We start from the raw sequence: 72,089 nt of genomic DNA on the forward strand, positions 1-72,089 counted from the left end.
GCTCCACGCCGCCATGGCGGCCTCGTCTCTCCTGGCAACGAGGAGGCGGCACCCCTGATTCCGCTGGACGCGGCGGTCGTCCTCGATGACTAGACGGGGGAGGTGCGACATTTTGCGCATGTTGGCGCGTCCATACGTCGTTGAAGTTCATCTGCGCCTGAGGCCACCTGAGGCGCCAAGCCGCCGCGTCGTACGCATGGGCGGCCTTGTTGGCGGTCTCGAACGTGCCCAGCCCGAGGTGTGTATCACTCGAGCGGATCTCCTCGTAATACACGTCAAAGGGACGGAGGCGGATGTCGCGGTAGTACGAGCTGCTCCGAGTGCGTCGTGGCATGGCGGGCTGTGGTGGCATGGCCGGGCGCGATAGCGGTGGGGCGCTGGAAGAGACGGGGGAGAAGGTGTGGCGACGACAGGGCGTGGAAAAATGCAGGAAGAAAACCTGAAGGAAAATGTGAGGAATCGACATTCTAATGAACGAAGAATCATTGGAATTTCCCATCTTTTTCAGCTCTGCTCCCGAAAAGAGAAAGGAGACTGATCTTGATGTCGGCGTTGGTTTTTCCAACGAAACATTCTTTCACGAACTTTCATGACAAAACTAAATGCTAGTTGCCTCGTAACGCATACACTGGAGCGTTTGTCCCATCGACGAAGGCCACTATACGCGTTTTCTGAAGAGCAACAACAAAAAAATAGGTGAACCTGGATACCATTAAAGAGAAAGATACATACTAACAAGAAACAGCCTTTACTTATTCCTATCTACACCCACACAATCGAAAGAAGAAAGAGAGAGATCATAAGAACGTGGACCACCTGGTCCATCTACTTTCGAGTGAAAAGAACAGAGCAAGAAAATGGCTTGTGCTTTTTGCACCAATGCCTTTTTTCCTAAAATATAAGAGTGAGTATCCCAACCGAGCTATTTCGTCATTTTCTAAAAGACTCATTGACGCAAGAGATGTGATGCGACAATCTCAGTCTTACAACGACTTGGTTTACCGGAACTGCGGCCTTCACACGATGGAATGGCACTATTCTATTGCAGTCCTCATGGGCTCCGCCATCTTATAGATCGACAATGGTATCATCACAGAAACTCTTTACTTTTTTATATGCATTTATTAAGAATGCAACTTGGCGATTGTTCTCGCAACTCTTCTTAATCCCATTCTTGAATTGATTTGCATGAAAATTCAAGTAGACCTCTTAGGAAAGAAAGTGTGAGTTGATGATTAGCGTGCGATTGACCGACCAGAAAGGAAATGAATAAAAAATTCAGACAATCAAACAGCTAAAGGTAGAGGTAGAGACGAAGTATAACAAGAAATCAAGGACCGCGTGAGTACTACTTAGGCAGCCGGCCTCATAAATTAGTCATGCCAATGGGATATCAAGCCCTCGATTCCAACGAGACTACGAACAAGAAAGGTCCTTTTGAGATTCTATTTCCCCTTGGGTCTATCAAGCTGAATAGTTCGTGGGGATATAAGAAGATCACACTTAGATAACTGTCTTTAATGATCCGGATTCCATGACGCATAATTCATCTGTCCATATATATTCCTAATTTCATATTCATCACCATTTCAAATTGGGCAAGGAGAAGTCGTCGTGTTGGTTCTAGGATGGAATGATCTTTTGATCCAAAGATGTCGGTGCTAAAACATCTTGTGTCTCTTTTAATAGTACCGCGAAGGCAAGAGCATTGAGGAAGCAAGGATTCTCCCATAACTAATTAATGCGGGGAAAAAACAAGATTTCACTGAAAAAAGGTGCCTAACCCCGGGATTTTTTTATACTTTTCTTGAAATTGACTGGATTTGGAAGAAAATGCACTCAACCTAACAAATCCTGATCAATTCAAGTGGTTAGTTTAAGGGGGTACATGGGGCTGACACCGAAGGAGATAGGAATAAAGTAGGGCGGGCAGCTACCCAGAGATTGGAATGCCCTATCGACGGGGAATGCTGGTACCACCTATGGTGCTTGATAGTCTTCAATCCAGATGGTCTCGAGAGTACCTTGATGTTGGGGAACGTCGCAAGGGAAACAAAAATTTTCCTACGCGCACGAAGACCTATCATGGTGATGTCCATCTACGAGAGGGGATGAGTGATCTACGTACCCTTGTAGATCGTACAGCAGAAGCGTTAGTGAACGCGGTTGATGTAGTGGAACGTCCTCACGTCCCTCGATCCGCCCCGCGAACAATCCCGCGATCAGTCCCACGATCTAGTACCGAACGGACGGCACCTCCGCGTTCAGCACACGTACAACTCGACGATGATCTCGGCCTTCTTGATCCAGCAAGAGAGACGGAGAGGTAGAAGAGTTCTCCGGCAGCGTGATGGCGCTCCGGAGGTTGGTGATGATCTTGTCTCAGCAGGGCTCCGCCCGAGCTCCGCAGAAACGCGATCTAGAGGAAAAACTATGGAGGTATGTGGTCGGGCAGCCGTGAGAAAGTCGTCTCAAATCAGCCCTAAAACCTCCGTATATATAGGTGGGAGGGAGGGGAGGAGGCAGCCTCAAAACCTAAAGGTTTGGCCGAAATTGGAGGTGGAGGAGTCCTACTCCAATCCTACTTGGAGTAGGATTCCACCTTCCCACTTGGAAACTCTTTCCACCTTGTGTTTTTTCCTTCTCAAACCTTATGGGCCTTAGTGGGAACTTATTCCAGCCCACTAGGGGCTGGTTTATCTCTTCCCACAGCCCATGAGACCCCTTGGGGCGTGACACCCCTCCCGATGGTCCCCGGCACCCCTCCCGGCACTCCCGGTACACTACCGATGAGCCCGAAACTTTTCCGGTAATGCACGAAAACCTTCCGGTAACCAAATGAGGTCATCCTATATATCAATCTTCGTTTCCGGACCATTCCGGAAACCCTCGTGACGTCCGTGATCTCATCCGGGACTCCGAACAACATTCGGTAACCAACCATATAACTCAAATACGCATAAAACAACGTCGAACCTTAAGTGTGCAGACCCTGCGGGTTCGAGAACTATGTAGACATGACCCGAGAGACTCCTCGGTCAATATCCAATAGCGGGACCTGGATGCCCATATTGGATCCTACATATTCTACGAAGATCTTATAGTTTGAACCTCAGTGCCAAGGATTCATATAATCCTGTATGTCTTTCCCTTTGTCCTTCGGTATGTTACTTGCCCGAGATTCGATCGTTAGTATCCGCATACCTATTTCAATCTCGTTTACCGGCAAGTCTCTTTACTCGTTCCGTAATACAAGATCCCGCAACTTACATTAAGTTACATTGCTTGCAAGGCTTGTGTGTGATGTTGTATTACCGAGTGGGCCCCGAGATACCTCTCCGTCACACGGAGTGACAAATCCCAGTCTCGATCTATACTAACTCAACGAACACCTTCGGAGATACCTGTAGAGCATCTTTATAGTCACCCAGTTACGTTGCGACGTTTGATACACACAAAGCATTCCTCCGGTGTCCGTGAGTTATATGATCTCATGGTCATAGGAACAAATACTTGACACGCAGAAAACAGTAGCAACAAAATGACACGATCAACATGCTACGTCTATTAGTTTGGGTCTAGTCCATCACATGATTCTCCTAATGATGTGATCCCGTTATCAAGTGACAACACTTGCCTATGGCCAGGAAACCTTGACCATCTTTGATCAACGAGCTAGTCAACTAGAGGCTTACTAGGGACAGTGTTTTGTCTATGTATCCACACAAGTATTGTGTTTCCAATCAATACAATTATAGCATGGATAATAAACGATTATCATGAACTAAGAAATATAATAATAACTAATTTATTATTGCCTCTAGGGCATATTTCCAACAGTCTCCCACTTGCACTAGAGTCAATAATCTAGTTCACATCACCATGTGATTCCAACGAATCCAACACCCATATAGTTATGGGGTCTATCACGTCTTGCTCGTGAGAGAGGTTTTAGTCAACGGTTCTGAAACTTTCAGATTCGTGCATTCTTTACAAATCTTTATGTCATCTTATAGATGCTGCTACTACGTGCTATTCGGAAATGCTCCAAATATCTACTCTACTATACGAATCCGTTTCACTACTCATAGTTATCCGGATTAGTGTCAAAGCTTGCATTGACGTAACCCTTTACGACAAACTCTTTAACCACCTCCATAATCGAGAAAAATTCCTTAGTCCATTAGTTACTAAGGATAAATTTCGACCGCTGCTAGTGATTCAATCATGGATCACTCTCTGTACCTCTCAACACACTTCAGGTGCGGTACACAGCATGGCATACTTTAGATTCTATGGCTAAGGCATAGAAGACGACCTTCGTCTATTCTCTTTATTCTGCCGTGGTCGGGTTTTGAGTCTTACTCAAATTCACACCTCACAACGCAACCAAGAACTCCTTCTTTGCTGGTCTATTTTGAACTCTTTCAAAAACTTGTCAAGGCATGCATCTTGTTGAAACTTCTATTAAGCGCTTTCGATCTATCTCCATAGATCTTTGATGCTCAACGTTCAAGTAGCGTAATCCAGGTACTCCTTTGAAAACTTCTTTCAAACAACCTTGTATGCTTTACAGAAATTCTACATTACTTCTGATCCACAATATGTCAACCACATATACCTATCAGAAATTCTATAGTGCTCCCACTCACTTCTTTGGAAATACAAGTTTCTCATAAACCTTGTACAAACCCAAAATCTTTGATCATCTCATCAAAGTGTATATTCCAACTCCGAGATGCTTGCACCAGTCCATTGAAGGATCACTGGAGCTTGCATACTTGCTAGTATCTTTAGGATCGACAAAACCTTCTGGTTGTATCACATACAATGTTTGCTCAAGGAAACCGTCGAGAAAACAATGTTTTGACATCCTACGTGCAATATTTCATAAATAATGCATCAACAACTAACATAATTCTAACAGACTTTTAGCATCGCTACGAGTGAGAAAGTCTCATCATAGTCAACTGTTTGATCTTATCGAAAACATCTTTGCGACAAGTCGAGCTTTTCTTAATAGTGACTTATCACCATCATCGTCTGTCTTCTTTTAAAGATCCATTTTACCCAATAGTCCCATGACCATCAAGTAGTTCTACCAAAGTCTACACTTTGTTTTCACACATGGATCCTCTCTCGGATTTTATGGCTTCCAGCCATTTGTCGGAATCTGGGCCCACCATCGCTTTCTCCATAACTCGTAGGTTCACTGTTGCTCAACAACATGACCTCCAAGACAGGGTTACCGTACTACTCTGCAGCAGTACGCGACCTTGTCGACCTACGAGGTTTGTAGTAACTTGATTCGAAGCTTAATGATCACCATCATCAGCTTCCACTTCAATTGGTGTAGGCGCCACAGGAACAACTTCCTACGCCCTGCTACACACTAGTTGAAGTGATGGTTCAATAACCTCATCAAGTTCTACTACCCTCCCACTCAATTCTTTCGAGAGAAACCTTTTCTCGGGAAAGGATCCGTTTCTAGAAACAAACACTTTGCTTTCGGATCTGAGATAGGAGATGTACCCAACTGTTTTGGATATCCTGTGAAGATGCATTTATCCGCTTTGGGTTCGAGCTTATCAGACTGAAACTTTTTCACATAAGTTTCGAAGCCCCAAACTTTCAAGAAACGACAGTTTAGATTTCTCTAAACCTCAGTCTATACTGTGTCATCTCAACGGAAATACGCGGTGCCCCATTTAAAGTGAATGTGGTTGTCTCTAATGCATAACCCATAAACGATAGTGGTAATTCGATAAGAGACATCCCAGCATGCACCATACTAAATAGTGCGTGGCTATGACGTTCAGACACATCATCACACCATGATGTTCCAGGTGGCATGAACTGTGAAACAATTTCCACATTGTCTTAACTGTGTACCAAAAATTCGTAACTCAGATATTCATTTCTATGATCATATCGTAGACAGTTCATCCTCTTGTTACGACGAACTTCACTCTGAAACAGAATTGAACTTTTCAATATTTCAGACTTGTGATTCATTAAGTAAATACTCCTGTATCTACTCAAGTCGTCAGTGAAGTAAGAACATAATGATATCCACTGCGTGCCTCAACACTCACTGGACTGCATACATCAAAATGTATCACTTCCAACAAGTTACTATCTTGTTTCATCTCAATGAAAACAAGGCCTTGCTCATGTGGTATGATTTGCATGTCACTAGTGATTCGAAATCAGGTGAGTAAAGATCCATCAGCATGGAGCCTCTTCATGCAATTTATACTAACATGACTCAAGCGGCAGTGCCACAAGTAAGTGGTACTATCATCATTTAACTCGTATCTTTTGGCACCAATGTGTAACACTACAATCGAGATTCAATAAACCATTGAAGGTGATTATTCAAGCAAATAGAGTAACCATTATTCCTTTTGAATGAATAATCGTATTGCAATAAACACGATCCAATCATGTTCATGCTTAACGCAAGCACCAAATAACAATTATTTAGGTTCAACACCAATCCCGATGGTAAAGGGGGCGTGTGACGTTTGATCATATCAACCTTGGAAACACTTCCAACACGTATCGTCACCTCGCCTTTAGCTAGTCTCCGTTTATGCCGTAGCTTTCATTTCGCGTTACTAATCACTTAGCAACCGAACCAGTATCCAATACCCTCGTGCTACTAGGAGTACTAGTAAAGTACACATCAACATTATGTATATCAAATATACTTCTCTCGACTTTTGCCAGCCTTCTTATCTACCAAGTATCTAGAGTTGCTCCACCTCAGTGACTGTTCCCCTTATTACAGAAGCACTTAGTCTCGGGTTTGGGTTTAATCTTGGGTCTCTTCATTAGTGCAGCAACTGTTTTTCCGTTTCACGAAGTATCCCTTCTAGCCCTCGCCTTTCTTGAAACTTAGTGGTTTTTCAAACCATCAACTATTGATGCTCCTTCTTGATTTGTACTTTCGCAGTGTCAAACGTCGCGAATCTCTCAAAGATCATTGTATCTATCCTTGATATGTTATAGTTCATCACGAAGCTCTCAAAGCTTGGTGGCAGTGACTTTTGGAGAACCATCACTATCTCATCTGGAAGATTAGCTCCCACTTGATTCAAGTGATTGTCGTACTCAGACAATCTGAGCACACGCTCAACGATTGAGCTTTTCTCCTTTACTTTGTGGTCAAAGAATTTTTTTGGAGGTCTCGTACCTCTTAACAAGGGCACAAGCATGAAATCACAATTTCATCTCTTTAGAACATCACTTATGTTCCGTGACGTTTAAAACGTTTTCGGTGCCTTGCTTCTAAGCCATTAAGTACTTTGCACTGAACTATCGTGTAGTCATCAGAAACGTGTATGTCGGATGTTCACAGCATCCACAGACGACGCTCGAGGTGCAGCACACCGAGTGGTGCATTAAGGACATAAGCCTTCTGCGCAGCAACGAGGACAATCCTCGGTTTTACAGACTCAGTCTGCAAAGTTTGCTACTATCAATTTTCAACTAAATTTTCTCTAGGAACATAAAAAAAAGTAGAGCTATAGCGCAAGCTACATCGTAATTCGCAAAGACCATTAGACTATGTTCATGACAATTAGTTCAATTAATCATATTACTTAAGAACTCCCACTCAAAAAGTACATCTCTCTAGTCATTTGAGTGGTACATGATCCAAATCCACTATCTCAAGTCCGATCATCACGTGAGTCGAGAATAGTTTCAGTGGTAAGCATCCCTATGCTAATCATATCAACTATACGATTCATGCTCGACCTTTCGGTCTCATGTGTTCCGAGGCCATGTCTGCACATGCTAGGCTCGTCAAGCTTAACCCGAGTGTTCTGCGTGTGCAACTGTTTTGCACCCGTTGTATGTGAACGTTGAGTCTATCACACCCGATCATCACGTGGTGTCTCGAAACGAAGAACTGTCGCAACGGTGCACAGTCGGGGAGAACACAACTTCGTCTTGAAATTTTAGTGAGAGATCACCTCATAATGCTACCGTCGTTCTAAGCAAAATAAGGTGCATAAAAGGATTAACATCACATGCAATTCATAAGTGACATGATATGGCCATCATCACGTGCTTCTTGATCTCCATCACCAAAGCACCGGCACGATCTTCTTGTCACCGGCGCCACACCATGATCATCCATCAACGTGTTGCCATCGGGGTTGTCGTGCTACTTATGCTATTACTACTAAAGCTACATCCTAGCAAAATAGTAAACGCATCTGCAAGCACAAACGTTAGTATAAAGACAACCCTATGGCTCCTGCCGGTTGCCGTACCATCGACGTGCAAGTCGATATTTCTATTACAACATGATCATCTCATACATCCAATATATCACATCACATCGTTGGCCATATCACATCACAATCATACCCTGCAAAAACAAGTTAGACGTCCTCTAATTTTGTTGTTGCATGTTTTACGTGGTGACCGAGGGTATCTAGTAGGATCGCATCTTACTTACGCAAACACCACAACGGAGATATATGAGTTGCTATTTAACCTCATCCAAGGACCTCCTCGGTCAAATCCAATTCAACTAAAGTTGGAGAAACAGTCACTTGCCAGTCATCTTTGAGCAAAGGGGGTTACTCGTAACGATGAAACCAGTCTCTCGTAAGCGTACGAGTAATGTCGGTCCAAGCCGCTTCAATCCAACAATACCGCGGAATCAAGAAAAGACTAAGGAGGGCAGCAAAACGCACATCACCGCCCACAAAAACTTTTGTGTTCTACTCGAGAAGACATCTACGCATGAACCTAGCTCATGATGCCACTGTTGGGGAACGTCGCAAGGGAAACAAAAATTTTCCTACGCGCACGAAGACCTATCATGGTGATGTCCATCTACGAGAGGGGATGAGTGATCTACGTACCCTTGTAGATCGTACAGCAGAAGCGTTAGTGAACGCGGTTGATGTAGTGGAACGTCCTCACGTCCCTCGATCCGCCCCGCGAACAATCCCGCGATCAGTCCCACGATCTAGTACCGAACGGACGGCACCTCCGCGTTCAGCACACGTACAACTCGACGATGATCTCGGCCTTCTTGATCCAGCAAGAGAGACGGAGAGGTAGAAGAGTTCTCCGGCAGCGTGACGGCGCTCCGGAGGTTGGTGATGATCTTGTCTCAGCAGGGCTCCGCCCGAGCTCCGCAGAAACGCGATCTAGAGGAAAAACTATGGAGGTATGTGGTCGGGCAGCCGTGAGAAAGTCGTCTCAAATCAGCCCTAAAACCTCCGTATATATAGGTGGGAGGGAGGGGAGGAGGCAGCCTCAAAACCTAAAGGTTTGGCCGAAATTGGAGGTGGAGGAGTCCTACTCCAATCCTACTTGGAGTAGGATTCCACCTTCCCACTTGGAAACTCTTTCCACCTTGTGTTTTTCCTTCTCAAACCTTATGGGCCTTAGTGGGAACTTATTCCAGCCCACTAGGGGCTGGTTTATCTCTTCCCACAGCCCATGAGACCCCTTGGGGCGTGACACCCCTCCTGATGGTCCCCGGCACCCCTCCCGGCACTCCCGGTACACTACCGATGAGCCCGAAACTTTTTCGGTAATGCACGAAAACCTTCCGGTAACCAAATGAGGTCATCCTATATATCAATCTTCGTTTCCGGACCATTCCGGAAACCCTCGTGACGTCCGTGATCTCATCCGGGACTCCGAACAACATTCGGTAACCAACCATATAACTCAAATACGCATAAAACAACGTCGAACCTTAAGTGTGCAGACCCTGCGGGTTCGAGAACTATGTAGACATGACCCGAGAGACTCCTCGGTCAATATCCAATAGCGGGACCTGGATGCCCATATTGGATCCTACATATTCTACGAAGATCTTATCGTTTGAACCTCAGTGCCAAGGATTCATATAATCCCGTATGTCATTCCCTTTGTCCTTCGGTATGTTACTTGCCCGAGATTCGATCGTTAGTATCCGCATACCTATTTCAATCTCGTTTACCGGCAAGTCTCTTTACTCGTTCCGTAATACAAGATCCCGCAACTTACATTAAGTTACATTGCTTGCAAGGCTTGTGTGTGATGTTGTATTACCGAGTGGGCCCCGAGATACCTCTCCGTCACACGGAGTGACAAATCCCAGTCTCGATCTATACTAACTCAACGAACACCTTCGGAGATACCTGTAGAGCATCTTTATAGTCACCCAGTTACGTTGCGACGTTTGATACACACAAAGCATTCCTCCGGTGTCCGTGAGTTATATGATCTCATGGTCATAGGAACAAATACTTGACACGCAGAAAACAGTAGCAACAAAATGACACGATCAACATGCTACGTCTATTAGTTTGGGTCTAGTCCATCACATGATTCTCCTAATGATGTGATCCCGTTATCAAGTGACAACACTTGCCTATGGCCAGGAAACCTTGACCATCTTTGATCAACGAGCTAGTCAACTAGAGGCTTACTAGGGACAGTGTTTTGTCTATGTATCCACACAAGTATTGTGTTTCCAATCAATACAATTATAGCATGGATAATAAACGATTATCATGAACTAAGAAATATAATAATAACTAATTTATTATTGCCTCTAGGGCATATTTCCAACACTTGACCCATGGCATAGGGCTTGATGTGGCTTTTGGTACTAATCTTGTTTGTTCGGTAGCTCGCATCAGCAGCTTTAAAAGGAATAGAAAGTTAGGCTTTTTCCATCACACCAGGGGCGGGCATTACGCTCAAGCAGGGGAAGTCAATTTGACTGCTGCTCGAGAACCTGTTTAAACAATCTGTTCTCTTTTTATATGCGCTTTTGGGGTAGGCATTTCAAGTGATTGACCTCAGTTTATAACCAATTTTGCACAAATAGGCTCAGCTTGAAACGAAAGACTCCGTTGTTGGTAATGTTGATGGAACAGGGCCAACTTCTATTTAAGAAGGAAAGGAAAACGGTAACAGAAACCTCATTTAACACCCAAGTATGTGTCTCCACCCGTGAATGCACTTAGAGCGGATTTAGGACCTGGTGTTGGGGCATAGTTTATGCCTAAGTAATTTTGGTGATTGATGACAGTACCGTACAGGACTAACCGTGTGTGTTAAGGTTTCAGATAGCACACGTCAACGGCACAAGACGACACGTCTCCTCTCTCATGGAACGGAAGCACGGCGCTCTCTACGATTCTCTTTATTTGAGTCATAGGAAAGCCGTACTATTAAGAGGGGATTCGTAGTGGAAAGGTTTGGGTGGAATCTATCTTTACACACGCACACTTCACATTCTCCCTTTCCTTTATCTTTGGAGCGGCCCTCGCCTATTTGTTTTGAGCATATCTGCAAAATGGTCCCCAGCGGTAGTACCGCTGGTTCCAGCGGTAGTACCGCTGGACTGCGAGCGGTAGTACCGCTGCAGCCAGCGGTAGTACCGCCCCTGGTCAGCGGTAGTACCGCTCCAGGTGCTTTGTTCCACCTGCCTAGCGGTAGTTCGTGGACGGACCCTTTTGCGAAGACTTTCCCGGCAGTAGTAGTGTTTGTGCACTACCAAGGGGCCAGCGGTAGTACCGCTGGTGTCAGCGGTAGTACCGCTGGAGGCCGAGCGGTAGTACCGCTGCATTCAGCGGTAGTACCGCTCCTGTTCAGCGGTAGTACCGCTGGAGCTCGGGCAGAGAGTGGGAAAATGGTTTGAATTTTCCCCCCACTATATAAAGGGTTCTTCTAGCTGAGGAACCTTATCTCTTACCTCTCTAAGCTCCATTGTTGCTCCCCAAGCTCAAAAGTGCCCGATCTCTCTCCCTAGCCAATCAAACTTGTTGATTCTTTAGGGATTGGTTGAGAAGGCCTAGATCCACACTTCCACCAAGAGAAAAGTTGATTCCCCCACCAATCCCTTGCGGATCTTGTTACTCTTGGGTGTTTGAGCATCCTAGACGGTTGAGGTCACCTTGAAGCCATATTCCATTGTGGTGAAGCTTCGTGGTTTAGTTGGGAGCCTCCAAGCTTTGTGTGGAGTTGCCCCAACCTTGTTTGTAAAGGTTCGGTCGCTGCCTTCAAGGGCACCTATAGTGGAATCACGGTACCTTGCATCGTGCGAGGGCGTGAGGAGAATACGGTGGCCTTAGTGGCTTTTTGGGGAGCATTGTGCCTCCACACCGCTCCAACGGAGACGTACTTCCTATCAAAGGGAAGGAACTTCGGTAACACATCCTCGTCTCCATCGGTTCCACTTGTGGTTATCTCTATCCTTTACTTTGTATTTGCTTATGCTTGCGACTATATCTTACTTGTCTTAATAGCTCTCGTTGTTAGCTTCTATAGGGTTCACCACATTGTCATATTATTTGTGAACCCGGATAGTGTTTAACTTAACTTGCTAAGATTAATTAAAAAGTGGTCGTTGTCTATTCACCCCCCCCTCTAGCCAACCATATTGATCCTTTCAATTGGTATTAGAGCCACGTCTCTTTATTAAGGGTTTAACCACCCGAAGAGTATGGAAGCCGGAGAGGAAGTTAACCGTGGGCAACCCGAGGACATGGACTTGACTTCGGTCACAAGGGACGACTTGAATACGGCTATGGCAGCCCTCAAGACGTCCTTGACGAGCGAAGTCAAAACCATGCTTAAAGAATTAATTGATGGTCTTAAAAGTTCACCCAAACCGGCTTTAGTGGTTAAACCCACCATTTCCGATTCGGAGGCCAACTCCTCTAAGGAAGCGGCTAAAGGTATGCGACCTGCTTCACCTCACGAAAAGGATGGGACTGGAACATATGCCTCAGTTCCACCTCCCATGGCATATGGAGGACCCGTTCTCGCACCTCGTATTAATCTTGTTGGTCCTCCTCCTAAACTTGTGAAAGGTGACTTTGCTAACTGGGTTTTTTCTATTAAGTCTCATTTGAATCACAGCTCAACAAACTTGTGGAGAATTATCGAGCAAGGATATTATCCCCATGACCCAAGCAACCTCACTCCAAGACAAGATGCAGACAATCAATATAATCACTCTGCGTTGTTTATTCTCCAGTCTGCTGTGCCACCTGAAGATCTTCCCCACTTACGTCCCTTCACATTGGCCAAGGATTGTTGGGAGCATATTATGGTGTTGTACAAGGGAAGCTCAAGTATTCAACGATCCAACTATGAAGCGATACTTGATAAGGCCGATGAGTTTGTGATGAAGGAAGACGAGGACCCTCGTGATCTCTATCGGAGGGTGACTGCTATTGCTGTGGCACTAAAGGATCATGGGAGTAAGGATGTGGATGATACATGGGTCAAGCGCAAGTTTCTCAAAGCCATCGTGCCTTTCAATAAAGCCATGTCATCTGTCATTCGTCAGCGGCCAGACTTCCACTCCTTGTCTTCCAGTGAAGTGTTGGATGAGTTCATTGCAATGTCAATCATGAACGAAACAGACGACAATGCACTTGCTCGTGTTCGATCAAAGACAACTTCACCCAAACTTGCGTTGAAAGCAAGAGCAATGCTTGAAGAAGAAGAAGAAGATGAGGAAGAGGAGAGCTGCCCTGAAGACACAAAGTATGCTTATCATGAGCACATGGCTCTTGCATCAAGGCAATTCTGGGGAAATAAAAGGAACTCAAGACCCACCTTCACCCAGAACAACTTGAGTGGATTCAAACCCAAACAACGAGTAAGGACATGTTATAACTATGGCAACGTGAGTCACTTCGTGGCAGAATGTCCCTATGAGAAAAGGGAAGACAACGGAGGCAAGCTCATTCGCAAAGACAAAACCAAATCATTTCCTATCAAGAACAACTTTGTGAAGAAACCTCACCCAAAAGGGATGGTGGCCCTGGAGGAGTATCCTTCCGATGATGATGGTGATGATGATGATACAGTGGCAACGACGACTGTCACTATTGCCACTACCTCTTCCCAGAAAGTGTCTCTCTTCAACGCCCCCAACGAGAACCACATCACCAAGTGCCTCATGGCAAAAGGTACCAATCAGGTAACTCCCATCATTAAGACCAACATTGCTTCTGCTCCTTCATTGTTAAATTGTGTTGAAGATAGTGATGTTGGAGAACTTAATGAGCATGATCTTGATAAGTTTCTGTGCACTATTAAGGGAGAAACCAAGAAGCACTTTGTTGCTCTCTTGGAACAACTGGGTGAGGCCACTGACCTCATTGAGTCTCATGAGGAGACCATCTCCGAGCTTCAGGGACATAGTCGTGACTATGCCGATGAAATTGCCGAATTATCTAGTGCTCTAGAAGAAGAGGGCACTCTTCGTTTGGCTCTTGAGGAGTCATATAACGATGACTGCGCTAAAATGCAAAAGAAACTAGATCATGATGTTGTTCTTACACGCATGCTTAAATCTGAAAAGTATGCTCTTGAGGTTGGCCGTGACAGACTCAAAGAAGAGTTTGACATACTTGACAAGGCCCACAAAGCCTTGAAAGGTGTTCATTTCTCTCTGAAAGAGTCTCATGATCAACTCCAAGCAAAGCTTACCAAGGAGATCTCTACTTGTCCTCCCTTTGTGTTAATTGATAATACTTGTGCAACTAACCCCTGTTGTGAGCATGTTCATCTTGTGGAGGAAAATGCCAAGTTAAAGGAGAAACTTGAGAAGGGCCTTGTGGCATGCAGACAAGGTGAGAAGAGTCTGAACGATCTATTGAGCACTCAAAAGGGTGTTGTAGGAAAGGAAGGACTTGGACTTATCTCCAAGTCAAAAGGTAAAAGGAAGAACAAGAACAAACGATCTCTCACCCTCATGGACATCTTTGTCAAAGAGGGTGAGGGGACTCAGAAGGTGAACAGGAACAAGGTGGACTATGGGAACCCCAAGAAGGGCAAAACCGTTCCTACTAACACAGCCGGCAAACTCAACTCCTCTTATGTTTTATGTTGTGCTAGTGATGGGCATGTTTATGCCAGATTTGTTGGTTCCTACGATGAAGATATTGAATGGGCTATCTGGGTTCCTAAGACCCTTGTCTCTAACATGAAAGGACCCATTAAAAAATGGGTACCTAAAACCAAGCCTTGATCTATTGGAGGAGTTTGCTTCCAGTGGGGTGTCATGGTTGCTCGATAGTGGAGCAACAAATCATATGACCGGAAGCAAGGACTTAGTGGTGGATGTGCATCCTTCTCCATCTATGCCCACCCATGTCCAATTCGCCGATGCATCCTCGTCAAAGGTATTAGGATTTGGTAAGGTGGTAGTCTCTCAAGATTTATCTATTGAGAAGGTCATGCTTGTTGAGTCACTTGCCTACAATTTACTTTCGGTTCGTCAACTTGCAATCATGGGTTTTTCCACATTCTTTAATATTGACACTGTGGTCCTCCTAAGGAGCAAGACTCTTAAAGTAGCCTATGTTGGACATGTCGAAAATGGTCTCTATGTGGTGAACTTCTCAAAGCGACCCACTAAGACTGCGACATGTTTAATGGCTAAAGTTGACGTGGGCTGGCTTTGGCATCGCCGTTTAGCTCATGTCGATATGAGATCTTTGCAAAGTCTTCTGATAGGGGACCATGTTCGTGGACTAACAAATGTGAGCTTTGCTAAAGATCGTGTTTGCAATGCTTGCATTGAAGGAAAGATTCATGAAACTGCTCATCGTCCAACGACTCTTATCTACACTAAGAGGCCATATGGATCTGTTTGGTCCTCCAACATTTGATAGTCTTGGAGGCAGAAAATATTGCTTAGTGATTGTTGACGACTACTCAAGATATACGTGGGTATATTTCTTTAAAAGGAAGAGTGAAACTCAACAAACGGTCATCAACTTTGCTAATGAAGCGCAACGTCAACATGAAGCAAAGATCTTGATGATTAGGAGTGACAACGGCACCGAGTTCAAGAACTACACCCTAGATGAGTTTCTAGGTGATGAGGGAATAAAGCACCAATATTCTGCACCATATACCCCTCAGCAAAACGGCGTGGCAGAAAGGAAGAACCGGACCTTGATAGACGCTGCAAGAACAATGATGGCAGAATTCAAATCTCCATACAACTTCTGGGCAGAAGCCATCAACACAGCATGTCATGCGTCCAATCGGCTCTACATCCGTAAAGGCTTGAACAAGACTCCGTATGAGATTCTAACTGGAAACAAACCCAATCTCAAGTACTTCCGGGTATTCGGTTGTAAGTGTTTCATTCTCAAAAAGGGAGCTCGGTTAGCTTAATTTGATTCTAGAGCACATGAGGGTATCTTTGTTGGTTATGCTACAAACTCTCATGCTTACCGTGTCCTCAACAAGTCCACCGGACTAATTGAGGAGACGTGTAACGTAGAGTTTGACGAAAATAATGGCTCCCAAGTGGAGCAAAGTGGTCTTTGTGATATAGGTGATGAAATTACTCCCGAAGCCATAAGAAGAATGGGGATTGGTCAAATACTCCCCATTGAGGAACCCCTTGTGGCCGAAGGAGAAGGACAATGCTCTACTCAAGTGGATCCATCACCCCCACAAGCCCCACACGCTTCCGATGAACAAAGAGAAGACTCTCAACAAGTTGATCAAGCTCTCGGTCAAGATCAATTGCCTAACAATGGTGATGTGCCCCATGTTATTCAAGCACTACCCCAAGACCCCGAACCTACTCATGATCAATATCAAGTGCAACCCCGAGATCCAGAACAAGTAGAAGCACAAGATCAAGATCAAGAGCAAACACTAATACAAGATCAAACTAGTGAACCTGCTCAAGTCGAAGGACAAGATGACCAGGAGACTGTCTCACAATTCCCGTCTGGAGCTCCAACAACCGGTTCAAGACGCAAGGGCAAACAAAATAAACAAGTCGATGCTCCCCCGTTATCTAATGAAGAACTCTTGGAGCGTCGAGCAGCCAAGAATGCGAACAAGCTGAGAGTCAAGTCACATCTTATGAAGAATGTTCTTGGCAGTTTAAAAAAGGGAGTATCCACCCATCAACAGCTTTGGAATTATTGTGAGCATCATGCGTTTGTCTCGTATTGTGAACCTCAACAGGTACAGGAAGCGCTCGATGATGAGGATTGGCTTATGGCCATGCACGAAGAACTTAACAACTTCGAGCGCAACCAAGTCTGGGATTTAGTGCCTCGGCCAACGGAGGAACATAATGTCATCGGGACCAAATGGATATTCAAAAACAAGCAAGATGCAAATGGAATTGTGATTCGAAACAAGGCAAGATTGGTGGCTCAAGGCTACTCCCAAGTCGAGGGTATCGACTACGGTGAATCCTTTGCCCCTGTTGCTCGTCCAGAATCTATTCGCATGTTACTTGCATTTGCTTCTCATCATAACTTCAAATTACAGCAAATGGATGTGAAAAGTGCATTTCTTAATGGTCCTTTGAATGAGTTGGTCTATGTCAAACAACCCCCGGGATTCGAACATCCCAAGCTCCCCAATCATGTGTACAAACTCAATAAGGCACTCTATGGCCTTAAACAAGCCCCACGCGCGTGGTATGAGTATCTTACTGAGTTGTTACAAGATCGTGGGTTTGAAATTGGGAAGATTGATCCCACTCTTTTTACTAAGAGGGTTAAAGGGGATTTGTTCATATGCCAACTATATGTTGATGATATTATCTTTGGCTCTCCTAACATTTCATTCAATGAAGAATTTGCTGCACTAATGACTGAGAAGTTTGAGATGTCCATGATGGGAGAGTTGAAGTTCTTCCTCGGGTTCGAGATTAGACAAGGTCTAGAAGGGACATTCATCAAACAAGCCAAGTACACTCAAGACATGCTCAAACGGTTCGAGCTCGAAGATGTCAAACCGGTCAAGTTCCCCATGCCAACCAGATGCAAGCTTGACAGTGATCCCAATGGTAAAGTAGTGGATCAAAAGGTATACCGCTCCATGATTGGATCCCTCCTTTACCTCTGTGCATCTAGACCGCATATTATGTTGAGTGTAGGGATATGTGCACGGTTTCAATCCGCACCAAAAGAAAGTCATTACATGGCTGTCAAACGAATCTTTCGATATTTGGCTCATACCCCAAACTTTGGCCTCTGGTATTCCAAAGGAGCAAACTCCAATCTAGTTGGCTATTCTGACTCAGATTGGGCTGGAGATTGTGTGGAGAGGAAGTCAACGTCTGGAGGATGCCAATTCCTTGGTCGCTCTTTGGTAAGTTGGTCTTCAAAGAAGCAGAACTGTGTCTCCTTATCATCCACCAAAGCTGAGTATGTGGCAGCTGCAAGTTGTTGTGCACAATTGCTATGGATGAGGCAAACTTTAAAGGATTATGGTGTCACTTGTGACAAAGTGCCTCTTCTATGCTACAATCAAAGCGCCATCAAGATTTCCCTCAACCCAGTGCAACATAGCAAAACCAAACATATTGATATTCGTCATCACTTCATTCGTGAACATATCAAGCTAGGTGATATTGAGGTTCACTTCATCCACACTGAAGAGCAACTTGCAGATATTTTCACTAAGCCTCTAGATGAAGCAAGGTTCCGGGAGTTAAGGCATGAGCTAAATATCATTGATTCAAGTAATGTGGATTGAAACTAGGCATATTGCACCTCTCTTTGCATTCCATCTTGGTCTAGATGTAGGCATGGACATAGGGGGAGTGTTGTTCTCTCAATGAACTTTCCCTCCCCCCATTATGTGTAAATCAATCTAGTCTTTCACTTTAGCCATTGTCAAATGGCACTTGTGCTTCAAAGACGAGCATTGGTCATGAACCCAAGGATAATTCTTCGCGGTGTCATACCATTGTCTCAAACATAGGTGGCCTCGGCCATCGCCCCTCCATCCTTTCTTGCGTATAGAAGAAAGGATATACAATGACAAGTCAGTACATTTTCTTGGATGACATCTCTTTTTACTCACTTGTCATGTGCCCAAGTTCATCCTTTTTCCTTAGCCGTGTTGCAACATTTACAGCGGTACTACCGCCAGGGTAGCGGTACTACCGCCAGGACCCAGCGGTACTACCGCCAGGGGTAGCGGTACTACCGCCAGGACCCCCGCGGTACTACCACCATGTATGGCGGTACTACCGCCAGGATTCAAAATCTAACACGACCGGCTAGAAAATTTCTAGGGTTTCAAGGGGGGAGCGGTACTACCGCCAGGACCCCAGCGGTACTACCGCTGCACCCCAGCGGTACTACCGCTGGCCCGTACCCCTTGGGCTATATAAAGGGAGGGGGAGCCCGATTTTCTCATCTGTTTCTTCTTCCTCGCGGCTCCTCCCTCCCCTAGCTCGAAAACTCCCTGGTTGGTTCTCACTTCGTGGAGCTCCTTCTCCCCGTTGGTTTGGAAGGGTTGCTTCATCTCTTCTTCCTCCTCCAAGAGCCATGAATCCCGGTAAAGCTCCTCCCTTCTTCTATTTGGTTGTTGTTCGTGTTCTAGGGTTAGGAGCATTGGGGATTGGATCCATATCTTTGATCTTATGGCTAGTTCTTGGATGGCATGAAGGAGATATTTGAGGGGAGTATAGGACCTATGGTTTATTGTTGATTTTGTTGCCATGCCCTAGGATTTACTCGTTTTAGATCTAGCACTTGAACTATTTGGATTAGCTCTAAAACTTGCTTTCTCTTGCCTAGGCATGTACTTATTTTGGTGTTACTAAGTGTTCCTCGTGTCCATAGGGCTGGGATGTAAGTCTTAGTGTTCATATTCAGCCCATGCCCTCGAAAACGATTCTTATATGTCAGATCAGAAAGTCAAACCCCCAGCGGTACTACCGCCAGGGGTAGCGGTACTACCGCTGTGACCCCCAGCGGTACTACCGCCAGGGGTAGCGGTACTACCGCTAGACCCAGCGGTACTACCGCCATGGGCATTCACTATGTATTTTCTGTGTTTTTGCTTAGCAATGCGTGTTTACTTGTTTTGCGTTTTCTAGATTCATTGCCTTGACTCTTCTTGTCGCCTCTTTTTCGCTATGTGTTCTGTGTCACAGGTGACTCTTCTCGCCATTCGAACCCCTCACGGGACACGCAGTCCAAACAGTATCGCAACCCAGAGGCGCCCGAGGGGTCTGCCACCTCTGGTCTGCCACCAAAGAAGAAGTCCTTCAAGAAGGTCACTCAGAAGGATAAGAAGGTCAATGTCCGCACAATGTCCCCCAAGGACTTTCTGCAGTTTCGCACCAAGAACCACTATCTCAACGAGAGGGATGTGATCAAGGATGTGGACCATGTCTGGGCAAGGGACCAGTGCAGGATCTACCGTGATGTTATAGCTCATTTCAAGAAGAACTATGTCTCTGTTCAGTGGATTGACCTGGCACATCTTCAGAGGAACATGGACTATTTTGGTGATGCCCTCTCTCTGGTTGACAAATTGGGCATCAAGGACATCATCACCTTCAAGAAGGATTTTGATCCCACTGCTGCTGCTCCGTTTTATGTCACAGTCCATTTCTCTCCTGATGCAGAGCATTCCATGGTGTGGATGACTGGGTCAAAGAAGCTGACCGGTACCTGGCAGGAGTTCATGCAATTCCTTCACATTGACTTCCAGGGTGCTGACACTCCTCTTGGGTTGCGTCCTCATGCTGCAGCCCTCATCGATAGGGCTCCCGCCAAGGACAGACTGCAGAAACTATATCTGAGGAAGGGGGTGCTTCCCAAGCACCTAGACATCATGCATCGGATCTTTCGCGACACCCTCTTCCCTCGCAGTGGTAACTTCGATGAGGTCCATGGCTCCTTGGCTGAGATGCTGCTGCTGTGTGAGGAGGCTATGTCTCAGGAGTCTGCTCAGCTGGATATTTCTGATGTGATGTTCACGGAGCTCTGGAACTGCATCATCATGCGTAAGGTTCCCATCTACGGGCCTTACCTGTTTGCATACATTCTCCATAAGTGGCAAGAGGCTTTTCCGGAGGAGCTGCTCTACGCTCAGTCTGATTACATTGTGCACGACCCGATCAGGCTTCGCGTCAAGGACAAGTGGGCCAACCCATCTACTTCCTCTCAGCACATGGATACTGATACAGAGACTGCTGCTGACAGAGGAACCGCCTCTCAGTCCCGCTCATCTGCCATGCCATCTTGGGCTATCAAACTGCAGGACAAGATGAAGACACTTTTCTGTATGCAGGCCAAGGGTCAGTACCAGACACACGTGGCTCAGAAGCAGAGCCGCCAGAGGCATAAGCGTGTTCTCAGGACCCTGGATGTGGACATCTCCAGCGGCTCAGAGGATGACATCACTCCTGAGGCTACTTGGATGCAGGCTCAAGGGTACCAGTGGTCTGGCGATGAGGCGGAAGAGGAGGAGCAGACCGACCAGGAGGGGACAGACGAGTCTGGTGATGTTGAAGACGAGGAGTAGTTACCTGTGGCATTAGGTGTGCCCCTTTTTGGTGTCTTGTGCCAAAGGGGGAGAGAGTCTAGGATCTGCTTTCATATTTGAACTTTGCATTTGCTTTGCTTTATTTCGTGTGGTTTGTTTCGAACTTGGTTTGCTTCTAGTTTGCTATCTTTTGTGAGACATGAACTTATGTGAGATTTACTTCCATCATATGTTGTGAGTCATATGCCCTGTATTGTCATATATCTCTATCTTTTTGTTCTCATATTATTCTCTGTGCAAATCAGGTATTGTCATCAATCCACCAAAAAGGGGGAGATTGTTGGGGCATAGTTTATGCCTAAGTAATTTTGGTGATTGATGACAGTACCGTACAGGACTAACCGTGTGTGTTAAGGTTTCAGATAGCACACGTCAACGGCACAAGACGACACGTCTCCTCTCTCATGGAACGGAAGCACGGCGCTCTCTACGATTCTCTTTATTTGAGTCATAGGAAAGCCGTACTATTAAGAGGGGATCCGCAGTGGAAAGGTTTGGGTGGAATCTATCTTTACACACGCACACTTCACATTCTCCCTTTCCTTTATCTTTGGAGCGGCCCTCGCCTATTTGTTTTGAGCATATCTGCAAAATGGTCCGCTGGTTCCAGCGGTAGTACCGCTGCAGCCAGCGGTAGTACCGCTAGCTGGCGGTAGTACCGCCCCTGGTCAGCGGTAGTACCGCTCCAGGTGCTTTGTTCCACCTGCCTAGCGGTAGTTCGTGGACGGACCCTTTTGTGAAGACTTTCCCGGCGGTAGTAGTGTTTGTGCACTACCAAGGGGCCAGCGGTAGTACCGCTGGTGTCAGCGGTAATACCGCTGGAGGCCCAGCGGTAGTACCGCCAGGCAGCGGTAGTACCGCTCCTGTTCAGCGGTAGTACCGCTGGAGCTCGGGCAGAGAGTGGGAAAACGGTCTGAATTTTCCCCCCACTATATAAAGGGTTCTTCTAGCTGAGGAACCTTATCTCTTACCTCTCTAAGCTCCATCGTTGCTCCCCAAGCTCAAAAGTGCCCGATCTCTCTCCCTAGCCAATCAAACTTGTTGATTCTTTAGGGATTGGTTGAGAAGGCCTAGATCCACACTTCCACCAAGAGAAAAGTTGATTCCCCCACCAATCCCTTGCGGATCTTGTTACTCTTGGGTGTTTGAGCATCCTAGACGGTTGAGGTCACCTCGAAGCCATATTCCATTGTGGTGAAGCTTCGTGGTTTAGTTGGGAGCCTCCAAGCTTTGTGTGGAGTTGCCCCAACCTTGTTTGTAAAGGTTCGGTCGCCACCTTCAAGGGCACCTATAGTGGAATCACGGTACCTTGCATCGTGCGAGGGCGTGAGGAGAATACGGTGGCCTTAGTGGCTTTTTGGGGAGCATTGTGCCTCCACACCGCTCCAACGGAGACGTACTTCCTATCAAAGGGAAGGAACTTCGGTAACACATCCTCGTCTCCATCGGTTCCACTTGTGGTTATCTCTATCCTTTACTTTGTATTTGCTTATGCTTGCGACTATATCTTACTTGTCTTAATAGCTCTCGTTGTTAGCTTCTATAGGGTTCACCACATTGTCATATTATTTGTGAACCCGGATAGTGTTTACCTTAACTTGCTAAGATTAATTAAAAAGTGGTCGTTGTCTATTCACCCCCCCTCTAGCCAACCATATCGATCCTTTCACCTGGTTTAGACGTGACAGAATGAAACAAAGATCATGAGGATCAGTAAGCATGGTCCACCAGAGCGAGTCTCTTTGGGAAGATACCGAGCCAAAGAATTAACATACTCAGAGTTCAAAGGCCTGGCAAAGTCCTTACTTACTCGGCTCGAGGACAAAGCGATGAAAAGACCCTTTATTTAATATGGTCACACCCATGAGAGAAAGTCTAGCCCTATCAACACCTTCTGATCCTAGTTGACTCGAGTAAGGCAGGCTACTTCTAAGCAATCTAGAGAACATTGAACCTCATTGAAAAGAAATAACTTTCGGCCAACATAAAGATCCAGCAACCTTTTGCCTGACCTCCGCTCTGACGCATTCCTCCTAGCCTAGATTTTCACTACATTCTTTGGGATCAATGCCTACTTCTTGAACTTGAAATACCTGTATCCCTTCTTTGATAAGTGAAATGTTTCGCTTGAGCGTCTACTTTGGTGAAACCCTTGTTATCTATGCTATGTATTTGTGGCCTAGCCCTCTATAAGGCACACACTTTTCATACGTGAGGCTATAGAAGGAAAGCAACAATCCTGGAGGAGGAAATAGTTCACTTGTTGGGCACCTGGGCTCCCTATTCGTAAATGCACTTACGCGACGAGCAATTAACAAGGCGCGCTGTGTTTGAATGACATGTTATTTGAATAATATTGCTGCTGTGTCGCAAGTCTCAGTCTTCCAAAATAGGAGACGACTATGGACACAGATACCAGGTAAACGGAGTGCCAGTGATTGCCTTGGTTGATAGTGGCAACACACACTGTTTTGTAGACCCCAAAGATTGTGAAGCGGGCTGGTTACGACTCAACTCCGTATAAACCTATGGAAATCACAGTAGCAAATGGCGCTAAGATGTATTGTTAGCACAAATGTGATGGCATGCTATGGGTAATGCAAGGGAAGGAGTTTGAGTTTGACATGAAAGTCATGGAGGTAGGTTTGTATGAGGGGGAGATTGGATTTTGTTGCTATAAGAAGGAAGGGCCAATTATTTTCTCAACCAGTGCACCATCCATAACATTGGTCAAGGAAGGCAAGAAAGTAGTTTGAAAGGGAATTCAGAATCACACAAGGAGGTCAGTAGAAAGAGGAAGGGTGCAGTTAAGTTACAACATCTTCTGTTTCCAAGTCGAGAGGCTTCTTTTGATAAAGGAAACTATTCCTCTGCTCGCTATACTCAAACCCTTTCCATTTCCTCGATTCCCGTTGAGAAAACAATCGATTGACCATTTTAGGACCTATTCTTCAGAATATAGAGGTATCAAAGATCTAGAAATGATGCGATGACTCCTGTTCAATCCTTTTCCGATGAAATGAATGAATTACCACGCTTTCCGCCGGCTGATAAAGAACTTTTTGATGATCTATTGCTTCACCCATGATCTAATGATCTTGCTATAACATAACGATACTGCATTTCCCCTCTTCCTTGTCTCTACTTACTTGTTCATTGCTCGACTCGAGGGAGGGGCTCTATATAGCTGTTTTGCCTTCTTTCTTGGACCCTCAGGTGGGTAAGATTCGGAAAACAGAAAAGCTAACACGAATTCCTGCTTATCCCTAGGTTGTTGCTCTGTACTGCCTTCCCTCAACTCGGTATCTTCTTCCATCATGAAAGTCGGCAAGCAATCTAGTCGGCAACAGGGAAATCAGGAACTCAAACTAATAGCTTCCTTGGTCTCTAAATAGAGCACTACACTAGATGAGGGAATCAATGGATGTGCACCTTTTAGGGGAAGAATGCCATAACCCTTCTCTTCTCAATTTCTCCTCAGCGGAAGCAAAAAAGGGAAGGTTGATTGGAGTGATTGAACAAACAATAGGGGTCAGGAACTGAACCGAACCCGAGAGAAAACAAATCTTGAACTGAACTGAGCACGGTAGTCGAAGAATAGGTTTCTGACTGAACTGAGCACTTTTATAGGTATCTTCCTTCATGAAAGTGTTTTTTCTATCAGAAAAGAATCTAAGAAATTCCTATCATCATAATTCCAATAACTATCTTCCGAAAGAAATCGTTTCCCCAACCCTTACGATTTTGGAAAGCTAAGTAGATTAATCAGCCCTTACTTGCATTGTTGATTTAAAGGTCCTACTTCCCATCCCTTGCGGACAATAACAACGATCTAGTCCAACTTGAATTCCAATCAGAAAATAAAGGAAGTAGCTTATGGGCTTAAGGCTGCTAGGGACTCAAGGGGCTTGATTCGTTAATTAAAAAAAATAGACCTATCCCTTATCTAAGGGAATTTTCCTGGACTTCAATTGAAGTTGGCAAACAATCTAATAAGAACTTGGGAATAAGGGGATGAATTGGTTACTTGGCAGCTTGATTTGCTCTCTTGATCAAACAACCGGAAGCCTTTTGTGCGCAGATATGAAAGGTTTTCCCTTGATGGAGGCTAGAAACTTTTGCTTTTTTTACTTTGAGAAAGGCATAATATGGAATATATGAGATGGATTCGTAGGTGATAGCTAAATTTGGTTCTATTCTAGGTCAAGGGGTTAAGGACCTTTTTGAGGAAGATACTTTTGATCCCTTAAATAAGAAGAAGAACCATAGGTGAAAATAAAAGCAACAACCATCTATGTATCCTCGATAATTAGAAGTATGGCTCGCGGTAGTATGAGCTGCTCCGAGTGCGTCGTGGCATGGCGGGCTGCGGTGGCATGGCCGGGCGCAACAACGGTGGGGCGCTGGAAGAGACGGGGGAGAAGGTGAGGCGACGACAGGGCGTGGAAAAATGCGGGGAGAAAACCCGAAAGAAAATTTTGGCAGTTGGTAAGCGCGACGTCGCGCGGGATTTATAACGCGCGCTGGTCGATGCGTGCCGAAACTATCACCGAGCTACCGCTTTTTGTCGCGCGTGGTTTTTTTTCGTGCCATCGTTTCGCGCTTTTGCTTGAGCCGGCCGCACGGTTGCTCACTCGTCAAACTGTGGTTTTTACCACGCACGTCATTTATAGCGTCCGATGCTCTAATGCAGACAGCCTAGAAGATAAGAGCATCTCTAGGTGACCCCGTAAAAGGACCGAACCCGCAAAATAACCGCCAAAATAAAGGTTGGGCGGGAAAAGCTGTCACACCAGACCTCCTAACCGCGCCCGATCCGTTATTTTTTGTGCGGGGCGCGACAAAATGCCCACCCCAACCCGCAAAAACACAGGTTCTCCCCCCGACCCGTCGGTGCCCTGTATATATCTAGAAGCAGTTGGTTGGTGGGACATTTCACCCGCGCTTTCCCCCCACCCACCGCCGTCGGGCGCCGCCTTCGATTCCGGCCACACCAGCCGCCGAGATCACGCTGGTGGGCCGCCGCACGCCCTAGGTCGACCTTCCCCATGCCCTCGTGCCTCGGCTCACCGAAAATCTACAGATCGGTGGTTGTTTTGTCGCGACCATCGGATTTAGCTTTTCCGTCCACCGACGGCCGCACCACAACCATGGATTGCTCGGGGAGCACCCCGCACAGCCCCGGCAAAGCTCTAGCGCCGCATGCAGGTACTCGTTCATCCTCTAGTCGCCGGCGTCAGTTTGCCGGCAAGGACTCTTCCGGTCGTCGCCCGGGCTCGATGGTCACGCAGCGGCTCGCTGGCTTACCAATGTCGCTCATACAGTACGACGATTGCCTAGAAACAGTGTTGCGGCTCACATCCAACACACAACAACACCTCAGATGGGTATTCTTCAAATGCAAAAACGACGGGTATGCTCTTCTTCCTCTTCGACTTTGTCAACTTATTTGGTTAAACTACAATATCTTATTGAGGTCTTCATATGTGTAGAAAGGTGGATACTCATTTTGGTATTGGAAAGAAGAATACATCGATCTATTGATAGAAAGAAACTTAATAGATGTTCGTGCACTTCTTAGTATAATTGAGTCTAATGATGCAGATGCATGTGTAATTACAAAAGAAATTAGAGGGGAAGCAACGTGAAATTCTTTAGAATCAAAGCCAAAGAATGAAGAATGCAAGTTGAAGAACCCCTAGATCAACAATGAATGCATAGGGAAGATGTTGATCCAACTAGTGAGAGCAGTTATGGAAGTGAATATCTTCTAAAATGTCTAATTATGGTTCTTGTTTTCTTTAGTCTTGCTATTGTAGTAAAGATTTGATGAATTATGATGTATCCAATGTCTTTGAAGAAAATAACGAAGCAACTAAATGTGTTTTCATGCCTGAAAATGCAATGGAAATAACAGATTTTGTGGGCCGGCGTGGGCAGTGGCCAAACAGACCCCGCAAAATGGATCCGTAAAAGCGTTCTCATACATTTTACGGGGTGTGCTCGGCCGCCGCTTACGCTTGCTCGTAAAAACGTTTTTTCGTGATCTGCAAACGACTTTTGCGAACGGCTTTATAACGGGTTTGTTAGGGATGCTGTAACCATACATGCTGATGACCTACATGCAATGTATTTGTAAGATGTTGCAAAACATGTCTTTTTTATCGGTCAGGCTAAAGTGAGGCACACATGTAGGGAGGAAAGAAATTTGATGCAGGTAACCAGCGCACAGTACTTCTGAAACAAGTCCGGATTCAAAAATAACTCTGTCCCAGCTACGAATCCTAACATCTCTTCTGAATTCTGTATTCGCAGGGCACAGACTCAGTCACAGAAACCTCCTAAATCCAAGGGTTTACACATAAACTGCACGCCGCCGCCCGGACTCTCGTCTCCCGGTCGCCATGATGGTTCCACTGGATCCATGCAACAAGCCCACCTCGCAGCGCCGCATCGCGGAGGGCGACACCGTCGTGGTGTACGAGCGGCACGACTCGATGCGCGCAGTCACCGTCAGCGCCGCTGGCGTACTGCAGAACCGGTTCGGCGTATTTCGCCACGCCGACTGGCTCGGCCGCCACTTCGGATCCAAGGTATTCAGTAGCGGCGGTGTCGGGGGCAAGGGCGGTCGCAAGGCCGGCGGCGGGTTCGTCCACCTCCTCGCGCCGACCCCGGAGCTCTGGACGCTCGTGCTCAGCCACCGGACACAGATCCTCTACATTGCCGATATCAGCCTCGTGGTGGCCTACCTCGAGCTCGTCCCTGGGTGCGTCGTGCTGGAGTCCGGAACGGGGAGCGGTTCGCTCACCACCTCGCTAGCCCGCGCCGTCGCGCCGCACGGGCGGGTGTACACGTTCGATTTCCACGACCAGAGGGCAGACTCGGCAAGGTAAGCAAACAGCTGACTCTGAGGGCTAATTAGCATGTCAGAGGTGATTGTCTGCTTGCTTCACAAATCAAACTTACTCAGGACGTCTCTACGAGGTTTGATTTTAGACTATTATGTGGAAACTAAGAACCTTACATGTACTGCATAATTTTTTGATCTGTATTTGCATTACAGAGGATGGGAACAATGCACAAGAAAGATGATTTTGATGTTTTTTTTTCTTGCATGGGGTTTCTGAATGTGTTTTGCAGTATATAGAACTATTACTTTGTAGATGAGCAAGCTTAGATATGAGAATAGAAACAGTCTATCAAACTTCTGTGACATGGTATTGGATACAAATATACTATAGATTGGCCTGCAACTACAAATAAGATACATAAGATTTAAGAAAACCCATTATTTGTTGCCTACTTGCCTAAAAACTGTCCATGTCTTTGCAACATCTTTAGGGTTTTATCAACCTTTTAGGGGTGACCTCTTAAACGGCACAAAGATATGACTTCTTCTTTTTCAAGCAGCACTTGCAACTCAGAGTACAGTGACATCAATTGAAGTACAATTGTACGATTCATAAATAATGCAAAATAAATTTTACAAGAGCATAGGAGCCTCTAGCTAGCTACTACCTATCTTTGCGGTAACAGATATTTGTGATCATTTGACACGTGAGCGCAGTGGCCTCTTGATTTACTCCTCATGGAGTAATCTGGAATGAGAGGAACCGGGGAGTATTCAGGGCCCAAAGGATGTCCCGCCATGAGGTGGTGCATTTTGCTTTGGGAGATTTCTGTATGCATAGACCTAGTAGGCTCCTCTTGCGCTAGTAGTCCGCATGTGGTTTCTTGGGTATCTCGGCTTTATCCTTCCAAAAGCTGGGTGCAATAGCTGTAACAATTTCTTTTCTTCTAATTTAAAGGCAGTGCTCCTGCCGTTACTCGGAAGAAAAATATGGTGCTACAAGGCTGAATGATTTTGTCAGTCATGTGGTTTAATTGGTATATGCTTTGTGCTATTGTGACTTGAGCTTTTTTGGTAAATAGGGAAGATTTTGAGAAGAATGGCCTAAGCAGCCTTATAACAGTTGCTGTTCAGGACATACAAGGGGAAGGATTCCCAGATGAGTACTCTGGAGCTGCTGACGCTGTGTTCCTGGACTTACCCCAGCCTTGGCTGGCAATACCGTCAGCTGGTACAATGCTACGGCAAGATGGCATCCTATGCTCCTTTTCACCTTGCATTGAACAAGTACAGCGTGCTTGCGAAACTATGAGGTCTTGTTTCACAGGTTGGTATGTTGCTCTGAATTTGTTACTTAAGCTAGAAACTTTACAATGTTCTGATATGAGTTCACATGATTCACAGAATCGTGTAGTTAACTTCAGTTAGAAACTTAGGCTGGCCATAGTGGGGAGTATCATATAGTAGTATCATGTATATGATACTATTGTATGATACTACCTCCATAATGCATAGTATCATAGATGACCCCATTTATTGACATGCATGACACATAGTAGCATAGCATTTAACATGTTACGGTATCTATGTTATGGTTGCTAGGGTTTGAGCGGGAGAAAGAGAGCTGCGAGGGCGCGAGAGAGCCGGCCGTGGGGGTCCTTTCCCACGGCCGGGCAAGAGGGAAAAGGGTTTTCCTTCTTAATTCTTGCCTGATTAGATTGATACATCTCCTCTCCATATATAGAGAGGTTTACTTGACTCCCAAGTAAGGCTTACTTGACCCCTAAGCAAACCCTAAGACTAACAGGCCCAGGCCCATCACGTACTCTAAACACTACACCCCACCTGGACATGCAGCTCGTCCTCGAGCTGCAACCTAACGACGATTCGACCCCACACAACCCTAACGCCTAAAAAACAAGCCTTTTACATCTCGGCCTATTGTATTGACCTAAAATAAGCTAACCCAAATGAGATTCCGACTCTTTATTTTTTGACTCCGAACGATAAGGCGAGAATCCTCCGCGCGTCGAACTTGTGCGTTTGCAGCCCCCTGGATCCCAAGGACACCATCGGGACCAAGGGAGCCCTCGCGGCGGCCGGCGGCGGAATGCAGTGGTGCTACGTGGTGCGCTCCTGTCGGTGACACCATGTCTTCTCCCCGCCGGCTGACTGTCGATGTCGCAGACTTGGAGGTCGTCGCCCGTGGGAAAAACAGCATGCCCGCCGCCCGTGGGGGAAACCGCATGCCCAAGACCCCTCACGCAGCGGACGAGATCGAGGTTCGTTGCACCGCGAAGTGCAACTTGGAGGAGCTGCAGCTGCAAATCACGCATCTCCCGCACATGCCGACTCGCTAGGAGGCCTCGCGCAGCCTGCAACCTTACCGCCGCCGACACGTGGTGGGTAGCGATCCAAGCCGGAAACGGTGCCGGCGACGACTGGAACTTGATCTGTTGGATGGGATTGTCCTGGGACGGCGGTGGCGCTGCTGGGAACGAGGTCGTCGCAGTCCCGTCGTAGGGCATCCCATGTTGGAACGTGATGACCGGCGCCGTGGTCGCAGCCGAGGGCGGCGGCGGCGGCCGTGCGGGGGTCGGCGCTGGTGCTGTGACCATGGAGGACCCCCCGTGGAATGGCGCACCGTCGGGACCCGCAAAGCGGGAGGGCCTGCCGTACTGTTGGGGTGGCGCCGATGGCGACTGGATGTGCGGCGATGCCCAGGCCGCCGTATAGATCGGCCCGGAGACGGGGAGCGGCAGCGGCGGCTGCAGCAGCCTGGCGTCGAGTGGCGGCGACGACAGCAGCAGCGTCGGCTGCCGCGGCCCGGCGATCGCGGCGGAGGCCGCCACGGCAGCCGCGCCGGCCCGTAGGCGGCGACTGATGACGCGACCGGCGGCGGTCCGTAGGGACCGGCCAGGAAGAGGCAGATCCCTTGGACGGCGGTGGTGAGATCGCGGATTGCTCCGGCGATCTCCTCCGGGGTGAGGGCGACAGGAAGTGGCGGCGACGGGGTGAACATGATCGAGCCTGAGAAATCTGATACCAGATGTTATGGTTGCTAGGGTTTGAGCGGGAGAGAGAGAGCTGCGAGGGCGCGAGAGAGCCGGCCGTGGGGGTCCTTTCCCACGGCCGGGCAAGAGGAAAAAGGGTTTTCCTTCTTAATTCTTGCCTGATTAGATTGCTACATCTCCTCTCCATATATAGAGAGGTTTACTTGACTCCCAAGTAAGGCTTACTTGACCCCTAAGCAAACCCTAAGACTAACGGGCCCAGGCCCATCACGTACTCTAACACCGTTATGATCAAAGGCCCAGTTAGCCAAACTGGCCCAGTTATCTTAATAATATTAGGGGCTTAGCCCAAGTTATCTTAGTTATCTTAGAGTCCAAGTTATCTTAGTTATCTTAGAGTCCAAGTTATCGAGATTATATAAACCGATGTAAACAGCTCTTTTGAAATCAAGCAATAAGACAATTCTATTGCCCGGCTCCCAGAGGAGCCGGAACCCTAACCTTAGCCACCGCCTCCTCTACTCGCCGTCGCCTCCTCCCTACGCCGAGACGGCGCCGTCGCGCCGGCCGCGGCGCCCTCGTCTCCTCCAACCTCCCTCCTACCCTTATAACATAAGGCAGAGGGCCGGTAGAACCCTAGTTTCTACCAATCTACCTATGTTACTTTAATCCTCTCTCTCTTCTTTAATTGTCTGCCACATCAACATGTTTGCTAGTCCCAAGTACATGATACTACCTAAGTTACTCCCACTATGGCCAGCCTTATAATGATGATATGAGTTCACATGACTCACGGACTTAGTTACTTCACTTAGAAACTTTATATTGTTGATATGAGTTCACATGATTCAAAGACTCGTATAGTTACTTCAGTTAGAAACTTTATAATGTTGATATGAGTTCACATGACTCATGGACTCATATAACTTCTGTTGTTGCGGAAGTTGACACTGAATGGAGTTGGGGCTGTACTTTTCCCAGCTGGTTCTTTTCCAATGATCTGTCTGAAACTGTCATTTCTCACAAGGGTGGGTCTGGTGCAGTGGTAGAGTCTCTCCACTTGTGTGCGGCCTGGAGGTCCTGGGTTTGAACCAGCCTCCTTGCAGAATTATTGTGCAAGGTGTAAGGCTGTCTAGAAATTCCCTTCCCCAGACCCACCTTATGTGTGAGCTTTCAGCACTGGGCACGCCCTTCTGATGAACTCGTGTCATTGATTCGTAATATAGCTCAATTTTGGTATGCTTATTTCAAGGTACGATAACATACATAATTCATAATTGTAAGTTCTTGTGCATTTGCAATCCAAGCATAAGCCCTAGAGTGTTCAAAAAGCTTGTTGTGGTCATCTAAAGTTGTGTGGTTTCTGAAGTCTATCGGAAACCTGCATACATAAAAATGCTCTGAATTAGTTATCAACGCAGATCCATTGCCTCAGAGCATCATTTTGATCTCATTTCTACTGCTTTCATGTAGTCTCTTTCACAGGCGGTACAGACCGCCACATCCCTATACAGTTCTAATTTGTTTATGCGTTTTAATGGTTTCTTTAATGGACTCACCATGATTTTGTGCACAAGAACATTGCATCCTGGAGTTCTTCATTTTGTTTCAAGATAAATGATCTAGAGTTGATTGAACCGTGAATGATAAAATGATCGTAGTTTGCCCTGTTTAGGGCAAAATAAATGACAACAGAACTTGCCTAAAAGTATGGTGATCTCTTATTACTGAGTTATTCCGTCTCAAGAAGAGTGGGCGGAGGTTTATTTTCATACTGTTGTGTTGTTGTGCAGATATTAGAACTTTTGAAATTCTTCTCCGCACCTATGAAGTACATGAAGGTGCTCTGAAGAGTGCAACCACCAATGAAGCCTCTAGCGATGGTTCTTCACTTCCTGGGAAGAAACGGAAAATTCGGTCAGCTGGAGAAGCCTTAGACAGCACTCAGACATCCTCTGTTATTGCTAGGCCTTGCAGCACAGCTAGAGGACACACTGGCTACTTGACATTTGCAAGGAAAAGCGTGCATGGGAGCCAAACTGGGGCGGCTGAAGTTTGCCCCACATCTTAGACCAGTAAAATGCACATTGGGCGCCTGAATTTTGTGATGCAGCCAATGGATCTACCTGATGAATTAGGATATTCTCGTAGCCAATGGGCCATGGTACCTTTGAGATTGTTGTGAACGGTGTTGTAGTAACTATCGAACTTCAATAATTTATATATCTATCTTTGTCTTTGTGATCTCAATGAATATCTGTAACGTCATCTCTGTATGCAGGCCTTACTTTTTTATGCTATACCTGTAACCAAGTTTTGGCCATTTCTCATTTGGTTTGTTGTGTTGAGCTTGACATCATGTTGTACTTGATAGAATAAGTGCTATGCTACACGCATCGTCGAGAAAAAAACATCGTTCTCCTCTCTCGTCTCCTTCTTGGAGTTGCATCAAACTCCAATCGAGCTAGATGATTTCTATCTAGTCTAATTGACTATAGTAATCGCATGGAAATCGATACGTAGAAGAAAAGCAAAGGAAAACGGAAGTACTCGCTGACGCTGAGAGATAAACCACGAACGGATACGCCAAGCAGTGAACAAGTTGATGAATCCAGATATCCAGTGTGCTTAGGTCTCGGGGACAACACCATGACAAGGACACAGGGTCACAAGGAATTCCTAAAAACTCCCGAGTCTATAACCAAAATGCACATTAAGAAACAAAAAAGACAAATCTAAATGTGAATGTGAATGGTGTTGTTTTTTTGCTTGTCTTTTGTGACACTATGTTGGATATGTCATTTTTTTATGTGCATTTCGAATTTGGATTTGAACTTTTTAGGGGCTGTAGCCATATGTCTCGTGAAATATTCGAATTTAAGTTTTTGAACCTTGGAGCATGAGAGCATACGAGTGTTTGGAGCACATGACTTTCCCGCGCCGTCAGAAGTATGCTATTGAGGAATTAATTGATGTTGGTACCACAATTGGAATTAGGGTAACGAATTAGTATCATTTCTCGTTTTTCTCACATGTCAGTACCAAGTCTGGGACATGTGGCAACAAAATGGTCTAAATCACGTCATGTGCTAGCGTGGCCTATAGGCGCGTGTCGTGCACTGACTAGGACGAGTCCGACTCGGTCGCTCTAGTGGGCTAGGTCAAACCGTTCTCTCTCACATCACTTGAACCCTAGTTCCTCTTCTCGCTCGCCCCATGCGGCTCTTAGGCGATGACGGGGTGACTTCGGGTGGCGGTGCGAATGGTTGTAGCAACGGCGTTAGCGAAGACCTTCCCGACTTTGAGAGTGTTACGACACCGGTCAATCAACGACAGCGGCTACTCCAGTTCTTAAATACACCAACGAGGACGACGAGTTCTTGGAGACGGCGTTGTCCATGGAACAACGGGCACAACTAGCTAAGATTCTGGTCACCAACCTACAACAGGCCATCAGTGGACCCACGGAGTGGGAGGTGGGCCGTGAATTTTTTGTTCTCACCCCCTTCTTTGTGTAATTTTTGGTATGACTTGTGTATTAGGGTTAGGCTTACTGGGATGTTAGGGTCCATTATGATGCTCAACAAAATATAGAGAGGAAGCTATGCAATTCAAATTGTTACATTTCTAAATCTTTATGCACTGATATAACACAAGGGTATGGTTTCTTTGATTCACTGTACCACATGGAGAATCCACACATAGGAGAACAGAGAGAGAGAGAGAGAGCAAGGGCTTGAAATTATAGTCATTAATGTTAAATTGCAGCTAATTAAGAGGCATAATAGGAGAGTATGGTGTTGAATTTGTTAGTTAGGGCAACTACACCTGTCAGTGCATCTCACAAACAACAACTAACCCCAATTTTTTTATCAAGCACCAGTTGTATATGGTCTCAGTGAGCCTCCTATGTATGTTGTTTATCATCAAGGAATTGTTTTTAAAAGTGAGAGCAACAAATCAAGTGTAGTTCAAGGTTCCGCACTTTGCACACAAGAGAGCAGAAATGTTAAGAAGGACAAGCTAAAAGATGCGGCAGAAGAAGAAGAGGGATATCGGAGTATTGATGCTTCTTCATTTGACTCCAAGGGTGCATATGATAGTGAAAATACCCCTTTGTATATGGGGGAGTAAAGGGCCAAATATAATGAGAAAGTTAGGGTCGTAGAAGACATAGAGATACAAGAGGGAAAGAGAGAGAGATGAAGAACTAGAAGAGGAAGAATCTGAAGATGAAGAATCAGAAGAGGAAGTGCTACATTATGAGGGTGACACTGAGGTTGATGATTTGTTTGAGTTGGAGGATGATGATAATGTTGTTTGAGAAGAAGAATAACCCATCCCTGAACCTGCAAAGAAGTAGCATAAGCTGCCATTTAGGAGAGGGCTGATGCTTGTGAACTGCGTTGGGTTTTCCATGAAGAGGAACGGGTCCCATCAAAATGCGGGTAAGTATTTCCCTCGATTAAGAAACCAAGGTTTATCGAACCAATAGGAATATCAATCCTCAACCGTCTTCAGCGGCTGCACACAAAAGAGCAAAAAACTTGCACCCAAATCGGGCTAGAGGGTTGCCAATCCCCTTGATCTCGTCATTTGCAAGCGAATGAGGTGTGTAGATAATTATAGATAGATGTGACTTGGAAAATAAAATAAAAGACAAATAGTAACAACGAGTAAATTACAAGTTTTGTAAATATAAAAGTTAATAGACCCGCGGGCCATAATGTTCTCTAGTGACATCTCTCATGAAAGCAACATACGGTGGGTAAACAAATTGCTGTTGGGCATGTTGGAAATATGTCCAAGAGGCAATAATAAAGTGGTTATTATTATATTTCCTGGTTCAAGATAATTGTCTATTATTCATGCTATAATTGTATTAACCGGAAACCGTAATACATTTGTGAATATATAGATCACAATGTGTCCCTAGTAAGCCTCTAGTTGGCTAGCTCGTTGATTAGTAGATGATCATGATTTCCTGATCATGGACATTGGATGTCATTTATAACAGGATCACATCATTGGGGAATGATGTGATGGAAAAGACCCAATCCTAAGCATAGCAATAGATCGTATTGTTCGTGTGCTAAAGCTTTTCTAATGTCAAGTATCATTTCCTTAGACCATGAGATTGTGCAACTCCCGGATACCGTAGGAGTGCTTTGGGTGTATCAAACGTCACAACGTAACTGGGTAATTATAAAGGTGCACTACAGGTATCTCCGAAAGTATCTGTTGGGTAGTACGAATTGAGACTGGGATTTGTCATTCCGTGTGACACAGAGGTATCTCTGGGCCCACTCGGTAATCCATCATCATATTGAGCTCAGTGTGACTAAGGAGTTAGTCACAAGATGATGTGTTATGGAACGAGTAAATAGACTTGCCGGTAACGAGATTGAACAAGGTATGGGGATACCGACGATCGAATCTCGGGCAAGTATCATACCGGTAGACAAAGGGAATTGCATACGAGATTGATTGAATCCCCGACATCGTGGTTCATCCGATGAGATCATCGTGGAACATGTGGGAACCAACATGGATATCCAGACCCTGCTGTTGGTTATTGACCGGAGAGATGTCTCGGTCATGTCTGCATGCTTCCCGAACCCGTAGGGTCTACACACTTAAGGTTCGATGACACTAGGGTTATATGGGAATAGTGTATGTGGTTACTGAAGGTTCTTCGGAGTCCCGGATGAGATCCCGGACGTCACGAGGAGTCCCGGAATGGTCCGGAGGTAAAGATTTATATATGGGAAGTGAAGATTTGATCGCTGGAAGTGTTTCAGGCGACACCGGTAATGTACCGGGACCACCGGAAGGGTTCCGGGGGTCCACCGGGAAGGGCCACCAGCCCCAAAGTTCTATATGGGCCAAAAGTGGATGGGAACCAGCCCCTAGGTGTGCTGGTGTGCCACCACTAAGGTCCCAAGGCGCACAAGGGGTGGAGAGGGGCAAAACCCTAGGCGTGGAGGGGCACCTTTGGGACCAAGGCCCACCCGAGGGCGCCGCCTCCACCCTTGGCCGCCGCCTTCCTTGCCCATCTAGGGCTGCCGCACCCCTTAGGGTGGAAACCCTAAGGGTGGGCACCCTCCTCCCTCTCCTCCTATATATAGTGGAGGGTTTGGGGCTGTTTTGAGACACAACTTCTCTCTCTCTCGGCGCAGCCCTACTCCTCCTCGTCCTCGTCCTCCATAGTGCTTGGCAAAGCCCTGTCGGACTTCCACGTAGCTCCACCGTCACCACGCCACCGTGCTGCCGGAGTTATCCCTCAACCTCTCCTCCCTCCTTGCTGGATCAAGGGGTTGGAGACGTCACCGGGCTGCACGTGTGGTTAACGCGGAGGCGCCGTTGTTCGGCGCATAGATCGAAATCCACCGCGATCTGAATCGCTGCGAGTACGACTCTATCAACTGCATTCTAGCAACGCTTCCGCTTAGCGATCTTCAAAGGTATGAATATGCTCTACCCCTTTGCTCGTTGCTGGTTTCTCCATAGATAGATCCTTGTGTGGCGTAGGATTTTTTTGAAATTACTACGTTCCCCAACATTGGCATTCGAGCCAAGGTTCTATGCGTAGATTCTATGCACGAGTAGAACACAAAAGTTGTGGGCTCTGATTTTGTCAATTGCTTGCTGTTACTAGTCTTATCTTGATTCAGCGACATCGTGGGATGAAGCGGCCCGGACCGACTTTACACGTACTCTTACGTCACACTGGTTCCACCGACCGACATGCACTTGTTGCATAAGGTGGCTAGCGGGTGTCTGTCTCTCCCACTTTAGTCGGACCAGATTCGATGAAGAGGGTCCTTATGAAGGTGGCTAGCGGGTGGCTGTCACGTAGGTAAGATGCGTTCTTGCTAGAAACCCTAATCAGCCACGTAAAACTTGTATTAGAGGACGTCTAACTTGTTTTTGCAGGGTATGCTATGTGATGTGATATGGCCAAAATGATGTGATGTTACATATGTGATGTATGAGATTGATCATGTTCTTATAATAGGATTTACGACTTGCATGTCAATGAGTATGACAACCGGGAGGAGCCATAGGAGTTCTCTTAATTTATTATATGAGATGCAACACCATGTGATTACTTTAATTTATTGCTAAACATTAGCTATAGTAGTAGAAGTAATAGTTGGCGTGACGACTTCATGGAGACACAATGATGGAGATCATGATGATGGAGATCATGGTGTCATGCTGGTGACAACGATGATCATGGTGCCCCGAAGATGGAGATCAAAGGAGCAAGATGATATTGGCCATATCATGTCACTATATGATTGCATGTGATGTTTATCATGTTTTTCATCTTATTGCTTAGAATGACAGTAGGAAAGATAAGATGATACCTCATTAAGATTTTGAGATATGTATTCCCCTAAGTGTGCACCATTGTGAAGCATCGTTGTCTCGAAGCACCACGTGATGATCGGGTGTGATAGATTCTAACGTTCGCATACAACGGGTGTAAGCCAATTTACACACACAAAACACTTAGGTTGACTCGACGAGCCTAGCATGTACAAACATGGCCTCGAATACGGGAGACCGAAAGGTCGAACATGAGTAGTATGGTTGATACGATCAACATGGAGATGCTCACCATTGATGACTAGTTTGTCTCACGTGATGATCGGACACGGGCTAGTCGACTTGGATCATGTAACACTTGGATGACTAGAGGGATGTCGATCTAAGTGGGAGTTCATTAGTAATTTGATTAGATGAACTTAATTATCATGAACTTAGTCTAAAATTGTCTTTACAAATATTGTAGATCCAATGGCCAACGCAAATGTCTCATTCAACTTCGACGCGTTCCAAGAGAAAACCAAGCTGAAAGATGATGGGAGCAACTATGCGGATTGGGCTCGTAACTTAAAGCTCATCCTCACTGCTTCCAAGAAGGCATATGTCCTTAATGCACCGCTAGGTGATCCTCCCGTTCTAGCAGCAACCAAGGACATTAGAAACGCATGGCAGTCGCGGAGTGATGACTACTCTTTGGTTCAGTGCGGCATGCTTTACAGTTTAGAACCGGGGCTCCAAAGGCGTTTTGAGCAACACGGAGCATATGAGATGTTCGAGGAGCTGAAACTTGTTTTTCAAGATCATGCCCAGTTCGAGAGATATGAAGTCTCCGACAAGTTCTTTAGCTGTAAGATGGAGGAGAATAGTTCTGTCAGTGAGCACACACTCAGAATGTGTGGGTTGCACAACCGCTTGACTCACTACAGAATCCTCCAGTCACTTCCACCTAGCTATAAAGGTTTTGTGATGAATTACAACATGCAAGGGATGGAAAATACTATTCTCGAGTTGTATTCAATGCTGAAATCTGCGAAGGTAGAAATCAAGAAAGAACATCAAGTGTTGATGGTGACTAAGACCATCAGTTTTAAGAAAGGCAAGGGTAAAAAGAACTTCAAGAAAGACGACAAAGCAGTTGCTGCCCCCGGTAAACCAGTTGCCGAGAAGAAGCCAAAGAAAGGACCCAAGCCTGAGACTGAGTGCTATTACTGCAAGGGAACCAGTGACTGGAAGCGGAATTGCCCCAAGTACTTAGCGGATAAGAAGGCCGACAACATCAAAGGTATATGTGATATACTTGTTATTCATGTGTACCTTACCAGTGCTCGTAGTAGCTCCGGGGTATTTGATACCAGTGTTGTTGCTCACATTTGCAACTCTAAACAAGAACTATGGAACAAGCGTAGGCTAGCTAAGGACGAGGTGACGATGCGCGCCGGGAATGGTTCCAAGGTCGATGTGATCGCTGTCGACACGCTACCTCTACATCTACCTTCGAGATTAGTTTTAAACCTCAATAATTGTTATTTAGTACCAGCTTTGAGCATGAACATTGTATCAGGATCTCGCTTGATGCAAGATGGCTACTCATTTAAATATGAGAATAATGGTTGTTCTATTTAGATGAGTGGTATGTTTTATGGTCATGCCCGGCTGGTCAATGGTTTATTCTTGATGAATCTCGATCGTGATGTTACACATATTCATAGTGTGAGTACAAAAAGATGTAAAGTTGATAATGATAGTCCCACATACTTGTGGCACTGCCGCCTTGGTCATATCGGTGTCAAGAGCATGAAGAAACTCCATACAGATGGACTTTTGGAGTCTCTTGATTTTGAATCATTTGACACATGCGAACCATGCCTCATGGGGAAGATGACCAAGACTCCGTTCTCCGGAACAATGGAACGAGCAACCAACTTATTGGAGATAATACATACCGAAGTATCCGGTCCAATGAGCATTGAGGCTCGCGGTGGCTATCGTTATGTTCTCACCCTCACTGATGATTTAAGTAGATATGGTTATGTCTACTTAATGAAGCACAAGTCTGAAACCTTTGAATGGTTCAAGGAATTTTAGAGTGAGGTAGAGAATCAACGTGACAAGAAAATAAAGTTCTTGTGATCTAATCGTGGAGGAGAATATTTGAGTCACGAGTTTGGCACACACCTAAGGAAATGTGGAATTGTTTCACAACTCACGCCGCCTCGCACACTGCAGCGTAACGGTGTGTCTGAACGTCGTAATTGCACTTTATTGATATGGTGCGATCTATGATGCCTCTTACCGATTTAACGCTATCATTCTGGAGATTGCATTGAAAACTGCTGCATTCACTTTAAATAGGGCACCGTATAAATCCGTTGAGACGACACCGCATGAATTATGGTTTGGAAAGAAACCTAAGCTGTCGTTTCTGAAAGTTTGGGTATGCGATGCTTATGTGAAGAAGCTTCAACCAGAGAAGCTTGAACCCAAAGCGGAAAAACGCGTCTTCGTAGGATACCCTAAGGAAACTATAGGGTACACCTTCTATCTTAGATCCGAAGGCAAAATCTTTGTAGCCAAGAACAGATCCTTTCTAGAGAAAGAGTTTCTCTCGAAAGAAGTAAGTGGGAGGAAAATAGAACTTGATGAGGTAATTGTACCTTCTCTCGAACCGGAGAGTAGCGCAGCGCAAGAAAATGTTTCTGAGGCGCCTGCACCGGCTAGAGAAGAAGTTAATGATGATGATCATGAAACTTTAGATCAAATTGCTATTGAACATCGAAGGTCCACAAGGGTACGTTCGGCACCAGAGTGGTACGACAATCCTATCATGAAAATCATGTTGTTGGACAACAGTGAACCTTCGAACTATGAAGAAGCGATGGCGGGTCCGAATTCCAACAAATGGCTTGATGCCATGAAATCCGAGATAGGATCCATGTATGAGAACAAAGTATAGACTTTGGTGGACTTGCCCGATGATCGGCGAGCCATAGAAAATAAATGGATCTTTAAGAAGAAGACTGACGCGGATGGTAATGTGACCATCTATAAGGCTCGACTTGTCGCTAAGGGTTGTTGACAAGTTCAAGGGATGGACTATGATGAAACCTTCTCACTCGTAGCGATGCCGAAGTCGGTACGAATCATGTTAGCAGTTGCCGCATTTTATGATTATGAAATCTGGCAAATGGACGTCAAAACAGGATTCTTGAACGACTTTATTAAGGAAGAATTTTATATGATACAGCCGGAAGGTTTTGTCGATCCTAGCAATGCTAACAAGGTATGAAAGCTCCAATGCTCCATCTATGGGCTGGTGCAAGCATCTGGAGTTGGAACATTCATTTTGATGAGGTGATCAAAGTGTTTGGGTTTGTACAGACTTATGGAGAATCCTGTATTTACATGAAAGTGAGTGGGAGCTTTGTAGCATTTCTCATATTATATGTGGACGACATATTTTTTATGGGAAATGATATAGAACTATTGGAAAGCATAAAGGCCTATTTGAATAAGAGTATTTCAATAAAGGACCTTGGAGAAGCTGCTTACTGATACGTCTCCAACGTATCTATAATTTTTGATGGTTTCATGCTATTATCTTGTCAAACTTTGGATGTTTTGTATGCCTTTTATATATTTTTTGGGACTAACTTATTAACTCAGTGCCAAGTGCTAGTTCCTGTTTTTTCCGTGTTTTTGACCCTTTTCAGAGGAGGATTTTAAATGGAGTCCAAACGGAATAAAACTTTCGAAAAGATTTTTCCGGAACATAAGATACGCAGAAAGCTTGGGAACCAAGGCAGGGAGTCCCGTGGGAGGCCACAAGCCCCCATGGCGCGACCAGGGGGGCCCGCGCCTCCCAGGCTTGTGGGCTCCCTGGGCCTCCCCTGCACTAGCTCCTTCGACTATAAATTCCCTAAAATCCCTAAAAAAATCAGGAGATCCACGAAAATACTTTTTCGCCGCCGCAAGCTTCTGTCTCCGCAAGATCCCATCTGGGGCACGTTCTGGTGCCCTGCCGGAGGGGAGATTCGGATATGGAGGGCTTCTTCTGTTGGAAATATGCCCTAGAGGCAATAATAAAATGGTTATTATCATATTTCCTTGTTCATGATAATCGTCTATTGTTCATGCTATAATTGTATTAACAAGAAACATTAATACATGTGTGAATAAATAGATCACAATGTGTCCCTAGCAAGCCTCTACTTGGCTAGCTCGTTGATCAATAGATGATCATGGTTTCCTAATCATGGGCATTAGATGTCATTGATAACGGGATCACATCATTGGGAGAATGATGTGATGGACAAGACCCAATCCTAAGCATAGCACTAGATCGTATTGTTTGTATGCTAAAGGTTTTCTAATGTCAAGTGTCTTTTCCTTCGACCGTGAGATTGTGCAACTCCTGGATACCGTAGGAGTGCTTTGGGTGTATCAAACGTCACAACGTAACTTGGTGACTATAAAGGTGCACTACGGGTACCTCCGAAAGTGTTTGTTGGGTTGGTACGAATCGAGATCGGAATTTGTCACTCCGTGTGACGGAGAGGTATCTCTGGACCCACTCTGTAGAACATAATCATGAGCTCAATGTGACTAAGGAGTTAGTCACAGGATGACGTGCTACGGAACGAGTAAAGAGACTTACGTGTAACGAGATTGAACAAGGTATAAGTATACCGACGATCGAATCTCGGGCAAATTCTATACTGACAGACAAAGGGAATTGTATACGGGATTAATTGAATCCTTGACATCGTGGTTCATCTGATAAGATCATCGTGGAACATGTGGGAGCCACCATGGGTATCTAGATCCCGCTGATGGTTATTGGCCGGAGAGTGTCTCGGTCATGTCTGCATGCCTCCCGGACCCGTAAGGTCTACACACTTAAGGTTCGATGACGCTAGGGTTATAGGGAATTGTTATACGAGCTTACCGAAGGTTGTTCGGAGTCCCGGATGAGAACCCGGACATCACAAGGAGCTCCGGAATGGTCCGGAGGTAAAGATTGATATATAGGATGGATGGGTTTGGATGCCGGAAATGTTTCGGGCACCACCGGCAAAGTGTCGGGACCACCGGAAGGGTTCCGGAGGCCCACCGAGAGGGGCCACAAGCCCCGGAGGGCTACGCAGGCCAAGTGCGGGAGGGAACCAGCCCCTAGGTGGGCTGGTGTGCCCCCACACCCAGCCCATGCGCACCAAAGAGGGAGGGAGGGGAAACCCTAAGCGCTGGTGGGCCTAAGGCCCACCTAGGGGTGCGCCCCCCTCTCCCTGCCCTGGCCGCTGTCCGCCTCTCCCATTTGGGCTGCCGCACCACCGAGGGTGGGAACCCTAGGGGTGGCGCACCCCCTCCCCTCCTCCTATATATAGAGAGGGTTTTGGGGCTGTTTTATACACAGTTTTCCATCTCCCTCGGCGCAGCCCTGCTTCCCTCCTTCCTCCTCTCCCACGGTGCTTGGCGAAGCCCTGCCGGGAGACCTCGTCTCTCCATCGACACCACAGCGTTGTGCTGCCAGAGATCTTCCCCAATTTCTACCTCCTCCTTGCTGGATCAAGTTGCGGGAGACGTCACCGGGCTGCACGTGTGTTGAACGCGGAGGTGCCGTGGTTCGACACTAGATCGGAATCACACCGCGAGCTGAATCGCCGCGAGTACGACTCCATCAACCGCGTTCTAGCAACGCTTCCGCTTAGAGATCTTCAAAGGTATGAATATGCACTCACCACTCTCTCGTTGCTGGTCTCTCCATAGGAAGATCTGAATATGGCGTAGGAAAATTTTGAATTTATGCTACGTTACCCAACAGTGGTATTAGAGCCAGGTTTTTTATGCATAGATTCTATGCACGAGTAGAACAAAAAAGGTTGTGGGTGATGATTTGTCAATTGATTGCCGCTAGTAGTCTTATTATTTTTTCGGCGGTATTGTGGGATGAAGCGGCCCGGACCGACCTTACACGTACGCTTACGTGAGAGAGGTTCCACCGACAGACATGCACACCGTGCATAAAGGTGGCTAGCGGGTGTCTGTCTCTCCCACTCTAGTCAGATTGGATTTGATGAAAAGGGTCCTTATGAAGGGTAAATAGCTTTGGCATATCATTGTTGTGGCTGTCACGTAGGTAAGAAGGCGTTCTTGCTAGAAACCCAAATCATCCACGTAAAACTTGCAACAACAATTAGAGGACGTCTAACTTGTTTTTGCAGGGTTTGACATGTGATGTGATATGGCCAAAGTTGTGATGTTGCATGTGTGATGTATGAGATGATCATGTTATTGTAATAGGATTCATTACTTGCATGTCGATGAGTATGACAACCGGCAGGAGCCATAGGAGTTGTCTTAATTTATTGTATGAGATGCAACGCCACGTGTTTACTACTTTTACTTCATTGCTAACGATTAGCTATAGTAGTAGTGGTAGTAGTAGTTGGCGTGACGACTTCACGGAGACACGATGATGGAGATCATGGTGTCACGCCGGTGACAATGATGATCATGCGATGCCTGAAGATGGAGATCGGAAGAGCAAAGTTGATAATGGCCATATCATGTCACTATATGATTGCATGTGATGTTTATCATGTTTTTCATCTTATTGCTTAGAACGACGGTACCATAATAAGATGATCCCTCTTAAAAATTTCGAGAACGTATTCCCCTAAGTGTGCACCGTTGCGAAGGATCGTTGTCTCGAAGCACCACGTGATGATCGGGTGTGATAGATTCTAACATTCACATACAACGGGTGTAAGCCAGATTTACACACGCGAAACGCTTAGGTTGACTCGACGAGCTTAGCATGTACAGACATGACCTCGAATTCAAGAGACCGTAAGGTCGAACATGAGTCGTATGGATGAATACGATCAGCATGAATTTGCTCACCATGACGACTAGTCCGTCTCACGTGATTATCGGACACGGGTTAGTCAACATGGATCATGTATCACTTAGATGACTAGAGGGATGTCGATTTAAGTGGGAGTTCATACTTAATTTGATTAAATGAACTTAATTGTCATGAACTTAGTCTAAAAGTTGTCTTTATAAATATTGTAGATGGCCAACGTCAACCTCAATTTCAACGCATTCCTAGAGAAAAACAAGCTGAAAGATGATGGTAGCAACTATGCGGACTGGGTACGCAACTTGAAGCTCATCCTTGAAGCAGCTAAAAAGGCTTATGTCCTTGATGCGCCGCTAGGTGACCCTCCTGCTCTTGCAGCAGCCCAGGACATTTTGAACGTGTGGCAAACGCGGAGTGATGACTACTCTCTGGTTAGGTGTGGCATGTTATATAGTTTGGAAACGGGGCTCCAAAGGCGTTTTGAGCAACACGGTGCATATGAGATGTTCCAAGAGCTGAAACTAGTTTTTCAAGCTCATGCCCGTGTCGAGAGATATGAAGTCTCCGACAAGTTCTTTAGCTGTAAGATGGAGGAGAACAGTTTTGTCAGTGAGCACATACTCAAAATGGCTGGGTTACACGGTCGTCTGACTTCACTTGGAGTCGAACTTCCGGATGACGCTATAATTGACAGAATCCACCAGTCTCTCCCACCAACCTACAAAGGTTTTGTGCTGAACTACAACATGCAAGGGATGGAAAAGACCATTCCCGAGTTGTACTCGATGCTCAAGTCTGCAGAAGTAGAAATCAAGAAAGAGCATCAAGTGTTCATGGTCAACAAGACCACAAACTTCAAGAAAGGCAAGGGTAAGAAGAACTTCAAGAAAGACGGCAAAGACGTTGCCGCGCCCGGTAAGCAAGATGCCGGGAAGAAGAAAAAGAATGGACCCGAGCCCGAGACTGAGTGCTTCTATTGCAAGGGAAAAGGTCACTGGAAGCGGAACTGCCCCAAGTACTTAGCGGACAAGAAGGCCGGCAACGTTAAAGGTATATGTGATATACATGTTATTGATGTGTACCTTACCAGTGCTCGTAGTAGCTCCTGGGTATTTGATACCGGTGCTGTTGCTCACATTTGCAACTCAAAGCAGGAACTGCGGAATAAGCGGAGACTGGCCAAGGACGAGGTGATGATGTGCGTCGGGAATGGCTCCAAGGTCGATGTGATCGCCGTTGGCACGCTGCCTCTACATCTACCACCGGGATTAGTTTTAAACCTTAATAATTGATATTTAGTACCAGCTTTGAGCATGAATATTGTATCAGGGTCTTGCTTAATGCGAGACGACTACTCATTGAAGTAAGAGAATAATGGTTGTTCTATTTATATGAGTGATATGTTTTATGGTCATGCTCCGCTGGTGAATGGTTTATTCTTGATGAATCTCGATCGTGATGTTACACATATTCATAGTGTGAGTACCAAAATATGTAAAGTTGATAATGATAGTCCCATATACTCGTGGCACTGTCGCCTTGGTCATATCGGTGTTAAGCGCATGAAGAAGCTCCATACTGATGGACTATTAGAGTCTCTTGACTTTGAATCATTTGACACATGCGAACCGTGCTTCATTGGCAAGATGACTAAGACTCCATTCTTAGGAATAATGGAGAGAGCGACCGACTTATTGGAAATAATACATACTGACGTGTGTGGTCCAATTAACATTGAAGCTCGCGGTGGCTACCGTTATGTTCTCACTCTCACCGATGATTTGAGTAGGTATGGGTATATCTACTTGATGAAGCACAAATCTGAGACGTTTGAAAAGTTCAAAGAATTTTAGAGTGAGGTTGAGAATCAACGTGGCATGAAAATTAAGTGTCTACGATCTGACCGTGGAGGAGAATATTTGAGTCACGAGTTTGGCACACACCTAAGGAAGTGTGGAATCGTTTCACAACTGACGCCGCCTGGCACACCGCAACGCAACGGAGTGTTTGAACACCGTAATCGCACTTTATTAGATATGGTACGATCTATGATGTCTCTTATCGACTTACCGCTATCATTTTGGGAACACACATTAGAAACTGCAACATTCACTTTAGATAGGGAACCGTCTAAATCCGTTGAGACGACACCGTATGAACTATGGTTTGGCAAGAAACCTAAGCTGTAATTTCTTAAAGTTTGAGGCTGTGATGCTTATGTGAAGAAACTTCAACCAGAAAAGCTCGAAGCCAAAGTGGAGAAATGCGTATTCATAGGATATCCTAAGGAAATTATTGGGTATACCTTCTATCTTAGATCCGAAGGTAAAATCTTTGTTGCCAAGAACGGATCCTTTCTAAAGAAAGAGTTTCTCTCGAAAGAAGTAAGTGGGAGGAAAGTAGAACTTTATGAGGTAATTACACCCCCTCTCGAACCGGAAAGTAGCGTAGCACGGGAAATTGTTCGTGTGGCGCCTACACCAACTGAAGAGGAAGTTAATGATGATAATCATGAAGCTTCAGATCAAGTTGCTACTAAACCGCGAAGGTCCACAAGGGTACGCTCCACACCAGAGTGGTACGGCAACCCTGTGATGGAAATCATGTTGTTAGACAACGGTGAACCTTCGAACTATGAAGAAGAAATGGCGGGCCCGGATTCCAACAAATGGCTTGAGGCTATGAAATCCGAGATAGGATCCATGTATGAGAACAAAGTATGGACTTTGGTGGACTTGCCCGATGATCGGCGAGCCATAGAAATAAATGGATCTTCAAGAAGAAGACTGATGCAAACGGTAATGTGACCGTTTATAAAGGTCGACTTGTCGCAAAGGGTTTTCGACAAATTCAAGGAGATTACTATGAAGAGACTTTCTCCCCCGTAGCGAAGCTGAATTCAGTCCGGATCATGTTAGCAATTTCCGCTTTTCATGATTATGAAATTTGGCAAATGGACGTCAAAACAGCGTTCCTTAACGAGAATCTTAAGGAAGAGTTGTATATGATGCAACCAGAAGGTTTTGTCGACCCTAAGGGTGCTAACAAAGTGTGCAAGCTGCAGCGCTCCATCTATGTGCTGGTGCAAGCATCTCGGAGTTGGAACATTCGCTTTAATGAGGTGATTAAAGCGTTTGGGCTCATACAGGTTTATGGAGAAGCCTGTCTGTACAAGAAAGTGAGTGGGAGCTCTGTAGCTTTCCTCATACTGTATGTGGATGACATACTATTGAAGGGGAATAATATAGAGATGTTGGAGAGCATAAAGGCCTATTTGAACAAAAGTTTTTCGATGAAGGACCTTGGAGAAGCTGCATACATATTAGGCATCAAGATCTATAGAGATAGATCGAGACGCCTCATAGGTCTTTTGCAAAGTACATACCTTGATAAGATATTGAAGAAGTTCAATATGGAAAACTCAAAGAAAGGTTCTTGCCAGTTTTGCAAGGTATGAGATTGAATAAAACTCAGTCACCGATCACGGCAGCAGATCGAGAGAAGATGAGTACTATCCCCTACGCTTCAGCCGTAGGCTCTCTAATGTATGGCATGCTGTGTACCGGACCTGATATAAACCTTGCCGTAAGTTTGGTAGGGAGGTACCAAAGTGATCCCGGTATGGAACAATGGACAACGGTCAAGAATATCCTTAAGTACCTGAAGAGGACCAAGGAGATGTTTCTCGTTTATGGAGGTGACGAAGAACTCGTTGTAAAGGGTTACGTCGATGCTAGCTTCGACACAAATCCGGATGACTCTAAGTCACAGACCGGATACGTGTATGTTTTGAATGGTGGGGCAGTGAGCTGGTGCAGCAGCAAGCAAGAAATCGTGGCAGCATCTACATGTGAAGCGGAGTACATAACTGCTTCAGAAGCGGCTCATGAAGGAATTTTGATGAAGGAGCTCATCACCGACCTTGGAGTGGTTCCAAGCGCGTCGGGTCCAATGACACTCTTCTGTGATAACACTGGGCCATTGCCATAGCCAAGGAGCCCAGGTTTCACCGGAATACCAAGCACATCAAATGCCGCTACAACTCCATCCAGGACCATGTCCATAGTGGAGTAATAGATATTTTTAAAGTACACACGGATCTGAATGTTGCAGACCCGTTGACTAAACCTCTTCCTTGAGCAAAACATGATCAACACCATAATGATATGGGTGTTCGATACATCACGATGTAAATAGATTATTGACTCTAGTGCAAGTGGGAGACTGCTGGAAATATGCCCTAGAGGCAATAATAAAATGGTTATTGTCATATTTCCTTGTTCATGATAATCGTCTATTGTTCATGCTATAATTGTATTAACAAGAAACAGTAATACACGTGTGAATAAATAGATCACAACGTGTCCCTAGCAAGCCTCTAGTTGGCTAGCTCGTTGATCAATAGATCATAATGGTTTCCTGATCATGGGCATTATATGTGATTGATAACGGGATCACATCGTTGGGAGAATGATGTGATGGACAAGACCCAATCCTAAACATAGCACTAGATCGTATTGTTTGTATGCTAAAGCTTTTCTAATGTCAAGTGTGTTTTCCTTCGACCGTGAGATTGTGCTACTCCCGGATACCATAGGAGTGCTTTGGGTGTATCAAATGTCACAACGTAACTAGGTGACTATAAAGGTGCACTACGGGTACCTCCGAAAGTGTTTGTTGCGTTGGTACGAATTGAGATCGGGATTTGTCACTCTGTGTGATGGAGAGGTATCTCTGGGCCCACTCGGTAGAACATCATCATGAGCTCAATGTGACTAAGGAGTTAGTCACAAGATGACGTGCTACCGAACGAGTAAAGAGACTTACCGGTAACGAGATTGAACAAGGTATAGGTATACCGACGATCGAATCTCGGGCAAGTTCTATACCGACAGACAACGGGAATTGTATAAGAGATTAATTGAATCCTTGACATCCTGGTTCATACGATAAGCTCATAGTGGTACATGTGGGAACCACCATGGGTATCCAGATCCCGCTGATGGTTATTGGGCGGAGAGTTTCTCGGTCATGTCTGCATGCCTCCCGAACCCGTAGGGTCTACACACTTAATGTTCGATGACGCTAAGGTTATAGGGAATTGTTATACGAGGTTACCAAAGGTTGTTCGGAGTCTCAGATGAGATCCCGGACATCACGAGGAGCTCCGGAATGGTCCGGAGGTAAAGATTGATATATAGGATGGATGGTTTGGACGCCGGAAATGTTTCGGGCACCACCGACAAAGTGCCGGGACCACCTGAAGGGTTCCGGAGGCCCACCGGGAGGGGCCACAAGCCCCGGAGGGCCACGTAGGCCAAGTGCGGGAGGGAACCAGCCCCTAGGTGGGCTGGTGTGCCCCCCACACCCAGCCCATGCGCACCAAAGAGGGAGGGAGGGGAAACCCTAGGCGCTGGTGGGCCTAAGGCCCACCTAGGGGTGAGCCCCCCTCTCCCTGCCCTGGCCGCCGTCCCCTCTCCCATCTAGGCTGCCACACAACCTAGGGTGGGAACCCTAGGGGTGGCGCACCCCCCTCCCCTCCTCCTATATATAGAGAGGGTTTTGGGGCTGTTTTATACACAGTTTTCCATCTCCCTCGGTGCAGCCCTGCTTCCCTCCTTCCTCCTCTCCCATGGTGCTTGGCGAAGCCCTGCCGGGAGACCTCGTCTCTCCATCGACACCACGCTGTCGTGCTGCCATATATCTTACCCAACCTCTCCCTCCTCCTTGCTGGATAAAGGTGCGGGAGACGTCACCGGGCTGCACGTGTGTTGAACGCGGAGGTGCCGTGGTTCGGCACTAGATCGAATCACACCGCGAGCTGAATCGCCGCGAGTATGACTCCATCAACCGCGTTCTAGCAACGCTTCCGCTTAGCGATCTTCAAAAGTATGAAGATGCACTCACCCCTCTCTCGTTGCTGGTCTCTCCATAGGAAGATCTGAATATGGCGTAGGGAAATTTTGAATTTATGCTACGTTACCCAACATCTTCATCAACACCATGACCTCTCCGATGATGCGTGAGTAGTTCACCATAGACCTACGGGTCCATAGCTAGTATCTAGATGGCTTCTTCTCTCTCTTGGATCTTCAATACAAAGTTCTCCGTGATCTTCATGGAGATCTATCCGATGTAATCTTCTTTTGCGGTGTGTTTGTCGAGATCCGATGAATTGTGGATTTATGATCAGATTATCTATGAATCTTATTTGAGTTTCTTCTGATCTCTCTTATGCATGATTTCATATCCTTGTAATTCTCTTCGAGTTGTGGGTTTTGTTTAGCCAACTTGATCTATGATTCTTGCAATGGGAGAAGTGCTTGGTTTTGGGTTCATACCATGCGGTGAGCTCACCCAGTGACAGAAGGGGTAGCGAGGCACGCATCATGTTGTTGCCATCAAGGGTAAAAAGATGGGGTTTTCATCATTGGTTTGAGTTTATCCCTCTACATCATGTCATCTTGCTTAAGGCGTTACTCTGTTCGTCATGAACTCAATACACTAGATGCATGCTGGATAGCGGTTGATGTGTGGAGTAATAGTAGTAGATGCAGAGAGTATCGGTCTACTTATCTCGGACGTGATGCCTATATGTATGATCATTGCCTTAGATATCGTCATGACTTTGCGCGGTTCTATCAATTGCTCGACAATAATTTGTTCACCCACCGTAATATTTGCTATTTTGAGAAAAGCCTCTAGTGAACACTATGGCCCCCGGGTCTACTTCACACCATATTTTCCGCCTTACTCTTTTTTTCCATTGCACTTTCCGCCTTTAGATCTCACTTTGCAATCAATCTTGAAGGGATTGACAACCCCTTTATAGCGTTGGGTGCAAGCTCTTTTGTGTTTGCGCAGGTACTCTCGACTTGACGAGATTCTCCTACTGGATTGATACCTTGTTTCTCAAACTGAGGGAAATACTGACTGCTCCTGTGCTGCATCACTCTTTCCTCTTCAAGGGAAAAACCAACGCAAGCCAAGTCTCCGTCAACGTGCCAATTTCTGGCGCTGTTGTTCGAGAAGTAGCAGAAGGATTTCTGGCGTCGTTGCCGGGGAGGATCAAGTCAAGAACTCATCCAAGTAAGTTTCGCAAACTCATCTCTTGCATTTACTTTTTTGCCTCTCGTTTTCCTCTCCCCCACTTCTGAAAAACAAAAATTTACAAAAAAATTTGCCTTTTTCGTTCGCCCTTTTCTTTCGCTTGCTTTCTGTTCGCTTGTGTGCTTGCTTGCTTGCTGAAGTCATCATGACTGAAAACACCAAACTTTGTGACTTCTCGAATACTAATAATAATGATTTTATTAGTACTCCGATTGCTCCCGCCACTAGTGCGGAATCATACAAGATCAATGCTGCTTTGATGAATCTTGTTATGAAAGAGCAATTCTCCGGCCTTCCTAGTGAAGATGTCGCATCCCATCTTAATACCTTCATTGAGCTTTGTGATATGCAAAAGAAGAAAGATGTGGATAATGATGTGATTAAATTGAAGCTTTTTTCCTTTCTCGTTGCGAGATCGAGCAAAAACTTGGTTTTCATCTTTGCCCAAAAATAGTATTGATTCTTGGAACAAGTGCAGATGCTTACATATCCAAGTATTTTCCGCCGGCTAAGATTATCTCTCTCCGTAATGATATTATGAACATGTTGCACAATCTTGGGAGATAATGAAATTGATGATTAGAAATTGTCCCGCTCATGGCTTGAGTCTTTGGATGATTATACAATTCTTTTACGCTGGCTTGAATTTCGCTTCTAGAAATATCTTGGACTCCGCCTCGGGCGGAACGTTCATGGAAATCATGTTAGGAGAAGCTACAAAACTCCTAGACAATATCATGACGAACTACTCTCAGTGGCACACTGAAAGGTCACCTACTAGTAAGAAGGTACACGCTATAGAAGAAGTTAACTCGTTAAGTGCTAAGATGGATGAGTTAATGAATTTGGTTGCTAGTAGAAGTGCTCCTTTAGATCCTAATGATATGCCCTTGTCTTCCTTGATTGAGAGTAGCAACACTAGCTTGGACGTTAATTTTGTTGGTAGGAATAACTTTGGCAACAACAATGCTTTTAGAGGAAACTATGTTCCTAGGCCTTTTCCTAGTAACCCCTCTAATAACTTTGGCAACTCCTACAACAATACTCATGGAAATTACAATAGATTACCCTCTGATCTAGAGAGTAATATCAAAGAGTTTATCAACTCACAAAAGATTTTCAATGCGTCCATAGAGGGAAAACTACTCAAAATTGACGATTTGGCTAGGAGTGTTGATAGAATGTCTAGTGATATTGATGCTTTGAAAGTTAGATGTGCTCCTCCCAAGATCAATATGGATGAAACTTTGAAAGCTATGCGTGTTTACATGAGTGAGAGCAAAGAAAGAACCGCCCAAATTCATGCTAGAAATGAATGGCTTAAAAAGGCATGTTCTCGTGATAAGAATCACGAAGATCTTAAAGTGCTTGGTGTGACTCCCATTGAATCTTTGTTTTCTTGTGTCAAACCTAATGATGATGGGGATGTATATGAATCCACTTTGGTTGAAAAACGCCCCAATGATTCGGAGTCCATCTATCTTGATGCTAAAAGCATTGGAAGTGGAGTAGAAGATATTAAAACTTTGAGTAGTAATGAAATTACTACTTTGGATTTCAAGGAATTTAATTATGATAGTTTCTCCTTGATTGAATGCATTTCCTTGATGCAATCCATGCTAAACTCTCCACACGCTTATAGCCAAAACAAGGCCTTTACCGATCATATCGTCGAAGCTATGATAAAATCTCTTGAAGAGAAACTTGAATTGGAAGTTTCTATCCCTAGAAAGCTTCATGATGAGTGGGAACCTACTATGAAAATCAGAATAAAAAACTATGAATGCAATGCTTTGTGTGATTTGGGTGCTAGTGTTTCCGCGATTCAAAGTCTTTATGTGATGTTCTGGGTTTTAATGAGATTGAGGAGTGTTCTCTTAATTTGCATCATGCGGATTATACTGACAAGAAACCCATGGGAAGGATTTCATTGTGCTTGACATTGCAATCCTACATGCCCTATCATTCTTGGTAGACCTTTCCTAAGGACTATCGGTGCTATCATCGATTTGAAGGAAGGGAATATTAGATTTCAATTTCCTTTAGAGAAGGGCATGGAGCATTTTCCTAGAAATAAAATAAGATTGCCTTATGAATCCATGACGAGGGCTACTTATGGTTTGAGCACCAAAGACGACGATACGTGATTCTATCGCTTTATGCCTAACTAAGGGCGTTAAACAATAGCGCTTGTTGGGAGGCAACCCAATGAATTTATCCTTTTCTTTCTGTTTTGTTGCTTCCACACTATCATAATTCTGTTATGATTGTGTATTTTGTGTTTCTTTTTGTGTTTGAGACTAGCAAAACCTTTATGACTAGTCTTGGTGATGGTTGTTTGATCCTGCTGAAAAAAGACAGAAACTTTTCGCTCACGAGATTATTTTTCATTTTTATTCAGAAAGAGATTTTATGTTGATTCGTTTTGCTTCTGGTTGATATACCTTTTTACCAGAAGTATACGAAGTATACAGATTGCTACAGACTGGTCTGTTTTTGACAGATTCTGTTTTTGTTGAGTTGGCTGCTTGTTTTGATGAAACTATGGATAGTATCGGGGGGGGGGGGGGGGGTACTAGCCATGGAAAAGTGAGAATACAGTAATCTAACACCAATATGAATAGAAATCAAGATTGCTACAGTACCTAAAGAGGCGGTAGTTTGTTTTCTTGTGCTAATGATATCATGAGTTTCTGTTTTAGTTTTGTGTTGTGAAGTTTTCAAGTTTTGGGTGATGTTCTCATGGACAAAGGGATAAAGAGTGGAAAGAGCTCCAGCTTGGGGATGCCCAAGGCACCCCAAGCCAAATTCAAGGACACCAAAAAGCCTAAGCTTGGGGATGCCCCGGGAAGGCATCCCCTCTTTCGTCTTCGATCCATCGGTAACATTACTTGGAGCTATATTTTTATTCACCACATGATATGTGTTTTGCTTGGAGCGTCTTGTATCGTAGGAGTCTTTTATTTTTGTTGTGTCACAATCATCCTTGCTGCACACCTTTTTAGAGATACATGCACTCATCGTGAATTTGCTAGAATGCTCATTGTGCTTCACTTATATCTTTTGAGCCTAGATAATTTTGCTCTATGTGCTTCACTTAGATCTTTTAGAGCACGGCGGTGCGTGACTTGGTAGTTGGTTTGTGCTATGAAAGTAGTCCCAAAGGTGATAGGTGCCCAAAGTGGATACAAAAACCTCCATCTTCATGTGCATTGAGTAGAAAGAGAAGTTTTGATTCCTCTCAATTAGTTTTGAGACGTGGATTTGGTAATATTAAGAGTTATGTTAGTAGGGTGTTGTGAATCTAGAAATACTTGTTTTCAAGTTAGTGATTCTCGTAACATGCACGTATGGTGAACCGCTATGTTAGGAAGTCGGAGCATAATTGATCTATTGATTGTCATCCTTTGTTTTGCGGTCGGTATCGCGCAATGGTTAACACCTACCAACCCTTCCCCTAGGAGTATGCGTTTAGCACTTTGTTTCGATTACTAATAATTTTTTTCGCAATAAGTATGTGAGTTCTTCATGACTAATGTGAGTCCATGGTATAGATGCACTTTCACCTTCCACCATTACTAGCCTCTCTAGTACCGCGCAATTTTCGCCGGTGCACAAACCCACCATATGCCTTCCTCAAAACAGCCACCATACCTACCTACTATGGCATTTTCATAGCCATTCCGAGATATATTTCCATGCAACTCCCATCGTTCCGTCTCATGACTTGTGCCGTCACTCTCATATTGCCATTGCATGACCATATCCCGGTACACTGCCGGAGGCATTCCTTATAGAGTCATCATCGTTCTAAGCTTTGAGCTGTGAGTAAATAAAAGTGTGATGATCGTCATTATTAGAGCATTGTCCCATGTGAGGCAATAAAAAAAAGAGGCCAAAGAGCCCAAATAAAAAAAGAGAGAAAAAAAGAGAGGCCAAAGATCCCAAATAAAAAAAGAGAAAAAAGAGAGAAGGGACAATGCTACTATCTTCTTCCACACTTGTGCTTCATAATAGCACCATGTTCTTCATGATTGAGAGCCTCGTGTTTTGTCACCACCATATACTAGTGGGAATCTTTATTTTATAACTTGGCTTGTATATTCCAATGATGGGCTTCCTCAAAATTTCCCTAGGTCTTCGTGAGCAAGCCAAGTCTCCGTCAACGTGCCAATTTCTGGCGCTGTTGTTTGAGAAGTAGCACTTAGATATTACGCATCAAGATCTACTTCTCAAACAACAACGCCAGAAATTGACACATTGACGGAGACTTGCTTGCGTTGGTTTTTCCCTTGAAGAGGAAAGGGTGATGCAGCACAGGAGCAGTAAGTATTTCCCTCAATTTGAGAACCAAGGTATCAATCCAGTAGGAGAATCTCGTCAAGTCCAGAGTACCTGCGCAAACACAAAAGAGCTTGCACCCAACGCTATAAAGGGGTTGTCAATCCCTTCAAGAGTGATTGCAAAGTGAGATCTGAAGGCGGAAAGTGCAACGAAGTAAAAGAGTAAGGCTGAAAATATGGTGTGAAGTAGACCCGGGGGCCATAGTGTTCACTAGAGGCTTCTCTCAAAATAGCAAATATTACGGTGGGTGAACAAATTACTGTCGAGCAATTGGTAGAACCGCACAAAGTCATGATAATATCTAAGGCAAGGATCATACATATAGGCATCATGTCCGACATAAGTAGACCGATACTTTCTGCATATACTACTATTACTCCACACATCGACCGCTATCCAGCATGCATCTAGTGTATTGAGTTCATGACGAAGAGAGTAACACCTTAAGCAAGATGACATGATGTAGAGGGATAAAATCAAACCAATGATGAAACCCCATATTTTTACCCTTGATGGCAACAACATGATGCGTGCCTCGCTACCCCTTCTGTCACTGGGTGAGGTCACCGCACGGTATGAACCCAAAACCAAGCACTTCTCCCATTGCAAGTATCATATATCAAGCTGGCCAAACAAAACCCACAACTCAAAGAGAATTACAAGGATATGAAATCATGCATATAAGAGATCATAAGAAACTCAAATAAGATTCATAGATAATCTAATCATAAATCCACAATTCATTGGATCTCGACAAACACACTGCAAAAGAAGATTACATCAGATAGATCTCCATGAAGATCATGGAGAACTTTGTATTGAAGATCCAAGAGAGAGAAGAAGCCATCTAGCTACTAGCTATGGACCCGTAGGTCTATGGTGAACTACTCACGCATCATCGGAGAGGTCATGGTGTTGATGAAGAAGCCCTCCGTATTCGAACCCCCCCTCCGACGGGGCACCAGAACGTGCCCCAGATGGGATCTTGCGGAGACAGAAGCTTGCGGCGGCGGAAAAGTGTTTTCGTTGATCTCCTCATTTTTTCTAGAAGTTTTGGGAATATATAGGCGAAAGACCTAGGGCAGAGGAGGCCCAGGGAGCCCACAAGACTGGGAGGCCCGGCCCCCGTGGCCGCGCCATGAGGGCTTGTGGGGTCCCTGGTGGCCCCCTTCCTTGGTTATCAAGTTCCCCGATCGTCTTTGTTTCGGAAAAAATCTTTTTGGAAGTTTCGTTCCGTTTGGACTCCGTTTAAAATCCTTCTCTGAAAAGGGTCAAAAACACGGAAAAAACAGGAACTGGCACTTGGCATTGAGTTAAAAAGTTAGTCCCAAAAAAGATATAAAAGGCATACAAAACATCCAAAGTTTGACCAGATAATAGCATGAAACCATCAAAAATTATAAATACGTTGGAGACGTATCAAGCATCCCCAAGCTTAACTCCTGCTCATCCTCGAGTAGGGAAGTGATAAAGAATGAATTTTTGATGTGGAATGCTACCTAGCATAGTTGTCCTTTTTAACTTCTTTCATGTGACATGAATGTTTAGATCCGTAAGATTCAAAACAATAGTTTGCTATTGACATGAAAACAATAATACTTCAAGCAAACTAGCAAGGTAATCATGAACTTTGAAAATAACAAGGCCAAGGAAAGTTATCCCTACAAAATCATATAGTATGACTATGCTCCATCATCCTCACACAACTAATTTAAATCATGCACAACCCCGGTATTTGCCAAGTAATTGTTTTCGCACTCTTTATTTCTCAAACTTTTTATACTATCACGCAATACAGGAGCGTGAGCCATGGATATATCACTGTAGGTGAAATAGATTGTGGTGGTGGTTGTGAGACAAAAAGGAGGAGATGGTCACATTGACTCGGCGTATCAAAGGGCTATGGAGATGCCCATTAATACATATCAATGTGAATGAGTAGGGATTGCCATACAAAGGATGCACTAGAGCTATAAGTATGTGAAAGCTCAAAAGGAGAACTAGTGGGTGTGCATCCAACTTGCTTGCTCACGAAGACATAGGGCAATTTGAGGAAGCCCATCATTGGAATATACAAGCCAAGTTATATAATAAAGATTCCCACTAGCATATGGTGGTGACGAAACGAGAGGCTCTCAATCATGAAGAACATGGTGCTATTATGAAGCACAAGTGTGGAAAAAGATAGTAGCATTGTCCCTTCTCTCTTTTTCTCTCTCTTTTTTATTTGGGCTCTCTGGCCTTTTTTTTTATTTCGGCTCTTTGGTCTTTTTTTTATTTCCTCACATGGGACAATGCTCTAATAATGATGATCATCACACTTTTATTTACTCACAACTCAAAGCTTATAACAATGATGACTCTATAGGAAATGCCTCCGACAGTGTACCGGGATGTGCAACGGTCTAGCTTGGCGTATGACGTTGAAACATCTCTCTAGCTATCTTACAATCATGCAATGGCAATATGAGAGTGACGGCACAAGTCATGAGACGGAACGGTGGGAGTTGCATGGCAATATATCTCGGAATGGCTATGAAAATGCCATAGTAGGTAGGTATGGTGGCTGTTTTGAGGAAGGCATATGGTGGGTTTGTGTACCGGCGAAAGTTGCACGGTACTCAAGAGGCTAGCAATGGTGGAAGGTGAAAGTGCATCTATACCATGTATTCACATTAGTCATGAAGAACTCACATACTTGTTGCGGAAGTTTTTATTAGTAATCGAAACAAAGTGCTAAACGCATACTCCTTGGGGAAGGGTTGGTAGGTGTTAACCATCGCGCGATCCCGACCTCAACACAAAGGATGAAAATAAATAGATCAATCATGCTCCGACTTCCTAACATAGCGGTTCACCATACGTGCATGCTACGGGAATTAGTAACTTCAACACAAGTATCTCTAGATTCACAACACCCTATTAACAGAACTCTTAATATTACCAAATCCACGTGTCAAAACTACTTGAGAGGAATCAAAACTTGTCTTTCTACTCAATGCACATGAAGATGGAGGTTTTTGTATCCTCTTTGGGTACCTATCACCTTTGGGAATACTTTCATAGCACAAGCCAACTACCAAGTCACGCACCGCCATGCTCTAAAAGATCTAAGTGAAGCACATAGAGCAAAATTATCTAGCTCAAAAGATATAAGTGAAGCACGATGAGCATTCTAGCAAAATCACGATGAGTGCATGTCTCTCTCAAAAGGTGTGCAGCAAGGATGATTGTGACACAACAAAAAGAAAAGACTCCTACGATACAAGACGCTACAAGCAAAACACATATCATGTGGTGAATAAAAATATAGCTCCAAGTAATGTTACCGATGGATTGAAGACGGAAGAGGGGATGCCTTCCCGGGGCATCCCCAAGCTTAGGCTTTTTGGTGTCCTTGAATTTGGCTTGGGATGCCTTGGGCATCCCCAAGCTTGAGCTCTTTCCACTCCTTATCTGTTTGTCCATCAGAACATCACCCAAAACTTGAAAACTTCACAACACAAAACTTAAACATAAACTCGTGATAACATTAGCACAATAAAACAAACTACCACCTCTTTAAGCACTGTAGCAATCTTGATTTCTATTTATATTGGTGTTATATTAGTGTATTCTCACTTTTCCATGGCTAGTACCCCCCGATACTATCCATAGTTTCATCAAAAGAAGCAACCAACTCAACAAAAACAGAATCTGTCAAAAAACAGCCCAGTCTATAGCAATCTGTATACTTTGTATACTTATGGTACCTCACAAATTCTGAAAAATTACGACTGCTTCGGAAAAAGGCATATCAACCAGAAGCAAAAAGAATCAACTCAAAAGCTCTCTCTGAATAAAAGTGAAAAATAATCTCGTGAGCGAAAAGTTTCTGTCTTTTTCTAGCAGGATCAAACAACCATCACCAAGACTAGTCATAAAGGTTTTGCTTGGCTCAAACACAAAAAGAAACACACAAGACACTATCATAACAGAATTATGATGTCGTGGACGCAACAAAACGGAAAGAAAAAGATAAATTCATTGGGTTGCCTCCCAACAAGTGCTATTGTTTAACGCCCTTAGCTAGGCATTGATAATTCAATGATGCTCACACAAAAGACAAGAATTGAAGCACAACGAGAGCATCATAAAGCATGTGAAAATCACATCTAAGTCTAACATACTTCCTATGCATAGGCATTTTATAGGAAAACAGATTGTCAAGACAACCAATAGTTACCATATGCAAGGAAGAAGAAAGAGACAATATCAATCTCAACATAACGAGAGGTGATTTGGTAACATGAAAGTTTCTACCACATTATTTTCCTCTCTCATAGAAATTACATGTGGGATCACAATCAAATTCAATAATATAGCTATCACAAAGGATATTCTTTTCATGATCCACATGCATGCAAAGTTGACGCTCTTCAAAAAGAGTGGGATTATCATCAACTAAAGTCATGACTTCTCCAAACCCACTTTCAATATTATTGCAAATATCATATTCATCATGAGGCTTAAATTTTTTTCAAGATCATAAGAAAAATCATTACCCCAATCATGACCATTGCAACAAGTAGTGGACATAGCAAAACTAGCATCCCCAAGCTTAGGATTTTGCATATTTTTAGCATGATTATCACTAATAGAATTTATAGTGAAACCATTGAAATCATTCTTTTCATTCAAGGAGCCCTCGTGAATCACTTCATAAATTTCTTCATCATGATTTTCAGATTCACGCATCTCAAGCAAAACCCCATAAAGATAGTCAAGTGCACTCAACTCACTAGCAATTGGATCAACATAATTGGATCTCTTAAAGAGATTAGCAAGTGGATGAGGATCCATATCACTAGATTTTCAGCAAGCGAAGATGCAAGCATATTGAAGGCACATGACAACACAAGCAAACAAAAAGCAAGCGAGAGAAAAAGGCAAACGAAAAAGGCAAATATTTTTGTAAATTTTTGTTTTTCAGAAGTGGGGGAGAGGAAAACGAGAGGCAAAAAAGGTAAATGCAAGAGATGAGTTTGTGACACTTACTTGGATGAGTTCTTGACTTGATCCTCCCCGGCAACGGCGCCAGAAATCCTTCTGCTACTTCTCAAACAACACCGCCAGAAATTGACACGTTGACGGAGACTTGCTTGCGTTGGTTTTTCCGTTGAAGAGGAAAGGGTGATGCAGCACAGGAGCAGTAAGTATTTCCCTCAGTTTGAGAACCAAGGTATCAATCTAGTAGGAGAATCTCGTCAAGTCCAGAGTACCTGCGCAAACACAAAAGAGCTTGCACCCAACGCTATAAAGGGGTTGTCAATCCCTTCAAGATTGATTGCAAAGTGAGATCTGAAGTCGGAAAGTGCAACGAAGTAAAAGAGTAAGGCTGAAAATATGGTGTGAAGTAGACACGGGGGCCATAGTGTTCACTAGAGGCTTCTCTCAAAATAGCAAATATTACGGTGGGTGAACAAATTACTATCGAGCAATTGATAGAACCGCGCAAAGTCATGATGATATCTAAGGAAATGATCATACATATAGGCATCACGTCTGAGACAAGTAGACCGATACTTTATGCATCTACTACTATTACTCCACACATCGACCGCTATCCAGCCTGCATCTAGTGTATTGAGTTCATGACGAACAGAGTAACGCCTTAAGCAAGATGACATGATGTAGAGGGATAAACTCAAACCAATGATGAAAACCCCATCTTTTTACCCTTGACGGCAACAACACGATGCATGCCTCGCTACCCCTTCTGTCATTGGGTGAGGTCCGCATGGTGTGAACCCAAAACCAAGCACTTCTCCCATTGCAAGAATCATAGATCAAGCTGGCCAAACAAAACCCACAACTCGAAGAGAATTACAAGGATATGAAATCATGCATATAAGAGGTTAGAAGAAACTCAAATAAGATTCATAGATAATCTGATCATAAATCCACAATTCATCGGATCTCGACAAACACACCGCAAAAGAAGATTACATCAGATAGATCTCCATGAAGATCATGGAGAACTTTGTATTGAAGATCCAAGAGAGAGAAGAAGCCATCTAGCTACTAGATATGGACCCGTAGGTCTATGGTGAACTACTCACGCATCATCAGAGAGGTCATGGTGTTGATGAAGAAGCCCCCCGTATCCGAATCCCCCCTCCGGCCGGGCACCAGAACCTGCCCCAGATGGGATCTTGCAGAGACAGAAGCTTGATGCGGCGGAAAAGTGTTTTCGTTGATCTCCTCATTTTTTCTAGAATTTTTGGGAATATATAGGCAAAAGACCTAGGGCAGAGGAGGCCCACGGAGCCCACAAGCCTTGGAGGCGCTCCCCCCTGGCCGCACCATGAGGGCTTGTGGGGTCCCTGGTGGCCCCCTGCCTTGGTTCTCAAGTTCCCCGATCGTCTTCTGTTTCGGAAAAAATCTTTTTGGAAGTTTCGTTCCGTTTGGACTCTCTTTAAAATCCTCCTCTGAAAAGGGTCAAAAAAACGGAAAAAAACAAGAACTGGCACTTGGCACTGAGTTAATAAGTTAGTCCCAAAAAAGATATAGAAGGCATACAAAACATCAAAAGTTTGACAAGATAATAGCATGAAACCATCAAAAATTATAGATACGTTGGAGACGTATCAGTCATTCACAAAGCACATACCTTGACAAGATATTGAAGAAGTTCAATATGGATAAGGCTAAGAAAGGGTTCTTGCTTGTATTACAAGGTGTGAGGTTGAGTACGGCTCAACGCCCGACCACGACAGAAGATAGAGAAAAGATGAGTACCATCCCCTATGCTTCAGCCATAGGCTCTGTTATGTATGCCATGCTATGTACCAGACCTAATGTGAACCTTGCCATAAGTTTGGGAGGGAGGTACCAGAGTGATCCAGGAGTGGATCACTGGACATCGGTCAAGAACATCCTTAAGTACCTGAAAAGGACTAAAGATATGTTTATCGTTTATGGAGGTGCCGAAGAGCTCGTCGGAAAGGGTTACGTCGATGCTAGCTTCGATACAGATCCGGATGACTCCAAGTCACAAACCGGATACATGTATATTTTGAATAATGGGGCAGTTAGGTGGTGCAGTTGCAAGCAAAGCGTCGTGGTGGCATCTACATGTGAAGCAGAGTACATAGTTGCTTTGGAAGCAACACAGGAAGAAGTCTGGATGAAGGAGTTCATCATCGACCTAGGAGTGATTCCAAGTGCGCCGTGCCCGATGACTCTATTGTGTGACAACACTAGAGCTATTGCTATTACAAAGGAGCCCAGGTTTCACAAGAAGACCAAGCACATCACGTGCCACTTCAACTCCATTCGTGGATACATCCAGGATGGAGATATAGATATTTGTAAAGTACATACGGATCTGAATGTCGCAGATCCATTGACTAAACCTCTTCCACGGGCAAAACATGATCAACACCAGAACTCTATGGGTGTTCGATTCATCACAATGTAACTAGATTATTGACTCTAGTGCAAGTGGGACACTATTGTAAATATGCCCTATAGGCAATAATAAAGTGGTTATTATTATATTTCCTCGTTCAAGATAATTGTCTATTATTCATGCTATAATTGTATTAACCGGAAACCGTAATACATGTGTGAATATATAGATCACAATGTGTCCCTAGTGAGCCTCTAGTTGGCTAGCTCGTTGATTAATACATGATCATGGTTTCTTGATCATGGACATTGGATGTCATTGATAACGGGATCACATCATTGGGGAATGATGTTGAAAGGATAGATATGGTTGGCTAGAGGGGGGGTGAATAGACAACGACCACTTTTTAAATAATCTTAGCAAGTTAAGGTAAACAACATACGGGTTCACAAATAATACGACAATGAGGTGAACCCTAAAGAAGCTAACAACGAGAGCTATTAAGACAAGTAAGATATAGTCACAAGCATAAGCAAATACAAAGTAAAGGATAGAGATAACCACAATTGGAACCGATGGAGATGAGGATGTGTTACCGAAGTTCCTTCCCTTTGACAGGAAGTACGTCTCCGTTGGAGCGGTGTGGAGGCACAATGCTCCCCAAAAAGCCACTAAGGCCACCGTATTCTCCTCACGCCCTCGCACAATGCAAGGTACCCTGATTCCACTATAGGTGCCCTTGAAGGCGGCGACCGAACCTTTACAAACAAGGTTGGGGCAACTCCACACAAAACTTGGAGGCTCCCAACTAGACCACGAAGCTTCACCGCAATGGAATATGGCTTCGAGGTGACCTCAACCATCTAGGATGCTCAAACACCCAAGAGTAACAAGATCCGCAAGGGATTGGTGGGGGAATCAACTTTTCTCTTGGTGGAAGTGTGGATCTAGGCCTTCTCAACCAATCCCTAAAGAATCAACAAGTTTGATTGGCTAGGGAGAGAGATCGGGCACTTTTGAGCTTGGGGCGCAACAATGGAGCTTAGAGAGGTAAGAGATAAGGTTCCTCAGCTGGAAGATCCCTTTATATAGTGGGGGGAAAATCAGACCGTTTTCCCACTCTCTGCCCGAGCTCCAGCGGTACTACCGTTGGCTGCAGCGGTACTACCGCTGGCACTCCAGCGGTACTACCGCTGACCAGGGGCGGTACTACCGCCGCCTGGCGGTACTACCGCTGGGACTCCAGCGGTACTACCGCTGGGCCCCTGGTAGTGCAAAAGCACTACTACCGCCAAGAAAGTCTTCGCAAAACGGTCCGTCCACGAACAACCGCTAGGCAAGCGGTACTAAGCTCCTGGAGCGGTACTACCGCTGACCAGGGGCGGTACTACTGCCAGCTAGCGGTACTACCGCTGGCTGCAGTGGTACAACCGCTAGCAGTCCAACGGTACTACCGCTAGGGCCAGCGGTGCTACCGCTGGGGACCATTTTGCAGAGAGACAAGAAACAAAGTGGCGGGGCCGCACCAAAGACGAAGGTAGCATGCAAAGATAGATTCCACCCAAACCTTTCCACTAGGGATCCCCTCTTAATAGTACGGCTTTCCTATGACTCTAATAAAGAGAATCGTAGAGAGCGTCGTGCTTCCGTTCCATGAATGAGGAGACGAGTCGTCTTGTGCCGTTGATGTGTGTTATCTGGAACCTTAATCACACACGGTTAGTCCTTTACGGTACTGTCATCAATCACCAAAATTACTTAGGCATAAACTATGCCCCAACAATCTCCCCCTTTTTGGTGGATTGATGACAATATCGGATTTGCACAGAGAATAATATGAGAACAAAAAGATAGAGATATATGAAAATACGGGGCATATGACTCACAACATATGATGGAAATAAATCTCTCATAAGTTCATGTCTCACAAATGATAGCAAACTAGAAGCAAACCAAGTTCGAAGCAAACCACACAAAAGAGAGCAAAGCAAAGCAAAGTTCGACTATGAAAGCAAATCCAGCTCCTAGACTCTCTCCCCCTTTGGCACAAGACACCAAAAAGGGCACACCTAATGCCACAGGTAGCTACTCCTCATCCTCAGCATCGCCAGACTCATCGGTACCCTCCTGATCATCCTGCTCCTCCTCTTCCGCCTCATCGCCAGACCACTGGTATCCTTGAGCCTGCATCCAAGTAGCCTCAGGAGTGATGTCGTCCTCGGATCCGCTGGAGATGTACACATCAAGAGTCCTGAGGACACGCTTGTTCCTCTGGCGGCTCTCCTTCTCAGCCACGTGCGTCTGGTACTGACCCTTAGCCTGCATACAGAATAGAGTCTTCATCTTATCCTGCAGTTTGATGGACCAAGATGGCATGGCAGAAGAGCGGGGCTGAGAGGCGGTTCCTCTGTCAGTAGCAGTCTCTGTGTTAGTATCCATGTGCTGAGAGGAAGTTGATGGGTTGGCCCATTTCTCCTTGACGCGAAGCTTGATTAGGCCGTGCATAATGTAGTCAGACTGAGCTTAGAGCACCTCCTCCGGAAAAGCCTCTTGCCACTTATGACGAATATATGCGAACAAATATGGCCCGTAGATGGGAACCTTACGCATGATGATGCAGTTCCAGAGCTCCATGAACATCACATCAGAAATATCCAGAGGGGCAGACTCCTTAGACATAGCCTCCTCACAAAGCAGCAGCATCTCAGCCAAGGAGCCATGAACCTCGTCGAAGTTACCAATGCGAGGGAAGAGGGTGTTGCGAAGGATCCGATGCATGATGTCCAGATGCTTGGGGAGCACACCCTTCCTCACATAGAGTTTCTGCAGTCTGTCCTTTGCGGGAGCCCTATCGGTGGGGGCTGCAGCATGAGGACGCAACCCAAGTGGAGTGTCAGCTCCCTGGAAGTCAATGTTGAGGAATAGCATGAATTCACGCCAGGTACCGGTCATCTTATGAGTCCCAGTCATCCACACCATAGAGCGCTCTTCATCACGAGAGAATTGTACCGTGACATAGAACTGAGCAACAGAAGTGGGGTCAAAATCTGTCTTGTAAGTGATGATGTCCTTGATGCCCAGTTTGTCAATCAGAGAGAGGGCATCACCAAAATAGTCCAGGTTCTGCTGAAGATGAGCTAGGTCAATCCACTGAACGGAGACATAGTTTTTCTTGAAGTGTGCGACAACATCACGGTAGATCCTGCACTGATCCTTTGCCCAGACATGGTCAACATCCTTGATCACAGCCCTCTCGTTGAGATAATGGTTCTGAGTGCGAAACTGCAGAAAGTCCTTGGGGATATTGTACGGACATTGATCCTCTTCTCCTTGCTTGCGGTCTTCTTGAAGGACTGCCTTTTGGGTTGAAGACCTGAGGTGGCAGACCCCTCGGGAGCCTCTGGGTTGCGAAATTGCTTTGACTGCGTGTCCCGTGGGGGGTTCGAACGACGAGAACTACCTGTGACACAAAGCACACAACAAAAAGAAGCGACAGAAAGAGTCAAGGCAATGAACTAGAAAAAGCAGAAAAATAAACACTCATTGCCAAGCACATGAAAAGAATGCAGAGTGAATCCTCCTGGCGGTAGTACCGCTGGGGCCTAGCGGTAGTACCCCTACCCCTGGCGGTAGTACCGCTGAGGGTCCTAGCGGTAGTACCGCTGGGGTCCTGGCGGTAGTACCGCTACCCCTGGCGGTAGTACCGCTGGGGTTTGACTTTCAGATCTGATAGATAAAAATAGACCTCATGCATAGGGCTACACGAATTTTACGAGGGCATGGGCTGTATATGAGCACTAAGAACACCACCCCAGCCCTACTCACATGAGGATCACAGGTAACACCGAAATAAGTACATGCCTAGGCAAGAGAGAGCAAGTTTTAGATCTAATCCAAACATAGTTCAAGTGCTAGATCTAAAACAAGTAAATCCTAGGGCATGGCAACATGATCAACAACTATTCATAGGACCTACACTCCCCTCAAATATCTCCTTCATGCCATCCAAGAACAAGGCACAAGATCAAAGACATGGATCCAATCCCCAATGCTCCTAACCCTAGAACAAGAACATCAACCAAATAGAAGAAGGGGAGGAGCTTTACCGGGATTCATGGCCCTTGGAGGAGGAAGGAGAGGTGGAGCAACCCTTTCAATCCAACGGAGAGAAGGAGCTCCACTAAACGAGATCCAAACAGGGAGATTTCGGGCTAGGGGAGGGAGGAGCCGCGAGAAAGAAGAAACAGGCTGAGAAAAACGGGCTCCCCCTCCTTTATATAGCCCAAGGGGTACGGGCCAGCGGTAGTACCGCTGAGATCCTAGCGGTAGTACCACTGCCTGGCGGTAGTACCGCTGGGGTCTTGGCGGTAGTACCGCTCCCCCTAGCGGTAGTACCGCTCCCCCTTGAGACAACACCAAAAATTTCCTAGCCGGTCGTGTTAGATTGGGATCCTGGCGGTAGTACCGCTACCCCTGGCGGTAGTACCGCTGGGGTCCTAGCGGTAGTACCGCTACCCCTGGCGGTAGTACCGCTACCCCTGGCGGTAGTACCGCTGGGGTCTTGGCGGTAGTACCGCTACCCTGGCGGTAGTACCGCTGCAAATGTCACAACTCGGCCTCGGATAATAGAAGAACTTGGGAAAATGACAAGTAAGTAAAAATGAGATAGCACCTAGAAAATGTACTGACTTGTCATTGTATATCCTTTCTTCTATACAAAAGAAAGGGGCGGTGGCCGAGGCCACCTATGTTCGAGACAATGGTATGACACCGCGAAGAATTATCATTGGGTTCATGACCAATGCTCGTCTTTGAAGCACAAGTGCCATTTGACAATGGCTAAAGTGAAAGACTAGATTGATTTATGCATAATGGGGGGAGGGAAAGTTCATTAAGAGAACAACACTCCCCCTATGTCCATGCCTACATCTAGACCAAGATGTAATGTAAAGTGAGGTGAAATATGCCTAGTTTCAATCCACATTACTTGAATCAATGATATTTAGCTCATGCCTTAACTCCCGGAACCTTGCTTCATCTAGAGGCTTAGTGAAAATATCTGCAAGTTGCTCTTCAGTGTGGATGAAGTGAACCTCAATATCACCTAGCTTGATATGTTCACGAATGAAGTGATGACGAATATCAATATGTTTGGTTTTGCTATGTTGCACTGGATTGAGGGAAATCTTGATAGCGCTTTGATTGTCACATAGAAGAGGCACTTTGTCACAAGTGACACCATAATCCTTTAAAGTTTGCCTCATCCATAGCAATTGTGCACAACAACTTGCAGCTGCCACATATTCAGCTTCGGTGGATGATAAGGAGACGCAATTCTGCTTCTTTGACGACCAACTTACCAATGAGCGACCAAGGAATTGGCATCCTCCATACGTTGATTTCCTCTCCACACAATCTCCTGCCCAATCTGAGTCAGAATAGCCAACTAGATTGAAGTTTGCTCCTTTGGGATACCAGAGGCCAAAGTTTGGGGTATGAGCCAAATATCAAAAGATTCGCTTAACAGCCATGTAATGACTTTCTTTTGGTGCGGATTGAAACCGTGCACATATCCCTACACTCAACATAATATCCGGTCTAGATGAACAAAGGTAAAGGAGGGATCCAATCATGGAGCGCTATACCTTTGGATCCACTGCTTTACCATTGGGATCACTGTCAAGCTTGCATCTTGTTGGCATGGGGAACTTGACCGGTTTGACATCTTCGAGCTCGAACCGTTTGAGCATGTCTTGAGTGTACTTGGCTTGTTTGATGAATGTCCCTTCTAGACCTTGTCTAATCTCGAACCCGAGGAAGAACTTCAACACTCCCATCATGGACATCTCAAACTTCTCAGTCATTAATGCAGCAAATTCTTCATTGAATGAAATGTTAGGAGAGCCAAAGATAATATCATCAACATATAGTTGGCATATGAACAAATCCCCTTTAACCCTCTTAGTAAAAAGAGTGGGATCTATCTTCCCAATTTCAAACCCACGATCTTGTAACAACTCAGTAAGATACTCATACCACGCGCGTGGGGCTTGTTTAAGGCCATAGAGTGCCTTATTAAGTTTGTACACATGATTGGGGAGCTTGGGATGTTCGAATCCCGAGGGTTGTTTGACATAGACCAACTCATTCAAAGGACCATTAAGAAAGGCACTTTTCACATCCATTTGTTGTAATCTAAAGTTATGATGAGAAGCAAATGCAAGCAACATGCGAATAGATTCTAGATGAGCAACAGGGGCAAAGGTTTCACCGTAGTCGATACCCTCGACTTGGGAGTAGCCTTGAAACACCAATCTTGCCTTGTTTCGAATCACAATTCCATTGGCATCTTGCTTGTTCTTGAATATCCATTTGGTCCCGATGACATTATGTTCCTCCGTTGGCCGAGGCACTAAATCCCAGACTTGGTTGCGCTCGAAGTTGTTAAGTTCTTAGTGCATGGCCATAAGCAATTCCTCATCATCGAGCGCTTCCTGTACCTGTTGAGGTTCACAATACGAGACAAACGCGTGATGTTCACAATAATTCCAAAGCTGTTGACGGGTGGATACTCCCCTTTTTAAACTGCCAAGTACATTCTTCATAAGATGTGACTTGGCTCTCCGCTTGTTCGCATTCTTGGCAGCTCGACGCTCCAAGAGTTCTTCATTGGATAACGGGGGAGCATCGAATTGTTTCCTTTGCTTGCCCTTGCGTCTTGAGCCGGCTGTTGGAGCTCCAGAAGGGAATTGTGAGACAGTCTCCTGATCATCTTGTCCTTGTATTAGAGGTTGCTCTTGATATTGATCTTGTGCTTCTACTTGGTCTGGATCTTGGGGTTGCACTTGATCTTGATCATGAGCAGGTTCGGAGTCTTGGGGTAGTGCTTGAATATCATGGGACACATCACCATTGTTTGGCAATTGATCTTGACCTTGAGCTTGTTCAATTTGTTGAGTCTTCTCTTTGTTCATCGGAAGCGTGTGGGGCTTGTGGGGGTGATGGCTCCACGTGAGTAGAGCATTGTCCTTCTCCTTCGGCCACAAGGGGTTCCTCAATGGGGAGTATTTGACCAATCCCCATTCTTCTTATGGCTTGGGGAGGAATTTCATCACCTACATCACAAAGACCACTTTGCTCCACTTGGGAGCCATTATTTTCATCAAACTCTACATTACACGTCTCCTCAATTAGTCCGGTGGACTTGTTGAGGACACGGTAAGCATGAGAGTTTGTAGCATAACCAACAAAGATACCCTCATGTGCTCTAGAATCAAATTTAGCTAGCCGTGCTCCTTTCTTGAGAATGAAACACTTACAACCGAATACCTAGAAGTACTTGAGATTGGGTTTGTTTCCAGTTAGAATCTCATACGGAGTCTTGTTCAAGCCTTTGCGGATGTAGAGCCGATTGGATGCATGACATGCTGTGTTGATGGCCTCTGCCTAGAAGTTATATGGAGATTTGAATTCTGCCATCATTGTCCTTGCAGCGTTTATCAAGGTCCGGTTCTTCCTTTCTGCCACGCTGTTTTGCTGAGGGGTATATGGTGCAGAATATTGGTGCTTTATTCCCTCATCACCGAGAAACTCATCTAAGGTGTAGTTCTTGAACTCTGTGCCGTTGTGACTCCTAATCATCAAGATCTTTGCTTCATGTTGACGTTGCGCTTCATTAGCAAAGTTGATGACCGTTTGTTGAGTTTCACTCTTCTTTTAAAGAAGTATACCCAGGTATATCTTGAGTAGTCATCAATAATCACTAAGCAATACTTTCTGCCTCCAAGACTATCAAATGATGGAGGACCAAACAGATTCATATGGAGAAGTTCCAATGGCCTCTTAGTGTAGATAAGA

General features: G+C 45.1%; 1 protein-coding gene across 1 annotated transcript; it reads left to right on the forward strand.

Annotated features, from left to right (window-relative positions):
* Positions 1-27,636: 27,636 nt before the first annotated feature.
* LOC123426440 (tRNA (adenine(58)-N(1))-methyltransferase catalytic subunit TRMT61A) lies at positions 27,637-33,438 on the forward strand. Its single transcript, XM_045110282.1, has 3 exons — positions 27,637-28,213; positions 29,257-29,501; positions 32,982-33,438. Exons 1-3 carry the CDS (start codon positions 27,729-27,731, stop codon positions 33,257-33,259), a joined length of 1,008 nt encoding a protein of 335 aa, XP_044966217.1. The 5' UTR covers positions 27,637-27,728; the 3' UTR covers positions 33,260-33,438.
* Positions 33,439-72,089: the final 38,651 nt, after the last annotated feature.

The sequence above is a fragment of the Hordeum vulgare genome, chromosome 2H, assembly GCF_904849725.1.
Source record: "Hordeum vulgare subsp. vulgare chromosome 2H, MorexV3_pseudomolecules_assembly, whole genome shotgun sequence".
NCBI lineage: Eukaryota > Viridiplantae > Streptophyta > Magnoliopsida > Poales > Poaceae > Hordeum > Hordeum vulgare.

Coding starts and splice junctions, on each gene's coding strand:
- LOC123426440 (XM_045110282.1), top strand. CDS start 27,729: ATGATGGTTCCACTGGATCCATGCAACAAGCCCACCTCGCAGCGCCGC. Junction 28,214..29,256: donor CAGAGGGCAGACTCGGCAAG/GTAAGCAAACAG, acceptor TTTGGTAAATAG/GGAAGATTTTGAGAAGAATG. Junction 29,502..32,981: donor TATGAGGTCTTGTTTCACAG/GTTGGTATGTTG, acceptor GTTGTTGTGCAG/ATATTAGAACTTTTGAAATT.